The sequence below is a fragment of the Cervus canadensis genome, chromosome 24 (assembly GCF_019320065.1).
Source record: "Cervus canadensis isolate Bull #8, Minnesota chromosome 24, ASM1932006v1, whole genome shotgun sequence".
Lineage (NCBI taxonomy): Eukaryota > Metazoa > Chordata > Mammalia > Artiodactyla > Cervidae > Cervus > Cervus canadensis.
Genome location: NC_057409.1, coordinates 19,418,789 through 19,479,736, shown reverse-complemented (window position 1 = coordinate 19,479,736; position 60,948 = coordinate 19,418,789). Strand labels below are relative to the sequence as shown.

Genomic DNA, 60,948 nt, shown 5'->3' with positions numbered 1-60,948 from the left:
CTTCTATCTTTCTCAGCATCAGGGTCTTTTCCAGTGAGTCAGCTCTTTGCATCAGGTGGCCAAAGTATTGGACTTTCAGCTTCAGTGTCAGTCCTTCCAATGAATACTCAGAACTGATCTCTTTTAGGATGGACTGGTTCGATCTCCTTGCAGTCCAAGGGACTCTCAAGAATCTTCTCCAACTTCACGGTTCAAAAGCATCAATTCTTCAACGCTCAGCTTTCTTCACAGTCCAACTCTCACATCCGTACATGACTACTGGGAAAACCATAGCCTTGACTAGATAGACCTTTGTTGGCAAAGTAATGTCTCTGCTTTTTAATATGCTGCCAACTTGGCCACAACTTTCCTTCCAAGGAGTAAGCGTCTTTTAATTTCATGGCTGCAGTCACCATCTGCAGTGATTTTGGAGCCCGAAAAAATAAAGTCTCTCACTGTTTCCATTGTTTCCCCATCTATTTGCCATGAAGTGATGGGACCAGATGCCATGATCTTAGTTTTCTGAATGTTGGGTTTTAAGCCAACTTTTTCACTCTCCTCTTTCACTTTCATCAAAAGGTCTTTAGTTCTTCTTCACTTTCTGCCATAAGGGTGGTGTCATCTGCATATCCGAGGTTATTGATATTTCTCCTGGCAACTTGATTCCAGCTTGTCCTTCCCCCAGCCCAGCGTTTCTCATGATGTACTCTGCATATAAGTTAAATAAGCATGGTGACCATATACAGCCTTGACGTACTCCTTTTCCTATTTGGAACCAGTCTGTTGTTCCATGTCCAGTTCTAACTATTGCTTCCTGACCTGCATACAGATTTCTTAAGAGGCAGGTCAGAGGGTCTGGTATTCCCATCTCTTTCAGAATTTCCCACAGTTTAGTGTGATCCACACAGTCAAAGGCTTTGGCATAGTCAATAAAGCAGAAATAGATGTTTTCTGGAACTCTCTTGCCTTTTTGATGGTCCAGCAGATGTTGGCAATTTGATCTCTGGTTCCTCTGCCTTTTCTAAAACCAGCTTGAACATCTGGAAGTTCATGATTCATGTATTGTTGAAGCCTGGCTTGGAGAATTTTGAGTGTTACTTTGCTAGTATGTGAGATGAGCACAATTGTGTGGTAGTTTGAGCATTCTTTGGCATTGCCTTTCTTTGAAATTGGAGTGAAAACTGACCTTATCCAGTCCTGTGGCCACTGCTGAGTTTTCCAAATTTGCTGGCATATTGAGTGCAGCACTTTCACAGCATCATCTTTCAGGATTTGAAATAGCTCAACTGGAGTTCCATCACCTCCACTAGCTTTGTTTGTAGTGATGCTTCCTAAGGCCCACTTGACTTCACATTCCAGGATGTCTGGCTCTAGGTGAGTGGTCACACCATCGTGATTATCTGGGTTGTGAAGATCTTTTTTGTGTAGTTTTTCTGTGTATTCTTGCCACCTCTTCTAATTAAGGAAGGTGCCAATTAAAACCACAATGTGGTATATTTTATACCCATGTTGATCAAAATGTTCAAGACTAATGATACCAAGTAATAGGATGCTGAGTGACTGAAATTGTCATGCACTGTTGGGTAAGAGTGTAAATCACTCTCACCACTTTGTAGAGCAATTCAGCAGCATCTGGCCGGGTGGAACATGTGCATTCTTCCATTTATTCATTTATATCATTGTGGGTTAATAGAATAATCTTGTTCTATTCAATGAATTACAATCTGTTACTATCATTATTTTGATGCTCAAGCTGTCCCAGATTTTACCTGGGCCCATACCTGCAACCTGGCCTCTGTAGCTTTTTAAATACCTCCACTGTTTTTTGAGCACTCACTTAGGGTCCAGCACGAAATGTTCAAGGTCTGTTTCATCCCTTCCCAGCCTCAGATCTGAAATCAGTGATTTCTCCAAAGAGTCTGGCTCTTTTATTGGAGAATCTGTATTTAGAATCCAAGATCTAGGTGCTAGGTGTGCTCACTGCCGAGATGGTTTTCGGTACTCACAGTTCAGCTGTAACACAACATAGGTGTTCTTACATAGCATGGCACTCCGCAAGATCATGCAGTAAAAACCACAGGGCTATGGGATTGGGGAAGAGCGCTCAAAAACTTCATCAGTGACTTATTTACAGAGTTGAAACAATAAAAGTTGTGCACAGTTTTACACGTTATATGTTTAAAAAGTATAAATCCCGTAATAAACAGGTCTTTTGTTTGTTTAGTCAGTAAGTCATGTCCTACTCTTTTGTGACCCTGGAGTGTAGCCTACCAGGCTCCTCTGTCCATAGGATTCTCCAGGCAAGAATACTGGAGTGGGTAGCCATTCCCTTCTCCAGGGCATCTTCCCGACTCAGGGATCAAGTCCACATCTCCTGCACTGCAGGCGGATTCTTTACTGCTAAGCCACAAGGAAAGCACAATAAATATGGTAATTTACCTTGAAAAAGACCTAAAGTTTGCTTTTGGAAGTGGCCCTGAGAAAGATTGCAGCCTGTGTTATTGTTGAGTGGTGCAAGAGGGTGTATCCAAAATGGGAGGGGAAGTTGTATTTGCAGGTGTGGATGAGTGATGCTCTTAGCCCATAGGACACACAGGTAGCTGGTGGTTGTTTGAAGTATGTGTGTGCGCATGTGTGTCTTAGCTGGGTGCAGCTTTTTGCATTTACCTGGTGTTTGTCAGGCATAGAATCCCACATAAGCAAACACAAAATTTGCATTGTACCCAAATCTTTCCCTAACATATCAATCTCCTTGGAACAAATATTTTTTCTAGCTTTATTGAGATATAATTTAAAAATCAGTTGTTGTTTATAGTTAAGATATATGATGTGATTTAGTATATGCATATATTATGAAATGATTACCATAATTAAGTTAATTAATACATCCATCACCTTGCATAGTTACCTTGTGTGTGTGTGTGTGTGTGTGTGTGTGTGTGTGGTGAGAATGCCATTCACGATGGCAGTGGTGCTAATAGACCTTAACTCCTGTCTCTCCTATGACAACAGCATTTCCTATTTTCCCTGCTCTCATTCTTCCCTTCCTTTGTTAGGATGTCATGGAGCTATAACCAAAACAGATGGGACAAAAAAGGCATCTTTAAAAATGAGTAGAATTTTGATGGTGGAAGAAGGCATTTTCAGCTGAAAGCACAGCCACAAGGGACGTATGGGAGTATCGAAGTTCAAGGTGTGAGCATGTGGCTGGGGTGTTTCTTTCATGGGAGGAGAAAGGTCTGCGTCACAGGCGTGATCTAGTGTCGCCCTGCCTTCGCCACCGTTGCTTTGCTGACACTGTTCCTTCGCGCGTGTGTTACTGCCCGAGTCCTGCCTGTTTCCTTGCTTTTGTCTCCATTTCGTTTCTGTCACTGGCTGGAGTCAGAATCAAACTCAAGCTTGGCTGCTCTGCTCAAAAGTCAATGTTCAAGAGACAAGGGTTGATGGAAAAGAGAGATGCTTTATTTAGGAAGTAGGCAACCCTGGAGAGATGTTGCACTAGTGTCCCCCAAACCATCTTCAAATTCCCCATTAGCAGGAAAGGGGAAAATCAGGAAGTTTCAGGGGAGTGTGGGCAGGGGCTACGTGCAGAACAGCACGGCCAACTCCAACAGTCATCCTGAAACTCACATGATGGTCAGCGTCATCTTGCTTGTTTTAAGTGCAGTTGATCTTTAACTCCAAGGTTGGTCCTGTGTCCATTTCCTTGAGGCCAGTTCTTGGAACTGTGCAAGCCTCAGATTCCGTGCTGCTCAGGATGGAGCAACTTACGTTATGGCTACAGTTTGGTCATCATGAAGTTAGCCTTTTCCCTCTGGTGGTAGTTTTAGTGTCTGCAGAACTCAGGTATGTGCATCAGACCCTCTTATCTATATCCTTCAGGTGGGAACTAAGGATTCTGTGACTCTGTGATATGGCTGATCTACTGTTTAAATTGTGACCAGTTCTCCTGATCCAACTGCTATCTTTTGTTCCTACATGTTCACATCCTTCTAATCATTAACTCTTGGATGCCTGAGAGACTAAAGCTTTTCTGCTATACAAGAGACAGGTGGAGGACATGGGGTGGAGGTCTGTTCCAGGAAGTCTTAAGAACCTGCTCAGTTACATTTATAAGTGCTTAGTACTGTGTTCAGTACCTAGTGCTTGTACCATGAAGATTAACTATTACTCCAGTCAGTGAGTGAATGAAAGTCACTTAGTCTTGTCTGACTCTTTGCGACCCCATGGACTATACAGTCCATGGAATTCTCCAGGCTAGAATACTGGAGTGGGTAGCCTTTCCCTTCTCCAGGGGATCTTCCAAACTCAGGGATCAAACCCAGGGATCGAACCCAGGTCTTCCACATCGTGGCAGATTCTTTACCAGCTGAGCTACATAGGAAGCCCAAGAATACTGGAGTGGGTAGCCTTTCCCTTCTCCAGGGGATCTTCCAAACTCAGGGATCAAACCCAGGGATCGAACCCAGGTCTTCCACATCGTGGCAGATTCTTTACCAGCTGAGCTACATAGGAAGCCCAAGAATACTGGAGTGGGTAGCCTTTCCCTTCTCCAGGGGATCTTCCAAACTCAGGGATCAAACCCAGGGATCGAACCCAGGTCTTCCACATCGTGGCAGATTCTTTACCAGCTGAGCTACATAGGAAGCCCAAGAATACTGGAGTGGGTAGCCTTTCCCTTCTCCAGGGGATCTTCCAAACTCAGGGATCAAACCCAGGGATCGAACCCAGGTCTTCCACATCGTGGCAGATTCTTTACCAGCTGAGCTACATAGGAAGCCCAAGAATACTGGAGTGGGTAGCCTATCCCTTCTCCAGCCAATCTTCCTGACCTAGGAATCGAACCAGGGTCTCCTGCATTGCAGGCAGGTTCTTTACAAACTGAGCTACCAGGGAAGCCCATCAGTGATGGTGTTAATTTCCAGCCTCTCTCTTCTCTGATAGTCTTGTGTCCCCCTGGAGCTCTGGACAGAGGATTTGGCTGTAAGGGCCAATTGAAATCAGATTGTTGAGGGCGCTGAATGCTCTGCTGGTGAATCTCAGCTTTATTTTAAAGACAAAGACAATCACAGGATTGTTGAGTGGGAAATGCATTAGGAAATACTGTTAGAAATGCTGTTAGAAAATATGGCAGCATGTAGTAACTATTTTAATATAGAAGCATTAAAATTCCAAAAAGTGGCATAAAGATGTATCCTTGATGAAGCAAAAATCAGTAGTTGGGAACATTTTTACGTAGGTTGTTTCCACAGGGAGCTAAGTTTCTGAATCTTTGCTCTCGCAGTCCTTGAAGTGTAATTCTGGGATCCTTGGATTATCTTCCTTTTTCAACTGCCTGACTGTGTGAGACTGAGTTTTCTTTATTTACTTCAACAAGAACAACATAGTATGATGGAGTCAACACAGAAGTAGATGTGACCGCCCAGCCAACTCTAAGCCATCTTTTAAGCCAGACCTCAAAGAGATCAGCAAAAAGATAAAACAAATGCCACTGTGCTCACTAAATACTTTTCTTTGTTTGGAAAGTGTTTTTGTCCCCAAAATGTGTTATTTTATGTGAACAAGTAATGGGATTATATTGTTCTTTTAAAATGAATTCATAATTAAGTATTAACAATGTCTTAGTATTCATTTCTAATATAGTAAGTAGCAATAGATGCCAGTCATACAACAAGAGCTCTTTGGGGTCCTAGGTGGTTTTTAAGAGTATAATGGGTCCCGAGACCAAAAAGTTTGAGAATCGCTGTTCTACCCTTTCTGTTCCCTGTGGTCACTGTGTGTTCTAAATTCACCGTAAGAATCTAGACTTGGGACTGTCCTGGGAGCTCTCTCACCTGAGGAGTGAAGGAAAGCAGGGCTTTCTAGCATGAAAGTAGGCTCGGTGGTCTAGTAGGTTTGCTCTGCTGAGAGTCACATGACCCACTGAAGCTCTGAGAAGATCTACAGTTGAAACATCCGGTTAGCTTTCTTTAAATGGATTACTTTTCAAACATAACTGAATCTTTTCTTGTGTTGTTGTAAGTTTTAACATCCTGTGGAACTGGTGTTCTACCAAACACATTTTGGGAAGCCCAGTGTTGAGTATGGGATCTTCCCTGGTGTCTCAGACTGTAAAGAATCTGCCAGCAATGCAGGAGACATGGGGTGGATCCCTGGGTCAGGAAGATCACCTGGAGAAGGAAATGGCAACCCACTCCAGTATTTTTGCCTGGAGAATCCCATGGACAGAGGAGCCTGGCAGGCCATAGTCCATGGGGTCGCAAAGAGTCAGACAGGACTGAGCGACTAATACGTCCACTTTCTTTTTTCAACATTGAGTATAGCCCTTCTCTAGCCAAGGATCTAATATGAGTCCTGAGCTGACACTGCTGAAGTCAGCCATCAGAGGAGGGGGTCTTCTTGGGGACAGAGGAGTTTCCTAGGGCTCGTGAACTCTCATCTCATGGTTGTCTTGTCACCTGCTCTGTGATTAAGACTGGACCTACATCTGTGACTCATGCAAGAAGTATTAATTACATGACAGAAATGTGAGGGTTAGGAGGTCCTGTAGATGGATCTGGGCTTCCCGACAGAGAGGGTGATTTTTATAATTTGCTGAGTGAGTTCACCATTTGCAATCAGAGCTTCTATCCCAGCTTAGAGAAACAGGCACATCCACTAGTTTATATATACGTGGATCTATAACTTTCAGACCGATAATGGCAATAGCCATGTTGAAAGTTACCATCTTTATTTAAGGTTCTGTACAGTCTTTCTCCTACTGAAAGGACCCCTAGGAGTTCTCCCTGGAGAGGTGACAGGGGAAATACACGATTCCCCTGGGAAAATATTAGTGACTAAGGAAAATGCCAGTGGGCAGGAAGGTATTCCCAGTTCACCTATGCTAACACTGGCTGTATTTGAAAACAGGGACGGTCCTTTGCTAAATGCTCCCATTGGGTGAAACAAAGGTAAATTTAGCTAAACTGAAGAGATGTGACTTAATGAGAGGAACGGTGTCTAGCAGGAAAATGAGCAGGAGGAGGAAGAGGTTTTCCTGGAGAAATGGAAACAATTCCAAGGAAGTGGTCAGGTGTCTTCCCTCTCCTGTTCCCAGGGCTGGTATATAAGGGTCCCCTCCATCAGAAGCTGACATTCGACCTCCCTCACCTCCTGAGTCTCGCTCCTCACCTCTCCCGAGTCCTCTCTACCGACACCATGGGCTGCTGTGGTTGTGGAAGTTGCGGCGGCTGCGGCGGGGGCTGCGGCGGGGGCTGCGGCGGGGGCTGCGGCGGCGGCTGCGGCGGGGGCTGCGGCGGCGGCTGCGGCGGCGGCTGCAGCGGCTGCAGCAGCTGCAGGTGCTACCGGGTGGGCTGCTGCACCAGCTGCTGCCCCTGCTGCTACGGCTGCTGCGGGGGCTGCTGCAGCGTCCCCGTGGTCTGCTGCCACCGCCGCACCTGCAGCTGCAACTCGTGTGGGAAGGGCTGCTGCCAGCAGAAGGGCTGCTGCCAGAAGCAGTGCTGCCACTAGGTGACCGCCGGCTCCACCCAGGAGCTGCGGAGGACACACCCTCTCCTGCTGGTGAGGCTACTTCATCCTCTTCCGTCCGTCTCTTTCCTCTAAAACCTTCGTCACCAGCTTTTCTTCTCCTTCGTGTGCCCCGTGCCTCATCCTTTTGAGATCTTCCTTTGCCCACAAACCACACATCACGGCAGGAAACAAATATACTGCAAAGAATTGATGATAAGACAGCTGGGCGAAGCCCAGGTTTGCCAAGAACCCTCATTTACAAATAAACTCCAGGATATTTGATTGTGTTGTTTAATCTTTCAACCCTTTCAGGCCCAAATGTGGGTCATTTTGGTGTTTCCTGCCTGTGTGGATTCTTTTCCGCTGCTGTGTATGTACACTTGCTGTTTTACACTGTCTAATAAAATGACTCAATGTCCAAGGAAAACTGTTCACTAGTCACATGTATCATCAGTTCCTTTGTTGGTGTGGCGTCTCCCACTCCCGCTTCCAGGGCCATTTATCAGCCGATTATGTGTGTTTATCAGCCCAGCGCCCTCTGATGCTGCCCCGTAATGACTCTTTTCCTGGGGTCTCTGGGTGCTCAGACTCACCCAAGGCTTTTCCAGGGTAGGAACTGGTGGTGGTGGTGGGTCTTGGTTTCTTTTGTAAAATCTAGGAGATGAAAAATGGGCCCCAAAGGAAGGCAGAACTCACACAGCCCCCCTACCCTGCGGAGCCCAGTGGTTTCTGAAGAGCCTGAGAATTCCTGGCCAGGGTGGCCAGCTTGGGTGCCGAGGATGGTTCTGCAAGGCTTTTGTTCTAACTGATGTCCTTGGCCTTGCCTCCCACAGCGGTGTATTCTTTCTCTGCTTCTGTAGATTTTGTGCAGTAAACTCACCGGGCCCGCCCTCGAGGACAGAGACCTATGCTCTCCACTACAGACCAAGTGGGCTGTTTAGACTCTTTAGGCAGAAGTGGGGGTGGCGCTGTGTTGTCAGGTCCCCCAGTAGAGCAGCAGGGGCTCCTCTCAATCCCCTTGCACCCTGCTTAGCTCCCAAATCTACTGGGCTAAGAAAGGCTGAGTGGTTAGCTGGCCTGGACCCCTCTTCACACACACAACTACTTTTGTTCCAGCCTTTCACCACGGGGGTCATATTAGACCCATTTTACAGGTAAAGAGACTGAAGTGAGGGCGTAGTTAAGAAACTAACCCAGAGAAATCCAACCAATAAATCCTGATTTCATCCCAGGCTTCTCTGACACCAAATCTGACAATCTCTTTTCTATATCGTAGTGCTCTTAGAAGCTTGGACCTACTGCCTTTTTCATTTCCTCTTTTCTCTCTTTTCTCTCCCTAAGTTCAGGCATGTATGCTTCGTGTGTACCTAGTTGTTCAGTCACGTCCGACCCTTTGGGACTCTCTGGACTGTAGCCCACCAGGCTCCTCTCTCCATGGATTTCTGTAAGCAAGAGTTCTAGAGTGGGTTGCCATCTCATTCTCCAGGGGATCTTCCCAAGCCAAGGATCAACCGTGCATCTCCTGCATTGCGGGCAGATTCTTTATCACTGCACCACTGAACTGGGCCAAACTCTTATAAAGTGAGAAGCAGGGCTGGAACTAGGAAAGGCTGAGTCAGGTCAGTGCAGGGTCCAGTCCTATCTCTCTTTAAAATTTTCGTATTTTGTGCATCATAGATTTTTTTGAAGCAAAACCATCTTTCTTCACTGATGACATGTCCTTGTTATATAGAAAATCATAAGGAATCAACAATAACAAAAAGCTATCGGGGCTAATAAGTGAGCTCAGCAAGGTTGCAGGACACAGAATCGAGACACACAAGCACTTATTTCTAAACACTAGCAACGTACAACCCAAGATGAAATTAAGAAAACAATTGCATTTACAAGAGCATCCAAAAGAAAAAACACTAAGGAATAAATTTAGCAAAAGAAGTGAAAGACTTGTACCCTGAAAACTACAATACACTGTTGAAAGAAACTAAAGTCCTAGACAAGTGGAGAGACATTGAAAGCTCATGAATTGGAAGACTTAAGACTGTCAAGATGGCAAAACTCCCCAAATTGTTCTACAGATTCAAGGCAATCCTTATTAAAAACCCAGGTACCTTTTTTGCATAAACTGACCGGAAGATTATAAAATTCTTATGTCCATCATAGATATTTTGCACTGATTTTGATTTTTTAGACATAAGGCATCAAAATATCATTTATATTGATGACTTGAAGTTTCTGGAGCTACATTAAATTTTGCTCCCCAGGAGAGCACCTCATTTACCTTATCCTAAACCTGGCTGTGGAAGGAAAGAAGTATGCAGTTCAGTTCAGTCTCTCAGTCGTGTCCAACTCTTTGAGAGCTTGTTTGGAGGTTCTAGAGGGGGAGCGCAGCTACTCTTATACCCTTGACCGAAGACCGGTCCTCCTCTATCGGGGATGGTCGTCCTCTTCGACCGAGTGCGCAGCTTCAGGAGGGACGCACATGGAGCAGTGAGGGAGGAAGGGGACACCCGCCTAGTCAGCCAGATCAGCCGAATCAACCCTGGCGATCAATGGGGTGACAGATGTCGCAACCAGATCGCCCTCACATCCCGTGTCCAACTCTTTCTGACCCCATGGACTGCAGCACACCAGGCCTCCCTATCCATCAACTCCTGGAGTTTACTCAAACTCATGTCCATTGAGTTGGTGATGCCATCCAAACATCTCATCCTTGTTGTTGCCTTCTCCTCCTGCCTTCAGTCTTTCCCAGCATCAAGGTCTTTTCAAATGAGTCAGTTCTTTGCATCAGGTGGCCAAAGTATCAAAGTTTCAGCTTCAACATCAGTCTTTCCAATGAACACCCAGGACTAATCTACCTTAGGATAGACTGGTTGGATCTCCTTGCAGTCCAAGGGACTCTCAAGAGTCTTCTGCAACACCACAGTTCAAAAGCATCAATTCTTCAGCTTTCTTAATAGTCCAACTCTCACATCCATGCATGACTACTGGAAGAACTATAGTTTTGACTAGATGGACCTTTGTTGGCAAAGTGATGTCTCTGCTTTTTAATATACTGCCTAGGTTGGTCATAGCTTTTCTTCCAAGAAACAAGCGTCATTTAATTTCATGGCTACAGTCACCATGTGCAGTGATTTTGGAACCCAGAAAAATAAAGTCAACCACTGTTTCCCCATCTATTTGCCATGAAGTGATGGGACCAGATGCCATTATCTTAGTTTACTGAATGTTGAGCTTGAAGCCAACTTTTTCACTCTCCTCTTTCACTTTCATCAAGAGGTGCTTTAGTTCACCTTCACTTTCTGCCATAAGGGTGCTGTCATCTGCATATCTGAGGTTATTGATATTTTTCCTGGCAATCTTGATTCCAGCTTCTGCTTCCTCCAGCCCTGTGTTTCTCATGATGTACTCTGCATATAAGTTAAATAAGCAGGGTGACAATATACAACCTTGACATATTCCTTTTCCTATTTGGAACCAGTCTGTTGTTCCATGTCCAGTTCTAACTGTTGCTTCCTGACCTGCATACAGGTTTCTCGAGAGGCAGGTCAGGGGGTCTGGTATTCCCACCTCTTTCAGAATTTTCCACAGTTTATTGGGATCCACACATTCAAAGGCTTTGGTATAGTCAATAAAGCAGAAATAGATGTTTTTCTGGAACTCTCTTGCTTTTTTGATGATCCAGCAGATGTTGGCAATTTGATCTCTGGTTCCTCTGCCTTTTCTAAAACCAGCTTGAACATCTGGAAGTTCATAGTTCACGTATTGCTGAAGCTTGGCTTGGAGAATTTTAAGCATTACTTTACCAGAGTGTGAGATGAGCACAATTGTGTGGTAGTTTGAGCATTCTTTGGCATTGCCTTTCTTTGGGATTGGAATGAAAACTGACCTTTTCTAGTCCTGTGGCCACTGCTGAGTTTTCCAAATTTGCTGGCATATTGAGTGCAGCACTTTCACAGCGTCATCTGTACTGAGCACCAATAAAGGTTAAGCAGTATGGATGAAATACTTGTAATATGGATTTGACTTTCTCTGTGGTTGGGAAAAGCCCATTTGTGTTTGAATGTGCTGGGAGGGCCTGATCATGGCGGGGCCAGGAGTGGATTCTCTCCTTATTCCTCAGGGTTTAACTCAGGTCTCATCTCCTTCCCAAGACTGGGTCCTGTCAATTCTCTCTCCTGGGACTTAGGGCCTCTCACATCTCTCAAACAAAACCATTTGCATGCATGTGTGTGTGCTCAGTTGTGTGTCTGACTCTTTGCAATCCCATGAACCCCATGGACCCCATGCGACCCCCAGAGTGTAGTCTGCCACACTCCTCTGTCCATGGGGATTCTCTAGCTAAGAATACTGGAGAGGGTTGCCATTTCCTCCTCCGGGTGATCTTCCTAACCCAGGGATTGAACCTGTATTTCCTGCTTGGCAGGTGGATTCCTAACCACTGAGCCACCTGGGAAGCCCCCAAATCCTTTGACGTTGGGTTAAGTGCATTGGCTGAGTTTCCCCTCTGCCTGTGAGATCAAAGCACCAATTTCCATCTTTAATTTATCCTATAAGCTGCTGCCAGTTACATCTTCCTGAAACACCATTTTTACCATGGTACGTAATTCACTTGCAAAAGAAACATCAAAGTCTTCACACACTAAAATTCATAACTAGTCTCAAATTTATTTCCAGTTTCAGTATCTTACTAACTCCCTTGAACAAACATTGCCCAGTAGGCAAATTTCCTTTCCTTTCTGTCTCTTGAGAGTAAGTCTTGTATTTTCCATTATGACTTGTAGCCTTCCTTGAAATACTAACAATGGCTAACATTTATTGAGCACTATGTCCCAAGTTCTACTCTGAGTGTTTTATATGTTATTGTATTTACATTTCACTAGAACACTACGATTTAGGGATTACGGGTATTGCAGGCAGATTCTTTCCCTTCAGAGCCACCAGGGAAGCCCTTTATGGGTATTGTTGTTGTTCAGTTGTTAAGTCATGTCTGACTCTTTGTGACCCCATGGACTGCAGCATACTAAGCTTCCCTGTCCATCACTATCTCCTAGAGCCTACTTATGGGTATTAGGGTATTGCTATTTTCATCAGGAAGTTGAGGTAGAGAAGGATCAAGTCACACAGCTAGAGAGGGAGGGAGAAAGCGTGTGCACAATGACCCTGGCCAGCATCCTCCACCCTCCTCTCCTTCCTCCTCTCTACCTATTCACCTGCTCACGTCCAGTTTCCCATTCAAGAAGCAGCTCAAGCTCTGCCTTCTTCAATTTCTTTCTTTTTTATGCAAGTGGAAGTCATTTGGAGCTCTTATAAAGTAATATTCACTTGGAATTTAATCAGCCGGTACTTTAACCCTTTTATTGGACTATCAGTTAAATCTTTTTTTTCACAATTTGCCCAATTATTTTTTCCTCACCTCTCTTGTTATTATTATATGCCAGTGAATTTGGAAAACTCAGCAGTGGCCACAGGACTAGAAAAGGTCAGTTTTCATTCCAATCCCAAAGAAAGGCAATGCCAAAGAATGCTCAAACTACCGCACAATTGCACTCTTCTCACACACTAGTAAAGTAATGCTCAAAATTCTCCAAGCCAGTCTACAACAATTCGTGAACAGTGAACTTGCAGATGTTCAAGCTGGTTTTAGAAAAGGCAGAGGAATCAGAGATCAAATTGCCAACATCCGTTGGATCATCAAAAAAGCAAGAGAATTCCAGAAAAAACATCTATTTCTGCTTTATTGACTATGTCAAAGCCTTTGACTGTGTGGATTACCACAAACTGGAAAATTCTAAAAGAGATGGAAATACCAGACCCCCTGACCTGTCTCTTGAGAAATCTGTATGCAGGTCAGGAAGTAACAGAACTGGACATGGAATAACAGACTGGTTCCAAATAGGGAAATGGGTACCTCAAGGGTGTATATTGTCACCCTGCTTATTTAACTTATAAGCAAAGTACATCATGAGAAACGCTGGGCCGGATAAAGCAGAAGCTGGAATCAAGATTACTGGGAGAAATATCAATAACCTCAGATATGCAGACGACACCACCCTTATGGCAGAAAGTGAAGAAGAACTAAAGAGTCTCTTGATGAAAGTGAAAGAGGAGAGTGAAAAAGTTGGTTTAAAGCTCAACATTCAGAAAACTAAGATCATGACATCTGGTCCCATCACTTCCTGGTAAATAGATGGGGAAACAATGGAAATAGTGAGAGACTATTTTTTTGGACTCCAAAATTACTGCAGATGGTGACTGCAGCCATGAAATTAAATGACGCTTGCTCTTTGGAAGAAAAGCTATGACCAACCTAGATAGCATATTAAAAAGGCAGAGACATTATTTTGCAAACAAAGGTCTGTCTAGTCAAGGCTATGGTTTTTCCAATAGTCATATATGGATGTGAAAGTTGGACTATTAAAGAAAGCTGAGTGCCAAAGAATTGATTGTTGGGGAAGACTCTTGAGAGTCCCTTGCACTACAAGGAGATCCAACCAGTCCATCCTAAAGGAAATCAATCCTGAATATTCATTGGAAGGACTGATACTGAAGCTGAAACTCCAATACTTTGGCCACCTAATGCGAAGAACTGACTCATTTGAAAAGACCCTGATGCTGGGAAAGATTGAAGGTGGGAGGAGAAGGTGACGATAGAGGATGACATGGTTGGATGGCATCACTGACTCAATGGGCATGAGTTTGAGTAAGCTCCAGGAATTGTTGATGGACAGGGAGGCCTGGTGTGCTGCAGTCCATGATGTCACAAAAAGTCAGATATGACTGAGTGACTGAACTTTACTTCTTCTTGTTAGTTTGGAATTGCTTATTACTAGAAGCACATTTCTTTGTATCACCTATGTAGTCTGGTGCATAACAGAGGTTCCAGAAATATTTGTTGATTTGGTTTGCTTTTGCTCAAATGTTTATGTTTTTCTTTTTTTAAAAAAAGACTTTAAAGTTTATTATTATTATCATTATTATTGGCCACATTTCGAGGCATGTGAGATCTCAGTTTTCTGAACAGGGATCGAAAGAAACTGTGTCCCCTGCATTGGAAGGGCAGAGACTTAGCCACTCCACCTCCAGGGAAGTCCCTAAAGTGTTTATTGTAAGCAGGAAGTTAATTGATAGATGTCTTATACAATTGCCTGTATTTAGGTCAGCAGCACCTGGTTATTTTTAACTGGTATGCTTACATATTGGGAGCCGTGCTTTATGTAGGCATTTGTGCTACTGATTAATGGGTCACACGTTTGAATGCCCTGTGGTTTTCAATGACCTTTGTCATACAAGTTGGCTGAATGTGGTTTGGGATTGTTATCTGTCCCCAGAGTGGGGCCAAGCTGATGGCTCTGTTATGTAGGTTAATTGAATGTGTTTTGATTATTGCCCAATGTTATTTTTTTCTGAGTTTGGCTAAAAAAATTCAAGAAAAGCAAAGAATCCATTATATGGCATCTGTTTGGAAGTCTAATTTAGTCTTCGGGTAATTATAGGGACTCCTGCATTCTTTTGCAATGCAAGGTGTTGTTAGGATTAAAACATGATGGTCCAGGATCCATAGGTGACCTTGGTGTACTCTGAATCCTTATTTCTTTAGCTTCTATCTGCCTTTTCTCAATGTATAATGCTTTCTATCACCTCTTTGACTCTGTGAAGTGTCCCTGACACACCTTTTTGCCACATCCCCCAGCTTCTGGTCTTTCCTCTAGGACAGTGTGCATACCCTCTTTATATGTACAAAATGGAAAGTGTCTTGAATAACCACAGATTTTTCTATCAGTTGTACTCCCATGATGTCATCGACACCAGTGACTGTCCAGCTTAAACTTCAGCTCCACTGGGCTGGAGGTGTTGATGTGTCTGGTGAGGTTTAGAGAAATGGTGATTGCCAGGAGCCCCTTGAGATGAAGACTGAGGAGTGTTTAAACAAAAACAAAAGCAAGTAGAGTTATTTTATTTTTTTAATTGGAATATAATTGGTTTACAATGTTGGGTTAGTTCTGCTTTACAACAGTGTGAATCAACTGTACCTATACATATATCCCTCTCTCCCATCTCCACCCCCATCACACCCCTCTAGACATCACAGAGCACTGAGCTGGGCTTCCTGTGCTTTACAACAGCTTCCACTAGCTATCTATTTTACACATGGTAGTGTATATATATATCAATCCTAATCTTCCAATTCATCCGACCATGCCCTTCCCCACTGTGTCAGAAAAGCAAGTAAAGTTATTTTAAAGGAAAGGAGTCAGACAGTGAAGCTTGAAAGCTATGACAACCAGACAGCGTATTAAAAAGCAGAGACCTCACTTTGTCGACAAAGGTCCATCTAGTCAAAGCAATGGTTTTTCTAGTCAATAGTCATGTACGGATGTGAGAGTTGGACCATGAAGAATGCTGAGTGCTGAAAAATTAATGTTTTTGAATTGTGGTGCTAGAGAAGATTCTTGAGAGTCCCTTGGACTGCAAGGAGATCAAACCAGTCAACTCTAAAGGAAATCAGTCCTGAATATTCATTGGAAGGATTGATGCTGAAGTGGAAACTTTGATACTTTGGCCACCTGATGTGAAGAGCTGACTCATTAGAAAAGACCCTGATGCTGGGAAAGATTGAAGGCAAAAGGAGAAGTGGGCAGTGGAGGGTGAGATGGTTGGATGGCGTCATCAACTCAATGGACATGAATTTGAGAAAACTCTGGGAGATAGTAAAGGACAGAGGAGCCTGGTGTGCTGTAGTCCATGAGGTTGCAGAGAGTCGGACACCGCTTAGTGACTGAAGAACAACAATGAAGCTTGACTTTATGACAGCGCCCTAGTTATTGGAGATCTTTTGAATAGTCCAAGTCATGGAACTATAATAGTTGCATCCCACTATGGACTTGAACCTGATGATGCAGAGAAAAGGCAGTGAGAACAATTCCCTGTGAGTCATGGGGAGTCAGCATTTTGGGACCACGTAACAAAATGTGGCAAAATGTGGGGGCAGGACACTCTTTCCACTGTGGAAGAGTGACATCAGGGCAGGGTGACATGCCACAGATGTGGCCAGGAGTGTTGCCATGGCAGCATGTACAACACAGCCTGGTAGCTGGTGACACTGGTGGGCTCCAGTTTAGGACCTTCGTCTGGTACCTGCAGGAGGTCACATCCATCATATACTTTCATGGTGTTTCCTGCCGAAAGGCCTCGGAGTTGTATCGCCACTGGCCTGGGAGACTGTGCAGGGTAGAAAATGAAGCAAAGGAAAGAGCTGGTCCACAGGAAAGCTGAGTGTGAGCACATGGATGCCTGGATTAACGGTTGTTGAAGTAGGAGGACTTTGAAGAGAGTGAGAAGACTCACATGGAGCATAAAGGTGGATTCATTTAATTAATCAACCAATAATTGATCAACACATTCAACAAGTGTTTATTGGCCACTTACTAAGTGACTAACAGCAGGTCTAGTAAAACACTTCTACTCTTACTGTGACCCTGTTTTCTCTCCTGCGGAGATGCTCCCCTGGGAAACGTGCCATCCCCAGTTTACCACTCTTTCCTTCCCTCACTTCCCCAGCTTCTGCCCTCTGGACGCCACACTCTATCTGGCCAGGACTGTTGCACACATCTTTTAACTCACTCCCATGTTCAGTTTCATCTTCCCAAGTCCTGGTTTTGCTGTTCTTGAAACGTGAATCGCATTTTCTGTTATTAAATTGGTTGCTTGGGCTTGTGCCAGGGTCCTAACCCAGGCTGGGATCCCTTGTCTTAGTTGGAGAGGTTCCTTTTCTGCTCAGGTTTGCATAGCTGATAGTGAAAGTGAAGCTGAGATGGGAAGATTTGTTCAATGGCCAAAGAATGGAGAAGTGGGGACACAGTAGCCATATTGACTTCTCAACTCCTTCCGGGCATGGGCACCATATACATAGCAAGGTGGAGGTAAAAGGGAGGGAATTGAGTAAAGAGAGGGGGGAATAGTCATGACTTATCCAAGAACAGGGGTCTGATTGGGACCCGGAACGGAGGCAGCACTACTTTTCAGTTCTTGTGTGGGTTTTTCCCAGTGTTGCCATGGCAACTGCCAACTGTCAGGGCACTAGTAGGTGTGTTATTTACTTTGTTAATGCATTACAGTGAGTGTGCGGGCGTGTGTTCAGTTGCTCAGTTGTGTCCAACTCTTTGTGGCCCCATAGCCCACCAGGCTCCTCTGTCCATGGGATTGTCCTGGCAAGAATACTGGCATAGGTTGCCATTTCCTCCTCCAGGGAATTATCCAGACCCAGGGACTGAACCTGCATCTCCTGTGTCTTCTGCATTGGCAGGCGAATTCTTTACCATTGAACCACCTGGGACGTCACTGGGAGCGTTTAATGAGTCCCAAGGTCCCCTGGAAGTCGGGTCTTCCACCATCTTGAGCTTAGTTAGTTCAAGCCAGTTCTTTTTTTTTTTCTTTTTGAAGCTTCCTGTTTTTGTCATTGGGCCTGAAACCCAGATAAGAACAGCACGTTTCCATTCAGGGGAGGGGCAATAGCCTTGGTAACATTCTCGCCAACTTCCACACTTCAAATGAGTCTTCAATGTGGTACCCAAGGATGTCTCCCTTTTGACTGTACCTTTGTCCCCAGGTTCTGTTCTCACTGTTCTTAGCCTTCTGGGCCTCTCCCAAGTCCTATCCTGCAAGTCCCACCCATAGACCTATAGCAGCTGCTGCCTGACCACCCCTCACATTTTCCCATCTCCAGTCTTTACCGAAGCTCTTACATAGGAGGCCTTTTATGTGACAGTCCTCCTAGTCATCTCAATTCTCCTTCTCTCAGATCCACTTAGAATCAACACCCCCCCACCCCCGGCCCCATACCTCTAAGAAAGTCCATTTACAAGGTTATTCTAGTTCTTGTCCCATTGCATTGAGATTTCTTTATATGCATTTTTTACAAGACAAAGAGCTTGTGGAGTCATCTTGTTATGTTTTCATGGGCTTCCCTGGTGGCTCAGTCAGGAAAAAGTCTACCTGCAATGCAGGAGAGCTGAGTTTGATATCTAGGTTGGGAAGATCCCCTAAAGAAGAAAATGAAAACCCACTCTGTTGTCCTTGCCTGGAGAATCCCATGGACAAAGGAGCCTGGTGGGCTACAGTCTGTGGGGTTGCAAAAGTTGGACTTGACTTTCAGACCAAACCACCACCACAAATTCTCATAGCGCCCTGCAGAGCCACTTCCTCAGATGAGAAGTAACTCAACAACCATTTATTAAGCTGATTACACTGCCCTCCTCTCAGTTTATACAATGGGAAAGTATTAAGATGTATTAAATCAGAAGTTCATGTGCCCTTTTAATAAAAATAGACAAATTCTGAAGATTAGAGAGTTGGAAAGAACTGTATACTAGCTGAAGGCATGGAAGAAATGCTTGTTCATCCTGTATTTTCTGGTATAGTTCTTTAAGTAATTTTATAGTTCTGTCTTTACTATGTTACAGGAAAGAATAACTACCAAACATTCATAGAAAATGATTACATTCCAAAACATCAGCCAAAAAATATCAGCAGAAATGAACTCGGTGTTTTACACAGGGGTTATCCTGAAAATGTAATGACTAATGTCAGGTGAGTGTAGGCAGGGTATTTAGAGCACTCAACTACTTGATTAACTTTCTGGGTTTCTAAGGAGTAGACAGAAGGCATCTTTAAGACTTCTTAAAGTAACTAAAAACTAACCGGAAGAGAGCCTGTGTTAAAGACCCAGATCATAACATTATTTCAGGGGAATTACAAATTCCTCCCTCAGGGTCCCAGAGAGGGCTGAAGGGGCACCTGGGCTTTCCTCAGCTGTTTGCTGCTTGGACAGGCTGAGGGTGACCCATCAGTTCAGTTCAATTGCTCAGTTGTGTCTACTCTTTGCGACCCCATGGACTGCAGGATGCCAAGCATTTCTGTCCATCACCAACTCCTGGAGCTTACTCAAACTCATGTCCATCGAGTCAGCGATGCCATCCAACCATCTCATCCTCTGTCATCCCCTTCTCCTCCCGCCTTCAATCTTTCCCAGCATCAGGGTCTTTTCAAATGAGTCAGTTCTTCACATCAGGTGGCCAATGTATTGGAGTTTCAGAGTCAGCATCAGTCCTTCAAATGACTATTCAGGACTGATGTCCTTTAGGATGGACTGGTTGCATCTCCTTGCAGTCCAAGGGACTTGAGTCTTCTCCAACACCACAGTTCAAAAGCATCAGTTCTTCGGCTCTCAGTTTTCTTTATAGTCCAACTCTCACATCCATACATGACCACTGGAAAAACCATAGCTTTGACTAGGTGGACCTTTGTTGGCAAAGTAATGTCTTTACTTTTTAATACACTGTTTAGGTTGGTTATGGCCATAGCTTTTCTTTCAAGAAGCAAGTGTCTTTTAATTTCATGGGTGCAGTCACCATCTGCAGTAATTTTGGAGCCCCAAAATTAAAGTCTGTCACTGTTTCCATTGTTTTCCCATCTATTTGCCATGAAGTGGTGGGACCGGATGTCATAATATTCATTTTCTGAATGTTGAGCTTTAAGCCAACTTTTTCACTCTCCTCTTTCACTTTCATCAAGAGGCTCTTTAGTTCTTCTTCACTTTCTGCCATAAGGGTGGTGTCATCTGCATATCCAAGGTTATTGATATTTCTCCCGGCAGTCTTGATTTCAGCTTGTACTTCATCCAGCCCAGCATTTCTCATGATGTACTCTACATATAAGTTAAATAAACAGGGTGACAATATGCAGCCTTGACATACTCCTTTCCCGATTTGGAACCAGTCTGTTCCATGTCCAGTTCTAACTGTTGCTTCTTGACCTGTATAAAGATTTCTCAGGAGGCAGGTCAGGTGGTCTGGTATTCCCATTTCTTTCAGAATTTTTCACAGTTTGTTGGGATCCACACAGTCAAGGCTTTGGTATAGTCAATAAAGCAGAAGTAGATTTTTTTCCAGAACTCTCTGGCTTTTTCAATGATCCAATAGATGTTGGCAATTTGATCTCTGCAATCTGATCTTTTGTAATCCATCTTGAACATCTGGAAGTTCACTGTTCACGTGTTGTTGAAACCTGGCTTGGAGAATTTAAAGCATTACTTTACTAGTGTGTGAGATGAGTGCAATTGTGCAGTAGTTTGAGCATTCTTTGGCATTGCTTTTCTTTGGGATTGGAATGAAAACTGACCTTTTCCAGTCCTGTGGCCACTGCTGAGTTTTCCAAATTTGCTGGCATATTGAGTGCAGCACTTTCACAGCATCATCTTTCAGGATTTGAAATAGCTCAACTGGAGTTCCATCACCTCCACTAGCTTTGTAATGTTGCTTCCTAAGGCCCACTTGACTTCACATTCCAGATGTCTGGCTCTAGGTGAGTGATCACACCATCATGATTATCTGGGTCATGAAGATGTTTTTTGTATGGTTCTTCTGTGTATTCTTGCCACCTCTTCTTAATATCTTCTGCTTCTGTTATGTCCATACCTTTTCTGTCCTTTATTGTGCCCATCCTTGCATGAAATATTCCCTTGGTATCTCTAGTTTTCTTGAAGAGAACTCTAGTCTTTCCTATTCTATTGTTTTCCTGTATTTCTTTGCACTGATCACTGAGGAAGGCTTTCTTATTTTTCCTTGCTTTTCTTTGGAATTCTGCATTCAAATGGGTATATCTTTCCTTTTCTCATTGCCTTTAGCTTCTCTTCTTTTCTCAGCTATTTGTAAGGCCTCCTCAGAAAACTGTTTTGCCTTTTTGCATTTCTTTTTCTTCGGGATGGGCTTGATCACTTCTTCCTGTAGAATGTCATGAACATCCATCCATAGTTCTTCAGGCACTCTATCATGTCTAATCCCTTGAATCTATTTCTTACTTTCACTGTATAATCATAAGGGATTTGATTTAGCTCATATCTCAATGGTCTACTGGTTTTCCCTACTTTCTTCAATTTCAGTCTGAATTTGGCAAGAAGGAGTTCATAATCTGAGCCACAGTCAGCTCCCTGTCTTGCGTTTGCTGACTGTATAGAGCATCTCCATCTTTGCTGCCAAGCATATAATATCTGATTTCGATATTGACCATCTGGTGATGTCCATGTGTAAAGTCTTCTCTTATGTTGTTGGAAGAGGATGTTTGCTATGACCAGTGCGTTCTCTTAGCAAAACTCTGTTAGCCTTTGCCCTGCTTCATTTTGTACTCCAAGGCCAAATTTGCCTGTTACTCCAGGTATCTCTTAACTTCCTACTTCTGCATTCCAGTCCCGTATAATGAAAAGGACATCTTTTTTGGGTGTTAGTTCTAGAAGGTCTTGTAGGTCTTCATAGAACCATTCAACTTCAGCTTCTTCAGCATTACTGGTTGGGGCATAGGCTTGGATTACCGTGATATTGAATGGTTTGCCTTAGGTATGAACAGAGATCACTCTGTCGTTTTTGAGGTTGCATCCAAGTGCTGCACTTCAGACTCTTTTGTTGACTCTGATGGCTACTCTTTTTCTTCTAAGGGATTCTTGCCCACAGTAGTAGATATAATGGTCATCTGAGTTAAATTCACCCATTCCAGTCCATTTTAGTTCACTGATTCCTAAAATGTTGATGTTCACTCTTGCCATCTCCTGTTTGACCACTTCCAATTTACCTGGATTCGTGGACCTAACATTCCCATTTCCTATGCAATATTGCTCTTTACAGCATTGGACTACTTCCATCACCAGTCACATCCATAGCTGGGTGTTGTTTTTGCTTTGGCTTTGTCTCTTCATTCTTTCTGGAGTTATTTCTCCACTGATCTCCAGTAGCACATGCACATTGGGCACCTAGTGACCTGGGGAGTTCATCTTTCAGTGTCCTATCTTTTTGCCTTTTCATACTGTTCATGGCAAGAATACTGAAATGGTTTGCCATTCCCTTCTCCAGTGGACCACGTTTTGTCAGAACTCTCCACCATGACCCATCTATTTTGGGTGGACCTACATGGCATGGCTCATAGTTTCATTGAGTTAGACAAGGCTGTGGTCCCTGTGATCAGTTTGGTTAGTTTTCTGTTATTGTGGTTTTCATTCTGTCTGCCCTCTGATGGATATGGATAAGAGGCTTATGGAAGCTTCCTGATGGGAGAGGCTGAGGGGGAAACTGGGTCTTGTTCTTGTAGTCTGGGTCTGGGTCTTGTAGTATCAGAGTTTACTACAAGATGGTGGAGTAAAAGGATGTGCCCTCATCTCCTCTTGTGAAAACTGCAAAATTACAACTCGCTACTGAACAACCATTGACAGGAGAATGTTGGATCCCACCAAAAAAAGATACCTCACCTTCAAGGGCAAAAGAGAAGCCCCAGCAAGACGTAGGAGGGGTGAAATCATGTTTAGAATCAAACCCCATACCCAGCAGAGACGCTCAGAGGGCTCAAACAAACCTTGTGTGCACCAGGACCCAGAGACCCCCTAGAGACCCCACAGAGACTGAGTCAGAACTGTGATTGAGTGTCTCCTGCAGAGGCATGGGTCAGCAGCGGGGAGGCAGGGCCATGCTCAGTGAATCTTCAATCCAATTTTCTGTTGATGGCTGGGGCTATCTTCCCTCCCAGTTGTTTGACCTGATGTCACGCTATGGTGGAGGTGATGAAGATAATGGTGACCTCCTCCAAAATGTTCCATGCATGCACTGCTGCACTCAGTGACCCCAACCCTGTAGCAGGCCACTGCCTACCCACACCTCCACCAGAGACTCCTGGACACTCATGGGCATGTCTGGGCCAGTCTCTTGTGGGGTTACTGCTCCTTTCTCCTGGGTCCTGGTGCACACAAGGTTTTGTTTGTGCCATCCAAGAGTCTGTTTCCCTAGTCCTGTGTAAGTTCTGGCAGCTCTATGGTGGGGTTAATGGTGACCTCCTTCAAGAGGGCTTATGCCATATCCAGGTCTGCTGCACCCAGAGCCCCTTCCCCTGCGGCAGGCCACTGCTGACCCATCCCTCTGCAGGAGACACTCAAACACAGTTCTGACTCAGTCTCTGTGGGATTTCTGGGTCCTGGTGCACACAAGTATGTTTGAGCCCTCTGAGTGGGTATGGGGTTTGATTCTAAACATGATTTTGCCCTTCCTACTGTCTTTCTTGGGCTTCTGCTTTGCCCTTGGACATGGGGTATCTTTTTTTTTTTTGGTGGAATCCAACATTCTCCTGTCGATGGTTGTTCAGTCTACTCTGCCATCTTGTAGTAAACTCTGATACTAATACACAAGTAACTGATTGAAGCCCAGCACTATAGAAGTAGCTGCATGTTCTTTGGAGTCAGAAAAGTATAGTCACTGGATAAGGAAACTTTTTAGTCCTCTGGGTGTATGTGAAGGCAACTGCAGAGCCCATGGGTTCAAGTTTCATTTGCTGCAAAAAGTATTTTCCTCCTTGACTGCAGTGTTCTTTGAGGGTGACACATAGGAGTGTTTTAATCATCTGAGAATGGCTAATAAACCTGATCTGCATGGAGAAGGAAATCGCAACCCGCTCCAGTATTCTTGCCTGGAAAAGTCCATGGACAGAGGAGTCTGGCGGGCTGAAGTCCATGGGATCACATGACTGAGCATGTGTGCACGAGGGTGGAGGGAGATGGGTTGGTAGCAATAAAGTGGTAGAACTAAAAAAACAAACAAACAAACAAAAAAAGAAAACCTGACCTGCAGACTCCAGTGATTGCCTCTAGCAGGAAAGAGTTGTCTGTGCAGTGGCAACCATGTGAAAGCAAGAATTTCAAGTAAGTATTCCACGTGGATGGTCCCTGACCACCCCAGCCACACAGAGACATGTCTTTTGGTTTGTCCTGCTTTTTATTTATTTATTTATTTTTAATTGGGGGATAATTGCTTCACAGCGTTGTATTGGTTTCTGTCATGCATCAACATGTATCAGCCATGTGTGTTACTCAGTCAGCCGTGTCCGACTCTTTGCCATGGACTGTATCCCACCCGGCTTCTCTGTCCATGGGATCATCCAGGCAAGAATACTGGAGTCAGTTGCCATGCACTTCTCCAGGGGATCTTCCCAACCCAGGGATCAAACCCAGGTCTCCCACATTGCCAGCTGATTCTTTACCATCTGAGCCACCAGGGAATAAGCTGAAACATGTCCCCTCCCTCTTGAACCTCCCTCCCCTCCAGCCTGTCACAGAGTACTGGGTTGAGACCCCTACATCATGCAACAAATTCCCATTGGCTATCTGTTCCAAACATGATAAAGCATATGTTTCAATTCTACTCTCTCAACTTGTCCAACCCTCTCCCATTGGGTCCGCAAGTCTGTTCTGTGTCTGCATCTCTGTTGCTGCTTGTCCTTTTTGAACAGGCTGATGATAGCAGAAGTGTCCTTAAATCTGGCAGGTGACTTGGGAATGTTCTTCTTAGGATGTGCTTCTATCATCTGACATAACTGAAAGCATGTCCTGGAGTAACCCCTGATAACACAGGACTATTCTCTTCTGAATCAGAGTCCTAACCTGCGGTAGAGGATGAGGAATTATCCCAGGATGAAATAATGTGACCGGGAATCCCATTTCCCTTTCAAGTTCAAAATGTTCCCCTGAAACAATGTTTTTCCAACCTGGTAATCGGGAATGAACAATCTCTGTCCTGGGCTGACAGGGCTGAGAGATGTCAAAGCAGCCAAAGAATTCTGGTCCATTCAGACCTTTACAACTCCCTAGAGAGAAAAGGGGGTTAATAGTTGTTTCCTGTTCTATTTTTAAAGATGGCTTTAAAAAGACAAGAGAAAGCTAAATTTAGCAAGTTTTTTAAGTGAGAAGGATCCACTAAGGAAGTACACAAGGCCATGTGAGATTCCACTCTGGGTATCTGCATCAACAGCAGGGACGTGACCTCGAGGCTTAGGTCACTTCTCTCCCCAGAGATGGTATTTAAGGGGCCCTCGGTGGAGGCAGGCATCAGACCCTCTTCACCTCCTGAGTCTCCCTGCTCACCTCTCCTCTCTACTCAGAGTCCTCTCTACCGACACCATGGGCTGCTGTGGTTGTGGAAGTTGCGGCGGCTGCGGCGGGGGCTGCGGCGGCGGCTGCGGCGGGGGCTGCGGCGGGGGCTGCGGCGGCTGCAACAGCTGCAGGTGCTACCGGGTGGGCTGCTGCACCAGCTGCTGCCCCTGCTGCTACGGCTGCTGCGGGGGCTGCTGCAGCGTCCCCGTGGTCTGCTGCCACCGCCGCACCTGCAGCTGCAACTCGTGTGGCTGCGGGGGCGGGAAGGGCTGTTGCCAGCAGAAAGGCTGCTGCCAGCAGAAGTGCAGCTGCCAGAAGCAGTGCTGCCACTAGGTGACCAGCTCAGCCTCTGTTCTGGACGTCTCTCTACCCTGTTCATCACCTACCTGACATCCACCTGGGATTCTGGGACTTACCTTCCTGGGCTGCAACTTTGCTCCTGGATTTGGATTCCTATCTCTTCTGCTTTGGGTATTTTCAGTTTCCCTCCCTGAAAAGTTCCCAATCGATTAGCAAACACCCAAAAGAAAGGCCCAAGTACAACCTGACTCCTAAAGAAGAGTCGACATCACTGAGCTCCATCAAATAGGATCATTCCAATATCCTTTAGATGCACATTTCATTCCCAATTACATGCTTTTATCTCTGTACCTTTTCTATCATGTATTTCTATTTATCAGCAACTGTTTTCTAAATTTCCTAATAAAATAATTCAATTTATCATGTAGAAGTTTCTCTTTGCCTTTGTTTTGGGTTAATCATATTCCACCTCCTAGAAGATCTCAATCTCTTAAAAGTCTCTTGGTGGAGGGGTAGTAACAGTGGAGCCAGGAAGGCCCATGAGAACGGTTTTTCTGTCTCCACTGTCTATGAACTTCAGTTTCAACGCAAGCAGAACAAACATGCTTGAAAGTGTGGCTTTGTCCGCAATTTGAATTCAGTTTTGAGGTAACAGTTTTATTTACAGATGGATGTTTTTTCTAATTTATTAAAAGCCCTGTATTATTCACAAAGAACCAGTTTAAACAAAGTTTTCATAAATACATCTACTACCAAAATATGGATGACCACATTGCCTTAAGATTTCCATCCACTGGGGCCATTTACTCTTTGCTTGGAGGGCAGAGTTCCACCTCTGCAGTGTAGGCCCTTTCATTTTTTTCCCCATATAAATTCAGGTAGCAGTGCACATTTAGAATTTTCCTATTATTTGTTTAGCTTCCCCTGGCGGCTCAGTGGTAAAGAATATGGCTGCCAATGCAGGAGACACAGGTTTGATCCCTGGGTTGGGAATAAATCCCCTGGACAAGGAAATGGCAACCCACTCCAGTATTCTTGCCTGGGAAATCCCATGGACAGAGAAGCCTGGCAGTGCTATCGTCCATGGAGTTGCAAGGAGTGGGTCGTGACTTAGTGACTAAAACAAACAAAACAACTACAAAAATCAATACCATCAGGTTGTGCTAAATGAGTTGGCACTGGTGGATGTGGTATTTATGTTATGTTAGATCACTTGCACCAGCCTTAGGCCCCACTGGTTCTTTTCAAGTAACTGCTGCTTGCTTTTCTGTTTGTGTTATTGGGTTGCCCAAAAAGTAAGATCATACAAAAAACCCGAACAAACTTTTTGACCAACAGAATAATTTACCCTCACTAGGGGTTTATTGTTAAGACAGGGTTTCTTTCTAATTTATATCAGATCTTAATAGCTTAAGCTTTAATTTATGCTTTTGTGTATTTATTTCTGTTTCTTAGACTCTTAAGCCTATTGGGACTTTGAGCAGTCATCTCACCTGTGTCCCTTTGCCAGACTGTTGGAAGTCCTTTCCTGTTGGAAAATCATTATATGGGTAAGATCTACCTCTCTCATTCCTAGAGGAAACTAGACCTTAGTTAATCCTCGATAACCATCATTCACTTTGAAGATGCAAGGTGAAATACAAGTGATATTTTATGATTTAAACCATGATAAAATTTAGAAGGATTTGAATATTTCACAAGAGTTTGCTTTCTGTTGACAAACATTCATTGAAAGGCTCCTAGGTATAAAAGTAGGTCTAAAAAGATGATGCCAGTTCAAAGATGGAGCAGACTCTGCCTTGGAATGTTTGCGGGGGATGGATGTGCACACAAATAATTATAATCCAAGGCTAAGTGTGATGCCTGGCCTTCTAGGTGTTTCTATCAGAGGTAGGAAGACCATTCTTACAAACACACAGAACAGGTTCATTGCACTGACCCGTGTGGCTTCTTGTTCCATGTGACCTTTTCAGTGTATGTTTTCTCCGTCACATGTGGTCCAGTTTGTACAAGAGCCAGAGAGTGGCAGAGGCTGTTGTCCCAAGATGGGGTGGTCAGAATCATTGTTTTTGCATAAGTTTCCTCATTCCTTTGTGACAGGCATGAGTTTCTCAGATGGACTAAGTACTGAGAAGAAAATGATGGGTCACAATGTAAGAAAGAAAATATTTTCTGTAGCTCAGTTGAGCTCAGCAAATCTTTTCATTTTTCAATCTGATATTATTCCCACTTAATTTGCAAATTCCTGTAGGCCCTGCTTATCTGTTTCCCACAGTAAAGCACACAGACTGTTTATGCCAATTATTCAGATAACCTAGTGAAGATCCAAATTCTCAGTAGGATTACAGAAAGCAAACTATTCACCAATTGAGGTACGGTGTAGAAGGAAATGGCAGCCCACTCCAGTGTTCTTGCCTGGAGAATCCCAGGGACGGCAGAGCCTGGTGGGCTGCCGTCTATGGGGTCGCACAGAGTCGGACACGACTGAAGTGACTTGATGACGGTGGCGGCGGCGGTAGACTCTGTGAACTCAGAATGCTCCTCCTACACTCTCCAACCTCCATCACACCCTCTCCCCACCCTGTCCATGCATAGAGTCTGTCTGACTTCCTTGTGAATTTCATGGTAGTTTCATGTGATGGGAATTAAGTGTGGACCATGTTCAGAAGGAGGGAGAGAGCAGAGCATGTCAAGGAAAGCCAGGAACCAGGCTGCATACCTGGACCACATCGTGAATACAACAGCAGCATGTTTCTTTCATTTAAACATCAAGAATGATTCATTACACAGGTTCACCTAAGTCACAGCATCTCTTTAGGCATACAGCTCAACACCCACAGAAACACATGTGGTTGATACTCATCACGCATTACCGAGAGAGTGTATTTTTTTGCAAGGGCTGCCATAACAAAGTAGGACAAACTGGGTGGCTTAAACAGGAGTTTGTTTTCTCACAATTATAGAGGCCGCAAGTCCAATCAAGTCCAAGTTCCTCAGCTGGAAGATCCAGATTTCAGCGGTTAAGTTTCTTCTGCAGCCTCTCTCCTTGGTTGCAGATGGCTGCCATCCTGCATGTCCTCACATGGTCTTCCCTCTGGGCATGTCTGTGTCCTTACTTCCTCTTCTTAGAAGGGCACCGGCCACATGTGTTTAGGACCCACTTTAATGATCTTTTTTTAACTTAATTACATCCTTAAATATTTTATCTCTACATATAGTCAGCTTCCAAAGCACTAGGGGTTAGGGCTTCACCTTCAACATATTGATTTGAGCAGGAGTGGGGGACACAGTTCAACTCATAAGAAAAGAGCAACACAACCTAGAGATGTCATATCACATGTCCTTCATTCATGTGATTTTGCTAGTGACCTATATTTGCTTTGCTTTGTTTCTCTGTAGCCTTAATGGATTTACACATATCTTCTTTTCTTTATCAAACTGTCACCTATCTACCTGAAGGAATGGTGTCTTCTTGGTATCCCCCTGTAAGACCCAGCTCCATGCCTGGCAAATAAACATTCAGTAATATCGGTGGTTGACTGGCTATTTGGGTCCCTTTCTCACAAATCAGTGTCAATGGTGAATATGACACCTCTTTCATCCTGACAGCCTCACGTCTTTTATTGACAGTGACTGAAAGCAAATGCACATGTCTAATGAGAGGGACAAGGGACCAACTGCCTGAAAAGGGTTCTATCTTCCATAGGAGGAGTGGCTCTATCTCCAGAATTCATCTGCTCAGCCTTTCTTTGTGGGAAAACTGCCTCAAGGATCCCCAGTGAAGAAAAGTTGTGTAAGAAAGATGGATGGGGCTTCTCTCTTGACCACTCCCTCCCAGCTGGGAATAGCCATGTGATGATCACGGTTCTAAGGGTGAAGTATGGGACTGGAAGGATGAGTCAGAGAGTAGGGGTCCCGGGGATGAATCCTTGAGGCTGAGATTAACTAAGGGGAGGTTGGGTAACCAGAGAGTACTAGAGACTCAGAGCTCTTGGAGGTGGGAAAAAACACGAAAACAGAGTCAGATGGCTGCCAAAACCTACCTCGTCAACTTAGAATGTGGGGAGACACACCCCCTCGTCAAATGCTGTCTTCTGAATTCCAAGGAGCCGAGAAGAAAGACCTCCGTTGGAAGTCTTACCTGACATGGTTACTTCACTCATGTCTCCTTTGATTATTTTGTTCCATTTGGTTAGTTCAACCCGTTTAAACATCTGCCTTGTGCCAAGGTCTGTGTAGAGGGACAAGAAGATGCCCCAAGTGAGCCTGTGGGGTTGGTGCCAGAATGTCCTTCTGGGAGATGTTTCCTAGGGGCTTGGCTTCCCTCAGGCTTGACTCTCCTGTCCGACTCAGCTGGGAACCCCGAACCGACCATGATGGATTACGCAGCTGGAGTGTGCAGAAAAGGGCCAGGGAGAGATATGGGAAAGTGACGGAAGGGGTGTTTGGGGACACATTTTATCATGTATATGGACTCTTCAGGGAACGGTGCCCTTTTTGATTATTTGGATACCGACGCTCACAGTCTCACGTTGTAACAGAGGGCTGATCTTGTCGTTTGCAGAGGCTGGTCTCAGACATCCATGGTGCTGGTCTTGGCTAGAGCTGAACTTTGTGGTCTGGCTCTGGGAGGTCTGAGCTGGATGATATGGATGCTCAGTGAGGGGGATGCCTCGTTGGAAAGCACACATGAACTGTAGAGCTAGTGGCAAAGGAGTGTGCGGGACCCAACGCCTCCATTTATGTTGCTTTTTGAAGTTGTTGCTGTTGTTGTTGTCTAGTTACTAAGTCATGTCCAACTCCTTGAGACCCCATGGAGTGTAGGCACCAGGCTCCTCTGTCCATGGGATCTCCCAGGCAAGAATACTGGAGTGCATGGCCATTTTCTTCTCAGTAATGAGGCATGGCAATTATGATCAAAATGCAGAAGAAGGAAGCTCTATGAGGAGACGAAGAGTGATCATCATAAACGTGAGCCTAAATGTGACCATGCTCCTAAGTGACCCCATGACCATGCAGGATCTGTATAAATATTTACTGATGCACTAAGACTTCTGCTACTAAGACACTATCCAGGGAGAGATTTGGGGAGAGTCTAGTGTACCACATTGAAGTGCTAACACTGAGGATGTGCCCCTAATCCCTTGCTTCTTTATAAACCCACAGGATTATTCATTCACTAACTACATCTATGACAAAAAATCTATCTAGTTTTTGATTCATTACTGTCTTTACTTATGTAACATCTGCCTTGTCTATTGAGATGAAAACACATTTCTCCTGATAGACTGTTGAGAGACTGGAAAGAGAAAAGAGATGGATCTTGTTTTAATGCAAATCCAGGTCTCCTGTATTGCAGGCAGAATCTTTACCCTCTGAGCCACCAGGGAAGCCACAACTAACACTAATGCAATTTGTTAAGACAACAGTTGCTTTGTGTATACAGGGATGCCAATGAAATGGTGAAAAGAGGACACAAACAAACACAAAGTTAGAGGCACTTTGAGAACGTGGAACATCAACCATCTTGACTCAATTTTATTGAGAACATGATTTGAACAGTAATTGACAGAGAAGGGGGCTTCTCAGGTGGCACAGTGGTAAAAAATCTGTTTGCCAAAGCCAGAGGCCCAGGTTTGATCCCTGAGTCGGGAAGATCCCCTGGAGTAGGATATGGCAACCCACTCCAGTATTTTTGCCTGACAAATCCCATGGACAGAGGAGCATGTCAGGCTACAGCCCATGGGATCACAAGGAGTCAGACACGACCGAGCGACTGAACGCACACACCCACCCCACCACCCCCCCACAAAACAGAGAAGACTACACATTTATTATTTTGGTTGGTGTTTATTAAATGCAGGCAGGAAAACAGAAACTCCAGAAATGTGAGATCTCCGTGGACTGATGATAAGGATCCAGCCATGCTTGTGACTTACAAGTCAAAGAGGAGCAGACAGAAGGGAGGGAGGAGTCTTACCTAGAACATGGCTCCCTGCAGCATCTTCCCAGAAGCCAGACTGGCAGCCTAGTGACAGCACTGCTTGTGGCAGCAGCACTTCTGCTGGCAGCAGCCCTTCTGCTGGCAACAGCCCTTCCCACCGCCGCAGCCACACGAGTTGCAGCTGCAGGTGCGGCGGTGGCAGCAGACCACGGGGACGCTGCAGCAGCCCCCGCAGCAGCCGTAGCAGCAGGGGCAGCAGCTGGTGCAGCAGCCCACCCGGTAGCACCTGCAGCTGTTGCAGCCGCCGCAGCCACCGCCGCAGCCGCCGCCGCAGCCCCCGCCGCAGCCCCCGCCGCAGCCCCCGCCGCAGCCGCCGCAACTTCCACAACCACAGCAGCCCATGGTGTCGGTAGAGAGGACTCAGGAGAGGTGAGGAGCGAGACTCAGGAGGAGAGGGAGGTCGAATGTCAGCTTCTGCTGGAGGGGACCCTTATATACCAGCCCTGGGAACAGGAGAGGGAAGACACATGACCACTTCCTTGTTGCTATTTGTCTGGATTTACATGGAAGACTGCATCATCTCTTATTTACTTCCCTTTTAGATATCTTTGTCTTTACCAAATTTTCAATGTTGTTTTTTTTTTCTTCATAAAACTATATTCCAATGCAATTTGAAAAGGCCTCAATGTTCCAGGGAAGCATGCTGAAAACTGGTGTCTACAGGGATGGGCAGACTTCTCCATCATCCCGCAATACCAGGGGAACATCACTGTGAGTGTGACCGCTGGGCAGGGTCATCTGCAGCTCACACCTGCCACTGGACAGCCCCCAGGCCAAGTGATCTGTGAGCTTCCAAGGGGGTTGGGACAGTGAAGCTTAAGGTACAATCCCTGACCTCAAAGAGTTTGCAGTATAGTGACATTAGAAGCTGGGGATGTGAAAATGGCTACAAATTCCAAACAAGGCCAGATGTTGTGATCAGGCTTTGTGACCAGTGGGAACTGCTGAGGCTAGAAGTTTTCATTCTTCACCTCTTCGTTTGACATGTATCATTGTGATTTATCTTCTCACAGCCAGGCTGTAATGATTCTTTTAAAAACAGAAATATTGAAGTGGCCAAAATGTTTGTTTGGGTTTAACCTCACATGAAAAAACCCAAACGAAGTTTTTGGCCAGCCCAACAGATCCTCTGAAGAGTCTGCATACTAATAGTGTAGTTCTTGGCATGTGTAGCTTTGGATAAGGGACTTATTTTGTCTTTGACGATATGACATCAGTTGATGTCTGAGAGAAGCACCCCTGTGTAAGTAGCTGACTTACATTTTGGGGGGAGGGGGAGTCAGGGAAGATTATGACTTGAGTCTGGGACAAGTGACACTGGAGGTGCCTCTGAGATGCCTGCAGGGAGAAGGTGGACTGCAGGTTGGCTAAGTGTGGAATCTGAAGAAGATTCCAAGCTGGATGTATGCATCCAAGGAACAAATCCAGGCATATACATGGGGAAATGGAAACCACGGGTGTGGACATGAGATTCAGGGAGATAGTGTACAGTGAGAGAGAAGAGCATGGATCAAGGCTTCTAGTAGACAGCTTTTGAGGTTACAAAAAGGAAAGAAGTTAATTTCATTCAAAAACAATTTTTGGAAATAAAGCTGTGAACATGTAGCTTCATAAGAACTAAAAGGGCCAATGTAATGAGGCAGAAAGGACACAATGCTAACAAAGGGGAAAACTTTGAAAGAGAATGGCTTGTTCAGTGTGGACATTCACGTTGACTTGCCTGCCTCTCAAAATTTCTGTGAAAGCAGGGTGATTTCAACGAACTATTTGGAGAGAAAACCATTAAGGAGAAAACAGAATGGGAACTCATAGCAATCCAGGACCTCTTAATTCAGAATCTTAGACTCAACTGTGCTTCTACAAAGATCCCCTCCACCAGGTTAGCACCTCTTGGCTTGTTTCTAAAATGATTGTAAAGAGGAAAGCTAAAATTAGCAAATGTTGTTGGGTTAAATGTAGTCCATAAGAATGTGAACAAGGAAGAAGCCTAGACAACCCTATTTGGAAGCTGCAATGGCAGCAAGGAGGAAGTGACCACTGGTCATGAGTCCCGGGTCACTCCCTCTCCCGTCTCCCAAGATGGTATATAAGGGTCTCCCCCAGCAGAAGGCGGCATCAGACCTCCCTGTCCTCCTGAATCTCGCTCCTCACCTCTCCCGAGTCCTCTCTACCGACACCATGGGCTGCTGTGGTTGTGGAAGTTGCGGCGGCTGCGGCGGGGGCTGCGGCGGCGGCGGCGGGGGCTGCGGCGGCGGCTGCGGCGGGGGCTGCGGCGGCTGCAGCAGCTGCAGGTGCTACCGGGTGGGCTGCTGCACCAGCTGCTGCCCCTGCTGCTACGGCTGCTGCGGGGGCTGCTGCAGCGTCCCCGTGGTCTGCTGCCACCGCCGCACCTGCAGCTGCAACTCGTGTGGCTGCGGCGGTGGGAAGGGCTGTTGCCAGCAGAAGGGCTGCTGCCAGCAGAAGTGCAGCTGCCACAAGCAGTGCTGCCACTAGATGGGCTGCTCTTCGGGTGCTGCTGGTACCCATCCTGTTGGTAAGATTTCCCGCCTTCTCACCCGTTTTTCCTCTACTTTATGGTCCTGGACCCTCTTCCTGGCTTTCTTTGGTACCACAAATCCCTTCATCTGGAAAGTTTCCCAACTAAAAAGGAAACATCTAATGGAAAAATTCTGTGTGCAGCCCAGTACCTGAGTGATTGTGCACATCAGTAAACTCAGCCGAACGAAATCTTGATTCCTAATGTTTGGTTTGGTGGATGTGAATACATGCAGCTGAATAGCACCATGCGGCTCCTTCCTTGATCTACTTTTCCCTGCCTGCAGGCATGGTTTTCTTTTTTCCCTTTTGTGTTCTTAGTTATCCCATAATGTTGTCCAAATTTCCTAATAAAATAAAAACTAGATACCCATAAGAAACCAGTCTTTTGTCTTCATTGTATTTTGATCACACTGATTCCTGGTTTGTCTGTTCTGAAACTTTGGAGAGAATTAGTCTTTGAACAAAGCCTTCAACTCCCTCGCAGTGGCAGCATCGCAAGCAAAGGTCATATAAGAAGTTCTGCCAGGTCTAGGGGGACCAACCTCTCTTCCCAGTGAAACATCACTTTGCCTCCGTGACCCCTCCCTCCCTTACACCCTAATGTGTCGACTCCTCCGTTTTATTGATGCAAACTGACATGGCCCATCTGCAGCTGCTCTGCAAGCCAAGCACGGCCACTCTCTTCAGGACCCAAATACAGAATTCAGTGGTGGGAATAAGACTATCTGAGCTTGTGATGGGTTTCTGTTACTGATATATTCAATCTTTTTCTTTGCTTCTTCCTGTTCTTTGTGTGTGATGTTTTCTTTTTTCAATTTTTTTTCAGTACACTGCAACATTCAATAAAAACACACTGAAATATTTAAAAATAAAACACATTAAATTGCCACAAACTCTCCCAATGCCTCTATCTTCTCAATTATCTTTAGCAAAAGTAATAAATGAAGGAAAGGAAGGATGAAAGGATATTAAGGGGAAAGGAAGCTTTCAATGCATTTTTCCCGGAGGAAGACTTTTCTTCCACTGGTTAAATTTCATTAAAAGCAACAGGGTAACTGCTTTTTTTCCCCTTCCCTTTCCTATTCCCTTCTTTCTCTCCCTTCTCCTTTTAGCTGCTTTTCCTTTTCTTTTTCTGATTATTATCTGTGGTCTACAGCCATATCAACCTGAATGCACCTGATCATGTCTGATTATTTTCTACAACTTTTTCCAGTTGTTGAGATTTTGCTGTTTCATTAGCAGTAGAGATGGGAGGCTGAGGAGATCTGGATCACAATAGTTCAGTCTTTTCACTTTGATGCAACATCTATGTTCAAAAAAGTGGAAAAAATCCAGTGTGGACAACAGAAAAATAAAACAAGTTAACAGTAACTGCTAAGTCACTTCTGTCTGACTCTGTGCGACTCCATCCCTGGGATTCTCCAAGCAAGAACACTGGAGTGGGTTGCCATTTCCTTCTCTAATGCATAAAAGTGAAACACAGAAATACAGAACAGACTTTTGAACTCTGTGGGAGAATGTGAGGGTGGGATATTTCAAAAGAACAGCATGTATACTATCTATGGTGAAACAGATCACCAGCCCAGGTGGGATGCATGAGACAAGTGCTTGGGCCTGGTGCACTGGGAAGACCCAGAGGAATCGGGTGGAGAGGGAGGTGGGAGGGGGGATCGGGATGGGGAATACGTGTAAATCTATGGCTGATTCATATCAATGTATGACAAAAAATAAATAAATAAATAAATAAAAATTCAAACAAACAAACAAACAAAAAAACAAGCATTGTACCAAAAAAAAAATTTAAAAAAAAAAAAAAGTGAAAAGTGAAAGTGAAGTCACTCAGTCATGTCCCGACTCTTTGCGACCCCATGGACTGCAGCCTACCAGGCTCCTCCGTCCATGGGATTTTCCAGGCAAGAGTACTGGAGTGGGGTGCCATTGCCTTCTCCGAGTTAACAGTAAAGCTGGGCTCAAAATCAAGACAAATATCTCTGTGGAGGAGACTCAGAATGGAAATGCAGAATACAAGGTTGCATGTGTTGGGTTCTGGGCCTGTCAGTGGGCTAAATGGAGAGTGGGGATGTGGTAGTATAGCCAATACATCTCACTTGATATGGGGGACCAGAGTCAGGCTCACTTTTGAGGTTAGGTGCCAGGGTGGGTCCTCTTGGATCTTAAAAAATAATCTACTGCTCTTTGTTGCCTGGGGCTATGGCTTCTAAACTGCTGTTCACCAGAGACACTGGTTTTGATGCTTTTGAACTGTGGTGTTGGAAAAGACTCTTGGACTGCAAGGAGATCCAACCAGTCCATCCTAAAGGAAATCAGTCCTGAATATTCATTGGAAGGACTGATGCTGAAGCTGAAACTCCAATACTTTGGCCACCTGATGCAAAGAACTGACTCAATGGAAAAGACCCTGATGCTGGGAAAGATTGAAGGTTGGAGGAGAAGGTGACGGCAGAGGATGAGATGGTTGGAGGGCATCACTGACTCTATGGACATAAGTTTGAGCAAGCTCCAGGAGTTAGTGATGGACAGGGAAGCCTGGCATGCTGCGGTCCATGAGGTCAAAAAGAGTCGGACACGACAAAGCAACTGAACAACAATCTTGCTCAAGAATCACCTATGCTATCCCATAACTACTATGGGATGGGGCAGGAAAGTTAACTATTAATACAAAACTTCTAGACAGGAAGACGCAAAGACGCAAAGGGCATTGAGGCAAGAAGAGAAATAGATGAAAATAATACCAAAAACACCTCCCTGCAAACAAGTTTCAAAAGCTCTTTATCGTAGGAGCCTCTAAGATGGTGCTCATGATTCCTGCCTCAGGTTGACTCGTGAAACCACCTCTGTTGAATATTGGCTGGTCTAATAGCTCATGATTACAAGTTTATTTCTTTAAAAATAAGGACTTACTAAGGCATAACCACCGGCTTCCCAGGTGGTGCTAGTGGTAAAGAACCTGCTGCCATGCAGGAGACATGAAATGTGGGTTCGATCCCTGGGTCAGGAGGATCCCCTGGAGGAGGACATGGCAACCCACTCCAGTATTCTTGCCTGTGAATCCCATAGACAGGGGAACCTGATGGGCTACAGTCCGTGGGGTTGCAAAGAGTCAGACACGATTGACGCAACTTAGCACACACGCAAAGCCTAACCACCAACTACTATCACACCTAAAAATGTGAATAATTCTTTAATATCTCTAGTCAGTGTTCAGAATGTCCTGATTATCTCATACTTTAGTTTCTTGGTATGAAACAGGATTCAAACAAGATTCATACACAGCCACTGGTTGGTAGATCTCCTAAGATACTATCAGCCTCTTTTTCTTTTCCCCTCAAATTCCATTTGTTGAAAAAAGCCATACTTTCCCAGATTCTGGTGTTTTTGAGTGATATCCTTGGATGTCATTTAATGACTCTTCTATTTCCTCTGTTTTATTAGTAGTTTTAATTAGTAGTTCAATCTAGAAGCACATTTATTATTTGCATTTATTTCTTACTACTCATTTCCTATTTTTTCATGCTCCTTAATTTTCCCATTCCTTTCTTGAGTTCTTTAGTGTTAACATTTCCCATATGTTTTATTCCTCCCTTCTGTTTATAAATTATGTAATTTATCTCTAAGTTTTTGGTAGTTACACTGGACATATTAATTCTTGAATAAATGAAGTAGGGATGTATAAGAATGGTGGTCGTGGGAGCTGTCTGCCCTGGGTACAGGTAGTAAGGGGGAGAATTGTCTGCAGAGAATTTAAAAGCAATAATAAAACTGATTAAAACTCTGTCTACATTTTATTATTGCCATGAATCAGCAATTTCAAACCATGATGCTGATAAACATATGCCTCCCTGCCCCATAGACTTCTTCCCAACTCCCTGCTTGGCATGCAGTCCTAGCAGTGTCTAGTCAGTGTAATTTTTGCCCTCCTTCAGAACAATACAAAAATCTTTAATTTTGAACATCCTTTGACTAATATATTGTTGTTCACTATTTAGTCATCTTTTGAAAACACGGAGTCAGTGTTTTGTTAACCTCCTTTTTTGCATTCCTTCTTTTGGGATTCCCTTCCTTTTGGGATGATTTGCCTTCTTCCTCAAGGGCATCCTTTAGAAGTTGCTTTCAAGGAAAGATCTGTTGATGATAGTACAGTCACTCCATTTCTGTTTGTCTGAATATGTCTTCATTTCCCCCCTCATTTTTAAAATTTAGTTTCTCCTTGCATATAATTGAAGGCTGGCAATTATTTTCTCTAACACTTCGAAGCCATTGTTTTTCTGGCTTCCATTATGTGCCACTGAGAAATCAACTGTCAATCTAATTGACATTTCTTTGTAGTGGAAGTTCTCATTTCTCTGCTTGTCTTTTCCTTGGTTTTCTGCAGTTTTACCAGTGTGCTTAGATATGAATCTGTTTTCACTTATTTTTTGGTCTTTTTTTTTTTTATTTTGGGGGCTTCCCCAAAGTAACTACTTCTGATTCCTTTCAGAAGTAATCAAAGGTGTGAGAATACATAACATTGATCACGTCTGAAAAATTCTTCAGTAATTTTAAAATCTTCCTCACTCTATCACCTCTATTAGGAACTCCAAAGAGAGATTTGTTAAACATTCTCACTTTAATCTCTCTGTGTGTTAATTCTTCCGTTTTTATCTCTCATAAAAAAGTGCAACATTCTAAGTGATATTTTTCCAGTTCTATAATTTCCTTTTATATATGTCTACACTGCTCTTAACATGTTTATTAAGTTTTAAATTCTGATTAATTCTATATCACCCCTTTGTTTCATGATCATTTTTTATGAATTGTATTTCTCTCTTTTGCTATTACTTCCTTCTGTGTAAAAACATACTATATATCATTTTATATTTTAATGCTGATGATTACTCTAAAATCTTTGTTGGTCTGATTATGCTGTTTATTATTTCAGTTGACTTGTTTATGATATTTTATATCCTTATGTGATTTTGGATTTTTTATCATAAACTCTTATCTGGTGGAATTTTATCTGAGGCAATTTTTTGATTCTTGTTTTGACGGACACTTCCAGAGAGTATTTGCTTTTAATACATATATGTATATAGGGCCATTGCCACTGAGCACCAATTTACACTGAATTCTCAGCTTTAAAAAAAAAAACAGCTTGTAGGAATTGGGCTCCAGAATTAGGAATGCTAGATTATGAAGACAAATTCCTAGAGTAAATTCCTCCAACTCTATCCAAATTAATCTTTTTTGTTAGGTTCCCCCCAACTCCGTTTTATTCTATTTTACCACTTACTGAAGGTGCAACCTTTTGGGGACGCTACTGAAACACAAACTCCATGTCACTGAATCAGCAGATGCCTTGAGCACATGACAGACTCAGTGCTTCCTTATCTGGTTTCCTGTCTTGCTTTGGTCTCTGAGAATTTTTCTTACTTATCACCAATTCAGATTTTTATTTTAAAAAGTTAAAATTATATCCACAAGTTTTAGGTGTTTTGTAAGGATTGTTCTGTAAGGATTTTCCTGATATCTAGCCTATCATTGCCTTAATGGAAGTAAGCCTTTCTTCTTTTAACATTTTTAAAAAATGGCTTTTTAAAAAAGCACTTGTTGAAATTTGTGTAAGTTCTCTTATCCTTCTTCGAGTTCAATCCCTCAATCCTATTCCCCTAAATAATTGCAATGAGGCCATTTCTGAGAACAGAAAGATAAGCTAATATTGTCCTAATGATCAGGAGCCAAACTTATTGAAAATCCATATATACTGCTATTTTGTTTGATATTGAAAGTCTGGCTTTCAACTTCAGCTATACTTTGAGTTGACCCCAAAATAGCATATGAAGTAGTGAAAAGCCTGAGGCTGAGCAACTGCATACATCACAGGTTTGAATGAATGGGTATGAGGTGAAAACACTCATCTGAACTGTCTGGACTTTTTGCAAATATTATATGCTTTAAACACATCTGAAAACTTTCAGTTTTTGTGTATGTGAGGCTGCCCCAAATTTGAACACATCCTTGTTTCATGCACTTAAAATAACAGCATCGCTGCTCTACTTTCTGTGAGATAATCTCTCTGTTTACAGTGACCTTTCCTTTACTAAGCCCTTGGAGGTTACAGCTAAAAAGCCATTTTCATGATTCTAATTTTTATTTAATTTAGGGTAGACAAAAACACCAGTTACCCGAGCTAAATAACCTAATGGACAGTATAATCAGGATCCATCTGGCTGGTCATAGTTAGCTGAGTGCAATGGCTTCCTGCCAGGACGGATAGAAAGGATCACTTTGCATTTCCCAGTGAGGACAGGGAGGGCAGAGCAGCCAGCAGCTGTGGTTTTCCTGACATCAAGGGGCCACTCTGCACTACTGGTCTTCCCCTTTTCTTTTTCATGTATACTTTCCAAACTTGGTGGTGATAGGTTTCAGGACATGCTACCCCCAAATGTGGCATCTTGACATACTAAATATTTTTTAATAGAAATTGGAGACATGGCACATGCAGGAAAGACTGACTTTCCCCTGGAGCAGGTCCTAAGACACTCATGTGAGAGATGCCCTCCCTCCACTCAAGGGAAAAGAGACTCCTTACCTCCAAGAGACACAGAGAGGAATGTGAATGACCAGGCCTTGCTAAGTTCCCCTCGGTTTACTACTCTTAGCTCATACCCTTTCTGTCTTATCACATTTTTTCATGACTCTCCCCTCTTCATCAAACCTAAGATAAATGCTCACAGGTTTAACTGTTTCTCTGGGTCTTCATTTCCTTATGAAGGCTCTGGTGTCACATAAAACTTATGGCAAATAAATTTGCACACTTTTCTCTTGTTAATCTGTCTTTTGTTGGAGAGACTTAGCTGAGAACCAAAGGAGGTAGGAGGAAAAAATAATTTTCTAAAACTACACAGTTGCTTTTTTGTAGCTCAAGTCTCCAAACCATCCAGGGAGGAGGACCATGAAGACAATGAGATTCATGCATGGAAGGATGTTCTTACTGTTAACTCTCTTGATCAAGAAACGAATGTTCACCCAATCTGTTTCCCATTCAGAGGGGTATCTTTGCAAGGTGGAGGGTAGAAGGGTGTGTGTGTGTACGTGTGTGTGTGAGAGAGATGGTAATAGGCAACCAATCTGTCAATAGCTGGGTGTTCGGTGTGATACTAGTGAAGTGTTATTACTTCGTTTGCCTAAGTAAAGGATTATTTTAAGAAATTAACCTTTATTGAGAGGTTGTGTGATTATTCACTCTCCAACAACACTTGCCCCCAGCCCATATTTTAGACTTAGAAATTTCATCTATTTTTTTTTTCTTGGTGAAGACTGCTTTATTGGTGGCAGCTAGTACAAGTCAAAAAATATTGATCCTCAAAGATCTCAGTTATGTATCAGATTACTGGTCCACAGAGAGATGAATGGAATTGAACCAACTGATGGCTGGGAGGATAAACTGAAGTCAATCCTGCTTCTTGGGAAATGAAGCCACAGCCAGTTCATACATGGCATATGCCGTCCCACCAACTGTAAGAATCATGGTGACTCTATACAGGAGGGGATCAGCTATCCCATCCGTTAGATGCACTGGAATTCCATTATCCTCCTGAAACAGCTTTTGTTTCTCTGGAACCTTATTTTCAAACTGCCTGCGTGAAGCAGTACTTATGGTCCTCTTAGCAATCTGACGGAGAGCCAGAAGACTCCGCAGCATCTTGGCTCAGTTACTGCCCACCAACCATGGCAACTGACCACAAGCAACGAGCCATCTATTTTTTTAAAAAACAAGATTCCCCCAGAAAATTATCTTATATCATCTGTATACAACAATATATTCTTATGTTTTCAGTAAAGATAGTTTATAGTGGCACTCCTTGCCTAACTGGTTGTATGTTTAAAGATATTGAATTACTCCTTAGCTTTTTCTAGATGAGATAAAAAGGTTTTTTTTTAGCTTTTCTCATGGGCCTTCCCCACCCCAACCTTTCATTAATCTTTAAAGATGTGTTTGAAATCTCTTTTTAAACTATGCATAGCTTTTCTAAATTGTGAAATTCATAAATAGCTTATGTTGTGATAATGGTTTGAGAAATGCTGAGAAAATAGAAGAATTACTTTAGGATGTTTCAATGCAATCTTCTATCTGATGAATCTCTGTGTCATGTGAAAATGCTGACAGCATATTTTCTCTTTTTTTGGTTCCAATCTTTTACAATGGCATTACATTGAAGAGCTCATGGGATATCATAAGTGTATAATCAATGATAAATGAATTTTATGGTGGAGATTGGAGAGTTATTAATCAATGTGTCTCTATAGTCTTGGCACTTAGAAGTTTAATTCAACTACATTTAATTAGATTCCTACCAAAAATCAATTTTGAAGAAGTTTGCTTTTCAAAACCAGGAGCTTGCAATAACATATTTTTGTCTAGGGAAATATTTTATTGAAATAGGATTTGTTTTCTGTTATGCCTTTGGACTGTGTGTGTGTTTTTTTTTTTCTTTTTTTGCTTACTCTGCTCTGGCACCTGGGTAAAGTCCTTCCTTTGGGAGCTGAGTTTTAAAGTAACTTTCAAGGAAAGGATCTCAATGAAAGATGTCTTAGCATTGAGGATGTTGACAGAAACTAGAGGAGAATATATTACAGAAATACAAAGGAAGATTTTGGAGAAGTTTCTAAAAATCTATATTTCCCTTAGTTGAGAAGTTAAAAAGATTAAAAATCTTGAATTATCAGGAGAAACAAGGTGAACCTTGACTTTTTCTGCCCAATTTAATTTTTTTCTGAGTCTCTGATGCCTGCGTGAACTCCCCAGAAAGGGCAACATGATTTGCCAACAAAGGAGGCATTTCAATTGAGTTATACAAAATAGCAGCAGAAGGAGGATAGAGAGATTGATGGGTTAATTTCCATCACAAGTTCTATTTTGCCTACTTCAGTCATAGGGATGCATTCATTTCAAATTAAGACACAATGGGTTTGTGAAAAAATAAAGGAAATATCTGGAGATGATTAATGTAAAAGTCCTTAGAAAAAGTAAGTGCATTTTAGCAGTGTGACTAACATGAATATTTATTCAGTTAGGAAATCAGAGAAATGCACCATGTATTGTATACATTGTGGGCCAGGAATCATGTGTTTAACAGGCTGACATTTGACTGCAAAACTTCATGAAGTAGATGTTACATTCTCCATTTTCTTGATGAGAAAACTGAGACATTAAAAAAGATGAGGAATTGGGTGGGGAAAACAGATGAAACAAGACTGGCCACAAAATGATAATGATTGTTGGGTGAGGTTTCACCATGTTGTCTATTCTATTAAAATATATTTGGAATTTGCCACAATGAGAAGCTTTTAAAAACTTACTAACAAACTTGAAGATTCAAATCTGTATTTTTCTCATTTCAAGCTTGTATTCTCTCCATCACACACTGAATAATTTCTGAAAAACAGGGGAGCAAATTTCCAGCCGGATAATAAATTGGGAATTCAAAAATAATTTTAGAAAGTAAAAACTGTCTGCTTTGTTATCTCAAATATTATTGAATCTATATGAACCTTTACTTTTAATATTTACTAAATAAAGATATCCTTCCTTCTATTGAATAAGTGGGGGATTAAAATAGATTTTTAAAAATATTCTGATGTTATTTTATTTAATTGTGCTTTATGAACTGATTTTATCTTTTTGTTTTCAAAGTGGCTCAATATCTAAATGTTTTGAAGTAAATATTTATAGAGATATGTAAGACTGACCATTTTGTTCATGAGATTGGGTAGGTTTACAGAGTTTGTGAACTAAGCTTTAATAGAAATGAGCTTTAACCAAGACAAGGAAAAACTTTTGTAAGTAATGGAAACAAGTAAAAAGGAAAAAACAAGTAACAAGGAAAAAACTCAATAAGTAATGGGACCCATTAGACTGGCGTAACTTTACGGTTCTAATTCGTTCACCTGCTGAATAAAAAGTTCATCTGTTTAATGAAAAAGATTCTTAAGAAACAGAATGCATCTTAAGTACATTCTATTTCTGTTTCTCAGTACAGAATTATTCCATCTGAAGACACTATGAGACATGAAAGATGCCAGAAACAAAAGGTTGTATAATATGTGATTCCATTTCTAGGACTTTTTTTTTTTTAAGTCTGACTTTTATTCAAAAGGACAAACTTGCTGACTGCTACCCCATCATCTAGAGTATCTTTTTTTCTTTTTTTTTTAAAATTTTTTTGGCCTTTCCACATGGCATGTGGAATCTTAGTTCTCTGACCAGGGATAGAACCCACACCTCCTGTGTTGGAAGGTTGGTGTCTTAACCCCTGGACAGCCAGGGAAGTCCTTCAATAAATCTGATTTTTAAAAAAAAATATGTATTTTAAAAGATACACTTCTGTGTCGGTGTAGACACAGAAGCAATGCACCTACCTGAATGTTGGCTGGAAGCCCAGGTCCCTGATTATCAACCATGGCCACGTCAGGATGGTCTGGGTCAGCAAAGCAGTGAAGGCATGACCTCCAACACTAGAGAGCAGGGTTCCATGCTGAGATTGAAAATGATCTGAAATCTCACATGGTACAAATGAAAGAGTTTTGAAAGAGTATATATGTGGGCTTTTAAATACAGAGAGGTAAATGGTATTGCTTTGCTCAGAAGCCCAGGCTTTTGTTGACAGTTTCCTGTTAAGAACTCTTCCAGCAGAGAAGAAGGAAAGGATAAATGGGATAGTGAAATGTTGTATTTTCTTTTTCTTTTTCATTTATTTTTATTAGTTGGAGGCTAATTACTTTACAGTATTGTAGTGGTTTTTGCCATACATTGACATGAATCAGCCATGGATTTACATGTGTTCCCCATCCTGATCCCCCCTCCCACTTCCCTCCCAAAATGTTGCATTTTAACATTCCATGGGATGTGATAGATTATGATAAGAATTTAAAACTAGTTAATTGTTCTAGAATTAAGCCAAGTATTCCACTGCTCTGAAACTAAAGAACATGAACATTATGTGATGTAGCTGAGGTTCAGCCGTCACTTTTTAAAGACCTTTTTTTAGTTTTTCAATTTTTATTGAGGCATAGTTGATTTACTAAGTTGTATTAGTTTCATATTACAGCAAAGTGAATCTTTTATACAAATACATATACCCACTCTTTTAAAGATACTTTTCCCATATAGGCCATTATAGTGTATTTATTGTTTAGTCGCTAAGTCGTGTCTGAGTCTGCAACCCCATGGATTGTGGCCCTCCAGGCTCCTCTGTCCATGGGATTTTGCAGGCAAGAATACTGGAGTGGGTTACCCTTTCCTTCTCCAAAGGATCTTCCCAAACCAGGGACTGAAACCACATCTCCTGCATTGGCAGGTGGATTCTTTACATTTGAGCCACCAGGGAAGCCCCTTACAGAGTATTAGTTGCTTTTTAAGTGAGCCATATCAGTGAGTGAAAACACAGGTCAATTGATGAACATTTACTTCTGTGGAGACTGTTCATTGGATCACTGATTGTCTAAATTAGCAGTTTCAGAGTCTAAAAGGTGAATTTTTTCTCTGGAAAACTCATTTCCTTTCACAGGTGATACAATCTGGCAATTGTATTGGCTTTTAAATTTAGTTAGACAAGACTGGCGTATATGAATTAAATTTCTTCCATGTAATACAGCTCAAACATTTGTAACTTGAATCTGTTTAAAAATATAAAACCAAATGAAAAGTTTTAACTATTTTTATATCCCCTCCCAAATTCTCACACTGAAAAGCAAATATAAGCATTTAAAAATTATATGATTCAGTGAAAATGCATTACTTCAGTGCAAAGAATTATCAACTAAACATAAGTAAAACTGCAAATAACCATAGGTCCCACAAAGAGAACAGAGCAGGAGGCCTAAATGGGCCTTAAAATTCCAGGTATTTCTTGTTCAGCTAAAGTTTTTTTCCCTTGACCAAATGTTACACTAGATTGATATTTTGAAACCTAGATTAAATCAAACGGCAGATTCCCATTTAGAATGTAAATTATTCCAGGCTAGGATCTTGATTTCACTTGTACAGATGCTTAAACAGCTTGTCAGTGACGAATTGGTTTTCGATAAGACCTATACACATTGTGGATTCGGAAGAAAACACAATTTTGAGGGCAGGCTGAGCGTGGCATTGACTCCTAAGATTTCTCAGTCTAAACCCAGAAATTACTTTTCCACATACCTGAAATTGCATGTATAATCATATTATCTAAGACCTTATTTCAAAATTCCTGCTGGGTCGTTTCTCAATGGCACCTGCTTATTCACCATAAAGCTACCATGCAGAGTACCTGGTCCCAGCTAATAAGTTCTTAGAAAAAGAATAGTATTTGTGATCTTCTGTTAGGCATTTAGCACTTAATACTGGTGAGTCTTTGGGATAGTCTATACTTTAAAAGGTAGAATCACCTTGAATTGTTGTTTATGTCCCATGTATTATGGAATCATGAGATTGGCATTTACCAATTTACCCTGTAACTTCAAGGAAAGTAATAAGAACACTAATTTGTGCTTATGTGAAAATAGAATGTTTAAAAATTCAATAGCCCAAACTTTTATTTTTTAATGTTGTATTTGTTCTTTTTTTTTTCTCTAGAAATGCTAGTCAAGTATTCACTGTGGAGCAAGAACCAGGGTAAGCACGAACTTGTGTAAGCAAGAACCAGGCTGTATAATCATGCAGAAGCTTGACTCTACCCTCACAGAGCTCACAGTCTATCACAGAATAAGTAATTGGTACTAGATAACTGCTTTGTCTAATATTGGATGAAATTTATCAGTTTTTGTATCATGAGAAGGAAATAGGAAGTAAATATATTTTTATATAAGAAACACAATTATTTTACGTGAACTTCTTATATTACATGGTGGTTGAAACCATGGTCAACGACTTTCAGACTTTCTTCCAAACCTGAGCGGTAACCCTTTGCACTAGAGATACACTTAATACCCTACACTTGTTAAGTTCATTTTAAAATTTGCCTAGAAGTTAGAATAACCATTAGATGTGAGTGTAGTTGCAGAGACTGGATCTTGAAGAGCTGTGAGCACTGCCATGTTCACTGTAGCACTATTCACAATAACCAAGATATGGGAACCACCTACACGTCCATTGAAGGATTAATGGATAAAGAATATGAGGTATGTACACACTATAGAATATTATTCAGCCTTTAAAAAGAGAAATTCTTCAATATAGGACAACATGGATGAAGCTTTATGACATTTCACCAGTGACAGCAGGACAAATGCTGCCTGACTCCATTACTCTGATATATTCCATTATATCAAACTCATAGAAGCAAAGAATGGTGGTTTCCAAGGGCTGGGTAGAGAGGAAAATGACGAACTGTGTATTTAAACTGGGGATTTAAACTGTATATTTAAATGAGGAACTGTAATATAAGCGTGTATATTTCAGTAATGCAACACGGATAAAGTTCTAGAGAGCAGATGTACAACATTGTACTTATAGATAACCATACTGTATTGTATACTGAAAAATCTGTTAAGAGGATAGACTTCAGGTTAATGGGGGAGCTCTATGAAAGAAAAAAATCAATAAAACGATTCTGTCAAATAAATAAATAGAATACCAAAATGATAAAAAAAAAATCAAAACCTGAAAAATGTATGTCCCTGTTTATTAACTGTGAGAACTCTGCATTTTCTTGCTAGTTAACAATAAGTTCCAAGAGAAAGTTGGTTAAATATAGGGATATAGTTCCATCGTCTCTTATGTGAAGCATTATATATAAATAATGCAAAATGCTATGCAGAGAAACTGGAAGAATAAAGAAAGAAATGTATTTTGTTGCTTCAGATTTACATGGTTAAATAAAGAAGTGATAAATACCTAAGCTGCTTGTAACTTGATTATCAAAATAAGAAGCTTGTAACTTGAATATCAAAGATCAGCGGAGCACACCCAAATATTAGCTGTGGACAGTTGAGAAAAAGAGCACCTGCATCAGCTGCAGAGAGATTCCCAAAACCCACTCTCCCAGTAGATTCCAGTTGACACTCACATGGCCCACTGCCCTCTGCCCCTGAAGAGAGAGGAAAAAACAGTCATCCCATTTTTCTCTGCATAATAAAGTACTGCACCATTTTGCCAAAATCCAAACTGTATAAGCACTGAAGCATTTCTAGGCTATGGTACAGAAGGTTGACTTGTGAACTTTGAATGAAAAATCGCTTGATCCAACTGTGCAAACTGCACATAGCTTTTTTTTCTTAACATTTGAAATAGACCCACCGAAATTTGGGTCTCCATAAATCATAGACTGGAAAGGACCCATAGAGGCCATTTTTTTCTCTCCCCTTCTCTTCTCTTTGCTAGCAGTTAAATTCAGGCTAGAAACCTGGTGTCAAACAAAAGCAAATCCAGACTTCCACAGGGAGAGCCTTATTGATGAGAAGACTACTGGAATTGGGAGACTTGCTACGATTATTGGAATCTGCAAGTGTCTTAAAATCAATCTGAAAAGGGGGTTTCTTTTCAAAGATAATCCTTTGCTCTTGGCAAGCAGAGGTAGGCAGAACTTTGGAGGGGAAGCTGGACAAGCCAGGGGAAGTGACCAGTGGAGTCTGACAGGAAGGTGTCCCGCTGTGGTCAGCCAATTCCCGGGAGAAGCTGATAAGGAGGGGCGGGCAGCGGCGGAGGCTTTGGGCGCGGTCCACATTTTTTTGTCCTTGCTCAGGGTTGTGGGCATGCAGGGTGTAGGGACCTGCAGGAAAGAGAGGAGCCGGATTAAAGTTTGGTCAAGAAAAAGCAATGGGTAAGAAATGGACAATAGTAAATGCTACGTGATCCAGTGAGGTGCCAAGTTTTTCAACTGAAATGTCAGCTCATTCCAGCACACCCTTGCTTCATGCTATGTTACGATGCTCTAGCAAGTATGACCTCTCTCTTTGCCCTTGGTTCTACTTTTCTTGCTCTCCTCTGAAATATCATTTAAAATATTTCTTCAAGATCCCCAACAGATACCAAACTTCTCTTCCAGAATTCTCTCTACACACTTCTTCCCCACTTGTGTGTTTGTTCATCTTCTTCTTTATTTGTTCAGTCCTCATTCATTCACTTATTTGCCCACCAAGAATTTTTGAGCTTCTCTGTGGGAAATTGTGGTGCTAAACTATGGACCCTGGCTCTTTTTTCTAAAAAAAAAAAAAAAAAAATATTTTTTATTGGAGGATAATTGCTTTACAATGTTTTGTTGGTTTCTGCTGTGCAACAATGGGAATCAGCCATAACTATACAAATATCCCCTCCCTCCGGTGCTTCCCTCCCTTCCCCCCATCCCTCCCCTCTAGATCTTTACAGAGCTGACTCTTGCTCTTGAAAATAATATAGCTCACTGGGAAAATGAGACAAATCTGTAGTTCTTAAAGAAATTTATTATAGTTTATTTACAATGTTGTGTTAATTTCTGCCATAGAGCAAAGTGACTCAGTTATACATATATATATATTACTTTTCATATTTTTTTCCATTATGGTTTATTACAGGGTATTGAATATAGTTCCCTGTGCTATACAACAGGACTTTGTCATTTATCCAATCTATATATAATAGTCTGCATCTACTAATTTCAAACTTCCAATCCATCCCTACCCTACCTCCTCTCCACCTTGGCAATCACAAGTCTGTTCTTTATGACTGTGTGTCTGTTTCTGTTTCATAGATAACATGTCCCATTTTAGATTCCACTTAGTGATGTGTGCATGTATGCTAAGTCCCTGCAGTCATATCCCACTCTGTGAGACCCTAGGGACTGTAGTCTGCCAGGTTCCTCTGTTCATTGGATTTTCCAGGCAAGAATACTGGAGTGGGTTGCCATTTCCTTCTCCAGGGGATCTTCCCCACCCACCCAGGGTTTGAACCCGTGTCTCTTAAGTTTCCGGCATTGGCAGGCAGGTTCTTTACCACTAGTGCCACCTGTGAAGCCCAATATAAGTGATACCATGTAGTAATAAATTTGTAGTTTTAATAGTTTGTGATAAAGATTGTAAAAATTCTGATCCTGACTCAAATGGAACCTAACCCTAACCAAATGGTTATCACCAGGATTGTTTCTGCCTCCAGGGGAAAGATGGCCATATTTGAAGACATTTTTTGTTGTCATGACTGGAGGAGGGAGTTGTTAGTGGGATCTAGTGGACTGGAGACTGGAGAATCTGCTGAACATCCTACAACGCACAGGACAGGACCCCTTCCCCACCTCCGCCCCAGGACAAAGAATTATCCCCTCTCAAAATGTCAATAGTGTGAGGATGAGAAACCCTGACCCAAGCCCTCACCCAACTAATGGAGTGCTTGGAAGCACATGTGGCCATAGGACACATCCTTAGGAGAGTTCTATTTTATAATATACATTATACAGATGTCTTTCCACTGTGTTCCCACAATGTGCTGGGAACTAAGTAGTCAATTGTCAGATTTCTTACTACTCTCAGCTTTCTTTCTTCAAGTGTTAGTCATTCAGTCATGTCTGACTTGGCAACTCCATGACTGTAGCCCACCAGGCTCCACTGTCCATGGGATTCTCTAGGCAAGAGTACTGGAGGGGGTTGTCATTCTCTTCTCCAGGGAGTCTTCCTGACCCAGGGATCAAACCTGGGTCTCCCGCATTGCAGGCGGATTCTTTACCATCTGAGACACCAGGGAAGGCTTTCTTTATTAAAGATGTGGTTTAATTTACATGCATCCTTAGGTCAGCAACCCAATCCTACTTTACTAAGTTTTCCCTAAAAATTTGACACTAAGTAAGGTCTTCCCTACCACCAAGAGACTATAAATACTATTTGTGTTTAATGGGCTTGTAAAGAATATATTTTATGAGAATTTTATCTTTTGTCCACATGGCCTAAGAAAGGGTACATTACCTGGAGAGAAGAGGATTTTTTCCCCCTGCTTCTCCCCAGGACCAAGTACTTACAGAGGAAATAAGTGGAGGAGAACCAACTAGAACAGTTTTCTAGGAGTCAAAATAGAATTTCCAGAAAGGGAAATGAGAAGAATATGAGCTCAACAATGGACCCTGAAATGCTCAATAAATAAGTGGGTGTGGAACAGCCCAACTTCAAAAGCAAGTATCTTCAAAGTCTTATTTGATGTGAAGGCTTTGTTTCTTCAGGAAGGTCTGTGTGCATTGTTGGGCTAATTTCAAAGCTGGCTTTGGGTTCTGCCCAGACTGTAGGATATTAACTCCTGTATCAGGCCACCTTCCCTCTCTCTCTGCACACTACTCCTTCTGGAAAAGTGTTTCAAATTTCACAATATGTTCTAGGAACAAGGAAGGGTGTCTGGATACACATCTAAAACCACCAAAGACCATAGCTTCTCAGCTGGGAGGGAAGTTTTGCTAAAACAAAAAGCTCAGGAGGGGTGGAGGGTAATACCCACTCCAGGAACAGAGGCTGGAGGCCCTCCACCCCCTAGAGACCTTACCAAGGCTTCTCCAGGCCACATAGTCTCCCTGGCTTCTTTCTACTGGACAAGATGCAATGTCAGAAATTTGTCTGTAGTAAATAAGGATGAAACAGACGTGTATCAGACAACTCAAGGAAAAGCTGTTCAGGTTCACCACGTCCTCCTGAAGGGCCTGACCCTTTCTAAAATGCCGTTTGTCCTCAGCTGCCATTTTCACCAAAAATCAAGGATTACTGTTTATTTGCTAAGGGCAACTGTGTCTTTGTTCTTACTAATGACAGTTGAGTGAAAGTATTACATGAATAAAAGGCCAGTGAGACAAGTATATGGGATAACACAATAACTTGACTGTGGAGAGGAGACAGCAGGGAAGTTTATTAGAATTGAGGCTAGATTCACTTTTATTCTAGCATATATCAGGATATGGTAGGGAAGGGGATAGCTGGGTGTGGAAAATAGTCTTAACAGAGGGCAAAAACTTCTGCAAATCCCTAAATGTATAGTGAGGGGAAAGATATAATTATTTCAGTTGTCTCAACTGGGAATCTTTGAAATGATAAGATAGATCCTAGAGCAGTAACTTCCAAACTTCTTGGACTATAGTCTGAGAAAGAAGTATATTTTACATGTTAGCCATGTTAGTACATATGCATGTGTAAACTGAATTGTCACAATACAGAATTCATCCTTACAAGTTGATATGCTCTAGTCTATTTTATTCTGGTTAGAAATCCATTAACTTGATTTCAAGATCTTTATGTTGTAAAGTGTCAGATAGTATGTATTTCAGACTCGTGGGCCACATATCTTTCTTTGTTTTCACTTGGCTGTTAGATGGGATGTATTTATTTTCACGACCCTTGTCATATATTCTTTTTTCTCCCTTACAATGTTTTATTATTTTGATTAACTAATCTGTGTCAGGTCTTACTTGTGGCATGCAGGATCTTTCACTGTAGGCTCTTCTTTGTTTGTAATGGCAGGCTTCCCTAGTTGCGGCACACAGGCTCAGTAGTTGCAGTGCTCAGTAGTTGTGGGATCTTAGTTCCCTGACCAGGGATCGAACTCGCTTCCCTTGAACTGAAAGGAGAATTCTCAACCACTGGACTACTAGGGAAGTTCCCCCCCTTACAGTGTTTTAAAGGTGTAAAAACTATTAGCTATGGTAGCCCATTGGCCATCATTTGCCACCTCATATTAATGGTTTGCAAATCACAGATTAAAGATTAGAGCTACCAAAAGTTTAAAGAGAGGAAAGAGTTTTGATAGTTTGACCTTGAACTATCTAACTCGCCACGGCCAAACTGTGCTTCACTAGTGGGATAGCAATTTGCAGCCCCTGTTTTTAGAGATGAGTGAAACTCATGTATAGCTTCATCAAAACATTTTGTTATATTCCTTGTCTCTTTAACATTTTGTGACAAAATTCTTTTATTTTTCAAAGTAGCTGGTATTCAATGCTGAAATCACTATAAGATTATCCAAGAATGCAATTTGAAAGAATACATTTCTTGCACATTGATTGTTGTTCAGTCACTCAATCGTGTCCAACTCTTCACGACCCCATGGACTGAAGCATGCTAGGCTTCCCTGTCCTTTACCATCTCTTGGAGTTTGTTCAGACTCATGTTCATTGAGATAGTGATGCCAACCAACCATCTCATCCTCTGTCATCCTCTTCTCCTGTCTTCAATCATTTCCAGCATCAGAGTCTTTTCCAATAAGTCAGTTCTTCACATCAGGTGGCCAAAGTATTGGAGCTTGAGCTTCAGCATCAGTCTTTCCAATGAATATTCAGGATTGATTTCCTTTAGGATTGAATGGTTTGATCTCCTTGCTGTCCAAGGGACTCTCAAGAGTCTTCTCTAGCACCACATTTCGAAGGCATCAATTTTTCGGCACTCAGCCTTTTTTATTGTCCAGCTCTCACACCCATACATGACTACTGGAAAAAACATAGCTTTGACTATGGACCTCCCAGAGTTCCATAATATATAATGGAGCAGTAGAAGCCCTTGCAAACTGTGGGGGTAAGTATAGTTTATCTTTGGGAGTATGTATAGGATAATTATACAAAATAACTATGCATAACCCTAGAGATAAACTATACTTAGCCCCACAGTTTGTAAGGGCTTCTATTGCACCTTATTGTGTCATGGAACTCTGGGATGGTGCCTTATAAATCTCACAGGATTTGAACATAGTTCAAAACCTGGTTAAAACTTGCTATGGAGAAAGTGCACCCAATCGGGATCAGTAAAAATGATGAGTAGAGGAGTAACACTCATTCAAGTCTTAGAACTACTGTGGACACACTCAGAGCTATATTTTATGGCTTTGGGTTGGTTACCTGGATACCACTGGGGTTCCTTAAATCAGTGAATACTTCTTTTCCCACTGCTTTGTGATCTTTTTGATGTTCCTCTGGGACAGCATCCTTTCCTGTGTCAACTAAATAATATAGTTACAATCTGAAGTAGTTATTTTATTTGGTGAGAACGTTTCAGACTCTGGGCCTGGGAGATAGCATCTCTCAGTAGCTCTGAGGAAACTGCTCCAAGGAGGCAGGAGGGAAATCAGGCTCTACACAAGTTTACAACAAATGGAGCAGGCAGTCTGAACATCAAAGATCAGGTATCAAGTTAAGGAATCTAGCATTGTATGTATGGGAAGATGCAAGTCTCTGGGCTCACTGAATTCATTCCTTTCATCTGCTCCTCAGCTATCTGGGGCCAATCCTGTTTCCTTGTTCACCTTGCTTCTTGCATTCCCCTAGCTCCTCAGCAAGGTGGCAGCATACGCTGGATCTCAGTTTTGGGAATCCTCATTCACATTTGGAGGGTAGAAATCACTAATGGCTGTGACATTTCTTGTTTATTGATATGGCAGAAGGTATTTTCACTTCACATCTACTGGCTATGGATGAGCTTCTTTGCTAGGTTTTGCATGAAAGAACACACTCTTCTTAGGCATGGGTAGGAAAAGTGAGAAGAGGAAGGCCATGGAGACAGAGGCCAAGGATATGACGTTGAGGTAAAAGTAGGACAAGCCGGCCAGGGATACCAAGAGCTGGGCCAGCACGGAGGACGCCGTGTAGGCCACCAGCGTCACACTCCTGCAGTAGCCGCTCACCTTCTGGTAGTGCTCCGGGCTGACCACGCTGTAAATGTAGGCGTAGTAGGCCACCTCAGTGGCGGTGACCATCCCATAGAAGAATTCCAGCACCTGCATGGTCTGGACTCCTTGGCCAAACAAGAGCAGCAGCTAGTAAACGATGCAGCTAATTCCCTGGAGGATGATGACTGGCTTGTATTGGACTTAATAAGTGAGGATAAACACCAGGAGCAGCAGCACCAGGTAAGAGTGTATTCAAAGTGAAAGACTCCCCCACTTAAAAAGAAAAAAAAATTCAAAGTGAAAGATGTCTTTTGTGATCTGCAAGATTAAATGGGCAGGGTGTGAGGACAAAATTCCAGGAAGAGAAAAGCGTCGTGACATTAGCATACGGCATGTGTCCTCGATGTGAGGACACATTGTTTGGCCTCTGATCAAGGGGGTCCACTTTGATACTTCACACGCTTTTCTGATAGTAGAATGAAAAACAAAAGACAGCTGAAATTCGAAGAAACAAACTGCAAAGATAACAGATGTTTATAACATGTGGATTCGTTCCTCTAAGTGTAGGGAAGGAGCAGCTATTGCTCGTCATTAAGTGCTCCTTACATTTTAACATGTGATTTGATCTGCATAAGCTATTGAGGCTGGGAAAAGAGGTCACAATGCGCACATCCACTTATCTCTCACACCACGTGGTAGTTCCAGGGCAATTCACGCTCAGGCACTGCTGCCTGTGAGCACTTAGTCATTTACTCTTCTTCAAAGTCAGAACCACGAGGGTAAAAAGGATGTTTCAGTCTTGGAAGAACCTGAGCATCTTCACCTTTGATCTGCCTCCGTGTAAATGCCCAGACCAAACTGAGATACCATCATAGTAATCAGGCCACTCTAAAACAAATGATATTTTAAGACTGAGAGTCAAAGAAAGAAATTTACTGGTATATCTTGCTCTTCCACATTCTTGGCCTTATTTCACCCGGCTGTGGCTGTAACGGAAGAGCCATGAGAGATTGCTCAGTCAGTCATTTGCTTAAGTCAGTTTGGGTCACAGTTTCCCAAGGAACACTGGCTGTATCAGCAAAATTGCCTGAGCCCATCAGTAACACATGATTATTTCAGTTTCCATAAGAGGAAAGTATAGTGGACAGAAGATGGCATGAGGAGGTTGGCATAGACCCTCTCGAATCCTAGTGTCTCTCAAACAACTGAAATAAACCCACTGATTTACTGAGCCTGAGAATGTCCTTTGTTTTGACAGAATCTGTGTCCTCACTTCTTGGGTTCCCCAGTTCAGTTCCGTTCAGTCGCTGAGTCGTGTCCGACTCTTTGAGACCCCATGGAGTGCAGCACACCAGGCCTCCCTGTCCATCACCAACTCCTGGAGTTTACTCAAACTCATGTCCAACCATCTCATCCTCTGTTGGCCACTTCTCCTCCCACCTTCGATATTTCCCAGCATCAGGGTCTTTTCTAATGAGTAAGGTCTTCGAATCAGGTGGCCAAAGTATTGGAGTTTCAGCTTCAGCATCAGTCCTTCCAATGAACACCCAGGACTGATCTCCTTTAGGATGGACTGGTTGGATCTCCTTGCAGTCCAAGGGACTCTCAAGAGTCTTCTCCAACACTACAGTTCAAAAGCATCAATTCTTCGGTGCTCAGCTTTCTTTATAGTCCAGCTCTCACACCATACATGACCACTGGAAAAACCCTAGCTTTGACTAGATGAACCTTTGTTGCCAAAGTAATGTCTCTGCTTTTTAATATGGTGTTTAGGTTCCCCAGTAGACTTTTATCTAAGTATTCTTTTTTTTTTTTTTAAGATATAGGTTATTATTATTTTTTTTTGCTACACTGGATCTTTGTTGCTGCGTGGGCTTTCTCTAGTTGCCATGAGCAGGGGCTACTCTCTCAGAGTGGTGCACGGGCTTCTCATTGCAGTGGCTTCTCTTCTTGCAGAGCATCGGCTCCACGGCAGAGGTCTCAGTAGCTGCGGTTCCTGGGTTCTAGAGCATGGGATCAGTAGCTGTGGTGCACAGGTTCTAGTTGCTCCGAGGCATGTGGGATCTTCCTGTACCAGGGATTGAACCCGCGTCTCCTGCACTGGCAGGCAGATTCCTAGAGTGGATACTCTACCTAAGGAAGCCCTATCTAAGCATTCTTAAAATTTGGTAGAAGATGTTCTTGCTCATCCTGGCCTTTAGGGATAATTACCAACCTGGGAAAAGCTACATTCCAAATCTGCTTTTTATGACAATCTGGAGTCTAAATCTAGCCCAGCAATAGCTCCCAGCTACCCCTAAAATTGCACTTACTGGCATTCAAGTTTGACTGGTGTTTAGGGTGAGGGAAAAATGGTGGATTGGTTTAGGGGGCAAAGTGTCCTTGGTGTGGAGCTGAGGGGGATGTGGATGGTGGCTGGGCAAGGCAAGGAAGAAAGGGAGATAAAATTGTCATGCGCCATCTGCTGAATAACCAGGCTGTAAAACAGATGTTAGTGACATTCGTGTTTTTTTTTTGTTTGTTTGTTTTTCCCTGAAGCAAGTGAACTGACACAATTCCTTATCTGATCTTTTTCTTGCCCAATGGCTTAAAGCAGTGGTTCTCAAATTTTAGCAAATCTCAGATTAATCTGGAGGAATGGCTAAAAACAGATGTTCGGGGTGGAGGGTGGGAGAGAGGTTCAAGAAGGAGGGGACATATGTGTACTTGTGGCTAATCATATTGATGTACGGCAGAAACCAACACAGCATTGTAAAATAATTATCGTTCAGTTTTAAAAGAGCAGACATTCAGATTTGGCAGATCTTGAGTGGGGCTTGAAAATTTATATTTCTAACAAGAACAGGGTTCTGGATTCAAATAGGTCCAAATCCTTCTCTGCTACTTACACTCATGTGACCTACAGCAAGTTTCTGGACTTCTTTGTATGATTGCTCGTGTGTAAAATGAGGTTGATAATGACTACCTAATGTGATGAGGAATACACACATTAGTAATCCTCTAGTTGTTAGAACAAGGCCAGTTGCTAGGCACGAGCATGCAATCTGTAATACTGATGGCCTGAAAGGTACTAATGTGTGGACACGCAGTTCTGCTCCTTAACCTGGGAGCTCCTTGGGAGCAGAGATTCATCTTTGTCACCCAGAGTCTAGCACAGGATCCGATACATTGAAGGTCTCCTGGAAATGTTGTACAGCCATTGAACCAAATGGGATTTTCTAACTGGCCAGAAAAAATCAAAATTATAAGAGCAGGATGCTTTCCAAGTGTTCAGTTATTTAAAGGTGTTCTCTGGAGTGGGAACTACACGCCACTTGATTTTCGAGAATGTGTAGGTTATTCTTGGAGCAGTTTTGGATTTAAGGAAAAGAGGATTTCCTGATGGGAAGAACATGGGCTTTTGGCTGAGCATATACAGATGTCGAATCTGACTTCTCAAGTCTTGTGACCCTGGATAAGTTTCCTATTCTGTTGAGACCTCAATATTTTCTTCACCTGCACAGTGGTAGGAATGTCCATCACACAAGTGTAGTTGTGTGGAAATTTCTTGGTATGATGCCTGTCATTGTTGCAAGGTATATAACATGGGCTAGATTCCCGCCTTTAGCTAGAGAATCCACACCCAGCTTCTGTGGGAATGAACAGGGAAAATACTAGACAGTGGCGGCGTTTGGCACCACTGAGCTGGTTTCTGTTGGAGTATGACATGCTTAACCTGCAGGGAGGTTCTAGAACCTGGGACAATTAGGTTGTTAAGTGAATACGCTTAGTACCTTAGATTGTTTTTACACAGATCAGTCCTGCTGGAAGTCAAGGGAAACAGCCAAGGGAGCTTTCTACTCATCAGGAAATAACCCCCTAAAGAGTGACATATTAAGTAACTGTATACTTTACAAAAATTCATAATTTCTCACTGTCATACCCATTGAAGTTTTTGAGAGTGTTTTTGAGAGACTAGTAATACTTGGGATACTACTAACAAATGCAGAGTAGAATCAGTTTCTAACAGAGGTCAGATTGAGGAAATCTGAAATCATCTTTCTGAATCCACGCCTCAGGTGTTGGCAGGGATGAAATATCATCATTTCTAAGACCAGTGACTTTGGTTTCAAAGTGATCATGTCTTAAGATTTTATATTGAAAATGACTTCTGATTCTACCCCTAATGTTAGCAACCAGTTTGTAAAGCAGAATAGTGGACTCAAAACAGGTGGATTGGTTTGGCTAGACTATGAAATCTATTACCACTAGAAGGAAAAGACTCAACAAGTGAGTGATTACATGGAGAAACGGGCTTCCCCTCTGGTGCAGTTCCTTGGGTCAGGAAGATCCCTTTGAGAAGGAAATGGTAACCTCTTCAGTGTTCTTGCCTGGGAAATCCCATGGACAGAGGAGCCTGGCAGGCTACAGTCTATGGGGTTGTAAGAGAATTAGACATGACTTAGCGACTAAACAAAAACAACATGGAGAAACAGTGCAGCAAACTCCCTCATATGTGAGATTTTCATTGCTCCAATTAGGATAGGTTCCAGTTTTGCCCCCTGCTGTTATTACTGTAAAAAGACAGTTTTTATTTTAAAAAATTTACTTAAATTAAAAAAAACTTTTTTACTTAATCTTTTTATTTTATATTGAAGTATAGCCAATTAAACAATACTGTAATAGTTTCAGGTGCATAGCAAGTCGACTCAGCCATCCGTATACATGTTTTTATTTTATCTACAAATGTTCTGCCTGGGCAGCTCCTTTGAATGGAATGACTTTCCTTATGGTCTATGGAAAACTAGTGACTTTCAAGGAAGAACTTTGAAAACGTGAGGGTACGATAGTCCTCTTAACATGTGGTCTCTGCTAACACTGAAGGGAGGAAAAAAAAAAAAAAACTCAACCTGAAAGATGAAACACTCCTTTCTTTGAGCTTTTTTTTTTTTCTCCCCCTAATTCTAAGGTATTTTCTTTAAATTTTAAAAATTAGGGGTGGAGTTGTAACTTCAAAAAAAGAGGAATACTGAATTTACCATCCAAGATTGTCTTAGTAATGCAATTTTTAATATTTCAAGCAGGTGATAATTTTTAGTTAAATTTTAACTCATTGCTTCAAAGGTTACTGGTAGTTAGTTAAAATGTTACTAAACAAATGCTCTGATTTGCTTCTGATGATGTTAAAATCCATGTTTCTATCCTTCCTAGGGAACTTGGGTGCATTGAAAGTAGTGGGCTTCTGTTTCAGGACCCTGGTCTTTCCTGGTCCCATTTCTGTTCTGGAGCCCTGGCTGTTTGCAGAGCTGGCTCACTCCATGAGTGGGTGGGCATTAAATAAATACCCCAATTATTATGTGATGTGGGCTATCAGATATATACTTTTTTTCTGTTGTAGTTAATCACAGTTGGCTGACCTTACTCAAATTTCTTAGTCTTTCTGAGTACCACTGATTTAGATGAAGATAAAAATTAATTATCTATTTTATTGTTTGTGAGGAGTTGTTGTTTTGTCTTAAGTTGTGTCCAACTCTTTTGAGACCCATGGACTGTAGCCCTACAGTCTCCTCCATCCATCGGATTTCTCAGGTAACAGTACTAGAGTGGGTTGCCATTTCTTTCTCCAGGGGATCTTCCCGACCCAGGGATTGAACCTGTGTCTCCTGCATTGGCAGGAGGATTCTTTACCACTGAGCCCCCAGAGAAGCTGTTTGTGTGTGAGGAGTAAATGAGGCCAACAGGAGCAGACTCAGGGCAGTAAATAAATGCTACACAATAAATACCATGGTCTTTCCCTTGCCTTTCTTTTGAGATCCGATCTAGTCTCAGTGACCCAGGAAATCACAAGGTCCAACGAATTGCTAGGTGAATGCTCATAATATCAGACCCAGCTAATCTGAATTATTGATCATTAGTACAAAATGCAAAATTAATGTTGAGACGATAAGGAGATATTTAAAAAGTAAATTTACAGTTTAAGTAAGGTCACAAGGAAAACTATTTCTTGAAGGAATTGCCTTGTCTGAAAACACCTTAAAAATATTAACTTACATAAAAAATTGTCATACTTATTTGCCTTCTCATCAAATTTTTAGGTCTTTCACTACAAGAACACAT

General features: G+C 42.5%; 5 protein-coding genes across 5 annotated transcripts; 3 read left to right on the top strand and 2 right to left on the bottom strand.

The window, feature by feature from the left end:
* Positions 1 to 7,106: 7,106 nt before the first annotated feature.
* On the top strand, positions 7,107 to 7,918 carry LOC122426820 (small cysteine and glycine repeat-containing protein 4-like). The gene has a single exon (XM_043446008.1). The coding sequence runs from the start codon at positions 7,177 to 7,179 to the stop codon at positions 7,486 to 7,488; it is 312 nt and encodes a 103-aa protein (XP_043301943.1). The 5' UTR covers positions 7,107 to 7,176; the 3' UTR covers positions 7,489 to 7,918.
* A 17,494-nt stretch (positions 7,919 to 25,412) lies between these two features.
* Positions 25,413 to 26,168, top strand: LOC122426824 (small cysteine and glycine repeat-containing protein 9-like). The gene has a single exon (XM_043446011.1). It carries the CDS (start codon positions 25,469 to 25,471, stop codon positions 25,772 to 25,774), a length of 306 nt encoding a protein of 101 aa, XP_043301946.1. The 5' UTR covers positions 25,413 to 25,468; the 3' UTR covers positions 25,775 to 26,168.
* A 5,403-nt stretch (positions 26,169 to 31,571) lies between these two features.
* Positions 31,572 to 32,134, bottom strand: LOC122426821 (small cysteine and glycine repeat-containing protein 7-like). Its single transcript, XM_043446009.1, has one exon. The coding sequence runs from the start codon at positions 32,085 to 32,087 to the stop codon at positions 31,770 to 31,772; it is 318 nt and encodes a 105-aa protein (XP_043301944.1). The 5' UTR covers positions 32,088 to 32,134; the 3' UTR covers positions 31,572 to 31,769.
* A 1,742-nt stretch (positions 32,135 to 33,876) lies between these two features.
* Positions 33,877 to 34,656, top strand: LOC122426823 (small cysteine and glycine repeat-containing protein 7-like). The gene has a single exon (XM_043446010.1). It carries the CDS (start codon positions 33,924 to 33,926, stop codon positions 34,236 to 34,238), a length of 315 nt encoding a protein of 104 aa, XP_043301945.1. The 5' UTR covers positions 33,877 to 33,923; the 3' UTR covers positions 34,239 to 34,656.
* A 6,923-nt stretch (positions 34,657 to 41,579) lies between these two features.
* LOC122426825 (cytochrome c oxidase subunit 7A2, mitochondrial-like) lies at positions 41,580 to 42,008 on the bottom strand. Its single transcript, XM_043446012.1, has one exon. The coding sequence runs from the start codon at positions 41,983 to 41,985 to the stop codon at positions 41,734 to 41,736; it is 252 nt and encodes an 83-aa protein (XP_043301947.1). The 5' UTR covers positions 41,986 to 42,008; the 3' UTR covers positions 41,580 to 41,733.
* Positions 42,009 to 60,948: the final 18,940 nt, after the last annotated feature.

Coding starts and splice junctions, on each gene's coding strand:
- LOC122426820 (XM_043446008.1), top strand. CDS start 7,177: ATGGGCTGCTGTGGTTGTGGAAGTTGCGGCGGCTGCGGCGGGGGCTGC.
- LOC122426824 (XM_043446011.1), top strand. CDS start 25,469: ATGGGCTGCTGTGGTTGTGGAAGTTGCGGCGGCTGCGGCGGGGGCTGC.
- LOC122426821 (XM_043446009.1), bottom strand. CDS start 32,087: ATGGGCTGCTGTGGTTGTGGAAGTTGCGGCGGCTGCGGCGGGGGCTGC.
- LOC122426823 (XM_043446010.1), top strand. CDS start 33,924: ATGGGCTGCTGTGGTTGTGGAAGTTGCGGCGGCTGCGGCGGGGGCTGC.
- LOC122426825 (XM_043446012.1), bottom strand. CDS start 41,985: ATGCTGCGGAGTCTTCTGGCTCTCCGTCAGATTGCTAAGAGGACCATA.